At 50.9% G+C, this 61423-nt stretch overlaps 1 protein-coding gene across 2 annotated transcripts; it reads left to right on the top strand.

Annotated features, from left to right (window-relative positions):
* The first annotated feature begins 29663 nt into the window (after window positions 1-29663).
* BMF (Bcl2 modifying factor) lies at window positions 29664-47522 on the top strand. 2 transcript variants are annotated; one of them, XM_040968977.1, is made up of 5 exons: window positions 29664-29744; window positions 30097-30225; window positions 32263-32562; window positions 33926-34086; window positions 45523-47522. In XM_040968977.1, the coding sequence occupies exons 3-5, from the start codon at window positions 32268-32270 to the stop codon at window positions 45622-45624; spliced, it is 558 nt and encodes a 185-aa protein (XP_040824911.1). In that variant the 5' UTR covers window positions 29664-29744; window positions 30097-30225; window positions 32263-32267; the 3' UTR covers window positions 45625-47522. The 2 variants fall into 2 exon arrangements, with proteins under 2 accessions (XP_040824911.1, XP_040824910.1); XM_040968976.1 differs by lacking the exon at window positions 29664-29744 and adding an exon at window positions 29792-29899.
* The last annotated feature ends 13901 nt before the right edge of the window (window positions 47523-61423 follow it).

The raw sequence follows: 61423 nt of genomic DNA, 5'->3' as shown, positions 1-61423 counted from the left end.
AAATGGCCGCAACTGCCAGGAGCCAGGAGCCAGGATCTTCTGGATATCTACTGTGGGTATAAAGGCCCAGGGACTTGGGACATCCTGCACTTCTTTTCCAGGCCATAAACAGGGAGCTGAATTTGAAATGGAATAGCCAGGACTCAAACAGTGGCCATTCCAGATGTTGGTGCCGCAGGTGACAGCTTTACTCACGATGCTGCTGCACCAAACTCCTTTCTTCCTTTTTTTGCAATCACCCTGGGACAGAAGCCCAGCAGGGAAACCCAATTTGGGGCCCTTCTAGAACATTTTGGAAGAAACCTCACATTCCAGAAGCCCCTGGGCTTGGACATACCTAAGATGTGGGCTTCAGAGTCTTGTGTCAGAAAGGAACAAGCTTCTCTTCTCTAAGTGTGGCTTTTGGGCACCCTGCCTCTGAGGCCCAGTGCCCTTCTTCCAACATAGGCTCCTGACCTGAAGTGGGGAGAACAGAGACCAGACAGGTGATGTTGGCGGATCATCATCTCCTGAAAGCCAGGACCAAGTGAAGGGCTGCACATCTCCCTGAATCAACCTGCATCAATCTCTCCTCATCCTTCTTCTACACCTCCGCTTATTTATTTGGATGGTAAAGAAGCAGAGATCTCTAATCCACTGGTTCATTTTAGGCCAGTCCAAAGCCAGGAATCTGGAACTCAATCCTGGTCTCTTACCTGGGTTGCAGTGACCCAAGCTTTTGAGTATCACCTGCTGTCTCTCAGGGTACATGCCAGCAGGAAGCTAAAATCAGAAATGGAGCCAGGACCCAAACTCAGGCACTCCAATATGACACATGGGCATAGCCACTAAGACATATGCCGTGCCTTCACTATTACCCTAAGTGTTCCTCCCTCATCTGAGTCTTCTTTTCAATATCTTCCCAGTATTCTGCCAAAGTGTTGCAGAAAGTAGCAGGCATTCCAGGAGAAAGGCAGGGATGTTTGCAAACTAGACCCCTTGCATTTCCAGCAGCAGAGCTGTGGTGAGATGTGTGCCTGGAGCAGACCTTGACAATGAACCTGGCTTACCCATGGTGGCTGCCCTGGAGACGGGAAGACCCCACTACACAGACAAGCAGGAGAGAGGTTTACCCCTCCCATTCAACAGGAAACACAGGAATTGGACAGGCTGGCCTCCTTCTGGCAGTGTTTCCCTTACCACTGTGTGAGTCATGGGACACAGTGTGTCTGTTCTTGCTCCTTATTTGAATTCCTTGCACCTGGCTGAGGTAGGACTTCGATAGACAAGGGAAATGGACGTAAGACATAGCCAGCAGGGACCTTGTCAGATCCAGCATCTAAGCATGTCCTTCTTTCACTCAACAAACATTTCTTGATTGCTTTGTGCCCAAAGCTGTGCTAACCATCAGGAATATAAATAGGAAAAAAAATCACAAACTCTATGATCAAGGATATCAATCTATAACCCAACAGCCTAGGAGCTGTAATCTGTGTTGCTTGTGCCAGAGAGGGCTTTGTGGTGGTTATTGGCGGTTACTCTAACTAGGCTGCAATTCCTGCTGATGTACATGAGGGATGAGTGTGTGGTGGGCAGGGTTGGGCTGGGCTGCAGCATCCATTGGTTTGTGTAAGAGATGAGGCTAGAGATAGAACTGACCCAGCAACTGCAACCACCAGTGTGTAAGCTGATGTGGATGACGCATAGAGTCAGACCCCACACTGGCAGACACACATGAGTCAGGTCTGGGGTCAATTCACATGAGGTTTTTTGGGGGATCCCCCAAATGAACCACTGGACTCAGAACTCCAATTATTGGGAGAATCACAGGATCTGTGGTCAAACTGCGCAGTGCTTGTGTCAGAACTGGGCCTTCTCAGTGGCTTAGAGGAAGAAGTGCTTGGAATACCCAGATGCATTTGAAGAATATGACAGTCCATTGGATCCTGAAAAGGACATCTGGTACCATAGCAGAAAAAGAAGGGCAGAACAAATTGGTCATATGTCCTAGCCAAGTGTTGACAGCAAACATCTGGATACCTGGAGACTCTGGGATGGACTATGGCAGCCAATGGACTTTGGAAGGATATCCTCATCTTTGGATTGGTGAGATTAATGTCATTTCAGAATGAAGCTGCTTGAGCAGAACCTTCAGAGCATGCTCTAAATCAGGGAACCTGGGATGAGATTGGGTGGCCATTCCCCATTCCCAGGTACTGAGGTGGTTGGGAGTCTGGGTATGGCTTCTCCCCTAATCTCTTGCCTTCCCCTAGATACAGAAGAAGAAAAAAATTGGAAACAATGGTCTCACTCACTTTCCCCTAATCCTCAACCCTTCCCACCCTAATCAACTATGTAAACATTATTAAAAAATAAAAGTTAAAAAAAAAAAATTTCCCAGCTGTGGAATCACTCATTGCACTTACCTCTGAGCAGGACTGCGGGTCCTTGTAGGTGAGAAAGGGGTGGTGCACAGCGTGGGCATTTCGCCTGCCTGGATATGTTCCCTTCCTCATCCCAAACACAGCTCCTGGGTGCCAAATTTGTATTTGTTATATCCTGACCAGGCCACTGAGGCTGCCAAAACCAGAGGGAACCCGCCTGGCTGGTCTGACTGGTTGGGCTGCACTTGGCAGCTCCTGCCTCTCCTGGTATCTCCCCCAAGTTCCTCTCCTTGCTGAGCTCCCCACCCCTAGCTCAGAAATTGGCTGGGGTACACCAAGCTCATGACCCTGGCTCCTTTTTGACCAGTGTTGTCCCTGGAGCTCTGCCCTCCCGACCCCTTGGGGACCTGAAAAAGCGCTGTGATGTTTTGGTTTCCATGTCCCTGCTGTCCTCCTGGAGCCCCGTGCAGAGGGCAGGCTGCCTTCCCCCAGGTCTTAGCAGTGTGAGAAAGCACTTCAAACAACACTTCAAGCTACCCCAAGGCATTGCTCCTCTCCAGGGCCATTGGAGGATACTTATGGTTGTCTTGGGCATTGAGGAGTATTGTGGACATTTACTATTATTGTTGTTGTTAAAATTATTATTATTTATTTCAATTTTACTTGAAAGGCAGAAAGACAGAGATGTCTTTCATTTACTGGTTCACTCTGCAAATGCCCTCAACAGCCAAGGCAGGGCTGGACCAGGCTGAAGCCAAGAGCCAAGAACTCAGTCCAGGTCTCCTATAAGGATGGCAGGAACCAAGTATACTTGAGTGATCCTCTGCTGCCCCTACCAGGGTGCACATTAGCTGGAAGCTGGAACTGGGAGTTGAGTCTGAACTCTTACAGGTTGTCTCAAGCAGGGCCTTAATTTCTGGGCCAAAATGCTCGTCTCCCTGTCCAGTATGGTGGACATTTAATGGGGATGGGACAGAATGTTCTGCAAAGCAAGGAACAACTCCACACAACAAAGGATTGCCCCATCTCAATGGTAGTGACACCCTCTCCCCCCATTAAAAACCAGGGCAATGCATCCATTTTATTCTGGACTGCAATGTGTAGACTGTCTGCAGCTGTGCTCCTCAAACTTGGTTGTGTAGATTTTTAAGATTTATTTTTTAATTTTTATTGGAAAGTTAAACATAAAGAGAGGAGGAGAAAAAGAGGGGAAGATCTTCCATCCGATGATTCTCTCCCCAAGCAGCCACAATGGCCGGAGCTGAACCAATCCAAAACCAGGAGTGAGGAACCTCCTCTGGGTCACCCACATGGATGAAAGGTCCCAAGACCTTGGCCATCTTCAACTGCCTTCCCAGTCCACAAGTAGGGAGCTGGATGGAAAACAGGGCTGCTGGGAACAGAACCGGCGCTTATGTGGGATCCCGGCGCATCCATGGTGAGGACCCTAGCCACCAGGCCACCACGCTGGGCTCCCCTGGTGGTATTTTTAAAATGTAGATCCCATATGGATGCTGGCTCTGGTGGGATCTGGTAGGATCTGGTGGGATCTGGGGGTCACCTGACCTGGGTTCTTGGGCCTGCCTGTACGGTGAGTGGCAGATCTGTGAGTTCTGAGGGAGGGTTATGGAGGGGCACTGATTACCTGGCCTGGATCCTTGGGCCCACCTGTAAGGGATACCAGGTCTGTGAGTCCCAGGAGTAGGGGGTCTGGGGGGGCTCAGGTCACTTGGCCCCAGTCCTTGGGTGACCTCATGAGAACTGATCTTCCTGAGTGAAAAAGATGGAGTGGTAGACATCTGGCCCAGATGAACGTGAAGGATATGGCAGTCCAACGGGGCCTACAGAGGACATCTAGTACCAGAGCAATGGAAAGAGAACAGAACAAACTGGACAACTACCCCAGTCAAAGGATGACGAATGGAGACTCTAAGGTCGAATACATCAGCCAATGGACATTGGAAGGGTTTCCTCATGGATGGATCGGCAAGATCAACAACATCTCAGAACTATGGCAACCGCCTGGGCAGAACCCTTGGAGCATGCTCCACATTGGTACCATGGGTTGGTGTAGGGTGGCTGCTCCCTAACCCTGGGTGCTGGGGCAGGTGGGAGGCTGAGTATGGCTTCTTCCCTTCCCCCAGAAACAGGAAGTAGTAGTAGAAAATTTGGAAACAATGATCATACCCACTTTTCCCTAACCCTTGATCCTTCCTACCCTGATCAACTTTGTAAGCATCATCTAAAATAAATATAAATTATATAAAAACAAACACAAACAAACAAAAAAGCAAGAAATTTGCCATGTGATCCACTAGTGGTAGCCCTGGGACTAGACCTCTTACGCACCACAACTCACATGAGAAATGGGTAAGCCACCAGGTGTCCTTCATTTGACTTGGCTGCCAGGAAGTCAGATGTGAAATGTTGCATGTAATTATAAAAATCACCTCAATACTCATTTCTTGGAATGATCATCACCCCATTTTATTATGACTCTGATTTGCTTACCTTTGTTTCAGTAATTTTATTGTTTGTCCTCTACTACAAATTGCTTCAAATTACATTTGGAAATAAGTGGAGTATGAATAAGAAGTGCTCACAGAATTTTGTCAGTTTTGATGAAACATTGCTATGACAAGATAAAGAGACTATTTCTAAAGTGCAAATCTGCAGGTGGGCAGGCTGTGACCAGCATGATGCTTCTACTCAGAAAAGTCTTCAGGATTATGAGCCTTGGGTATTCTGAGCTGGCCTTCTTATTGTCTACTAAGAGAGTCAGCATTGTAGCACAGCAAGCTGAGCTGCTGTTTCTGATGGTTCCATTCTATATTGGAGTGCCTGTTGGAGTCTTGGCTGTTTTGCTTCTGATCCAGCTTTTGGCTAATGTACCCGAGAAAGCCATGGATAACGAACAGGCCAAGCACTTGGGCTCCTGCTTCCCATGTGGGAGGCTTAGATGGAGTTCTTGGCTCCTGGTTTTGACCTGCCTCACCTGGCTGTGGTGGCCAGAGGTGCGAGGTCTCCTTCTTTCTCTTCCCCTTTCTGTATCACTCTGCCTCTCAAATAAGTAAATTCTTTTTTAAAAATACTGCTGAGACTCTTCCATGGTTTAAGTATAGCTTGGACATAACCCCTGCAAGGTTTTATGTGCTGAAATGTAATCCTCATTGTGAGGGATTAAGAGGTCAGAAACTTAATCCAACTCTGGTGTTGAGCATGGGACCTTTGGCAGGCAATTAGGATTAAATCAGTTCATCAGGGCGGAGTCCCCATGCTTGAATCCTGCTAGTTTTACAGGGAGAGAGACACAGAAGAAATGTGTGCACATGGGCCTGCTCCCTGCCTCTCACCCCATGGTGTTTTTCTCCTGTGTTAGAATATAGTAATGCTAGGCCCGGCACAATAGCGTAGTGGTTAAAGTCCTCGTCTTGCATGTGCCAGGATCCCATAGGAGCGCCAGTTCTAATCCCTGCGACCCCACTTCCCATCCAGCTCCTTGACTGTGGCCTGGGAAAGCAGTCAAGGACAGCCCAAAGCCTTGGGATCCTGCACCCACGTGGGAGACCTGGATGAGTTCCTGGCTCCTGGTTTTGGATTGGCTCAGCTCCAGTCATTGCGTCCATTTGGGGAGTGAACCATTGGATGGAAGATCTTCCTCTCTATCTCTCCTCCTCTCTATATGTCCGCCTTTTCAATAAAAATAAATAAATAAAATTTAAAAAAGATTATAGTAATGCTAAACAACCCATCCAAACCCTTGCCAGAAGCAGGTGAAAACCACATGAGCTGAGCAGAGGTACCAGCTCCAGGCCTCACCCTCACCAACCCCTCAACTGGCATATCACACCTGGGATCCTCTGGGTACTTAGATCTCAGCAACATATCAGCCTGGGAATGAAGTTGGAGTGAAGGGTGCAGGGAAGAGACAGAGAGCTGAAGCTCCAATCCACCTCTGTAGAAGGAAGAAAATGAGGTTCCTTCAGGCCAAACACCAGGCTGGGGTTCCCCTGGGAGAAGGCAAGACTGGGGTACAGTTCCTTGGACTGTGACAGCCTCCGAGGCCTAAAGCTGAACTATGCTACAGCCAGTCCCCAGGTATAGGAAGGCAACCCAGAACAGTATAAGCAGTGAGCAAACTGAGTTATGATAGTTTGAATCATGACAAATGAATACCTTGACTTGGATAGTGACCTGGCCTTCTTGGATTCAGGGTCAACACTGTGCAGTCCCCATGAACTGAGTGTGTGGGCCCTGTCCCAAGCTTGCTTCTCCTCAGTAAGGGGCTTGGAATCTGTTTTAGTACAGGCCTGGCAGGGTCTCGGATGCAGACAAGGACTGAAGGCAGAAGCAAGGAGCTCAATGCAGGTCTTCCATAAGGATGGAAGGGCCCAAACACTTGAGCCATTACTGTTGCTACCCAAGGTCCTCTGGCCAGCTGAAGTTAGGAATTGAAGCTGGGCATTGAACCCAGGTCCTCTGACATGGGATGCCAGTGTCTTAACCACTAGACTAAAATGCCTATTCTCTCAAACACAATATACTTTAAATCATCTCTATGTTACTTGTAATACTTAATACAATGTAAATGCTACGTAAATAGTTAACATTGGTTAAGGAATATTGGTTAAGGAATATTAACTTGAGAAAAAGTCAATTAAGACATTGCTTAAGTCGGGCCCGGCGCGGTGGCGCAAGTGGTTAAAGGTCCTCGCCTTGCACGCCCGGGATCCCATATGGGCGCCGGTTCTAATCCCGGCAGCCCCGCTTCCCTTCCAGCTCCCTGCCTGTGGCCTGGGAAGGCGGTCGAGGACGGCCCAGGGCTTTGGGAACCTGCACCCGTGTGGGAGACCCGGAGGAGGCTCCTGGCTTCGGATCGGCATAGTATCGGCCCGTTGCGCTCACTTGGGGAGTGAATCATCGGACGGAGGATCTTCCTCTCTGTCTCTCCTCTCTGTATGTCCGCCTTTCCAATGAAAAAAATAATAAAAATAAATCTTTAAAAAAAAAAAAAAGACATTGCTTAAGTCACCAGCATCTCTCATATCAGAGTATTTTGCTTGGTTGCCCAGCTCTGACTTGACTTAATTCAGTCCCTGGGAGACAGCAGTGACAGCATACATAATTGTTTTTCTGCCACCCACATGGGAGACCCTACTGAAATTCCTGGCTCCTGGGCCCAGCCCTGGTTGTTGCAACCATTTGGAGAGTGGACTAGCAAATGAAAGATTTCAATCTCTCCTTCTGTCTGTCAAATAAACAAATCAACAATTTTTTTTAAAGAAAAGGTCTACGCGTATTAACTACTAACACACACGGTGATCCTCCCTCCATAAGAATATTTTTGGTTGAATAGGCAGGTGCAGAGCACAGGGACAGTCTGTTATACAGCAGGGCTCTCCCAGGCAGAGCCAGACTCACAGACACATAATTCTGGATGGTGCCCATTTGGACCCATCTCATTATTGGGTAGGGTGTATTATATTCCAGGCCCACTTCTATGACAACCAAGTGCCCTGGCCTTGCTTCCCGTTCTGCTTCTTAGGGACTGGCTCATCTGGCACATAGCCCTGTGGTCCCAGCTCCACCCCTGTGCTTAGTAATAGCCAAGAACTGGCCACCAGTACTGGAGTGACACTGGAGTGATGCTGGGTCTCTGCTCATTTTCTGAAGACTCCCCAGAGAAAATTCTGGGCCTTCCTTACCTCCTGATCTCCAGGAAAGCATCCATCATGGCTGTATCAGCCCAAACCACCTTCTGCCCTCCAGTCATGTCTGGCACAATGCTTTGAGGACCCAAGAGCAGGTTCCCCTGGGACTGGGGAACATTGCTGTGTATCATTACATTTTCATGACCCACCCAGCTCAGCGCTCTCTTTCCTGAGTGCATGGAGACCCTGAATCTGCTGAGTGGCTTGAACTTTGACAACCATATAATATGGGTGCTGGTTGAAGTTGAAATGAGTGCTGGAAGCTCCTCTGCTGACTCACCTCCCTGTTAATACAACTGAGAAAGCAGCAGAGGATAGCTCTGCACCCATGTGGGAGACCCAGAAGAAGCTCTTGGCTTTTGACTAGGCCTTACAGGTGTTAGAGCTGTTTAGGAGTTAACCAGTGATTGGAAAATCTCTCCCCATCCCCGCCCCACCTTGGCCGCCTTTCTCTGTGTGTATCTCTTCCCTTCATTTAAAATTGAAGGGATCACAATGGCAGGGGCAAAACTAGGAGCCAGGAGCTTCTTCCAAATCTCCCTCATAGGTGCAGGAGCCCAAGCACCTGGGCCATGCTTTGCTGCTTTTCCAAGCTCATTAACAGGAAGCTGGATTGAAAGTGGAGCATCTAGCACTCGAGCTGGTGTCCCATGGGATTCCAGGACTGTGGGCAGCAGTTTCACCCACTGCAGCATAGATTCTTTACAGAATGCTCCTCTTGGCCTTTGACAGTGTTCCTTGGTTTGACGCTCTGCTTTGTCTGATACGGATATAGTCACATCAGCATTATCTCGATGGGTGTTTTTGTAGTGTATCTTTTGCATCTTTTCACTTTCATGTCCTTTGCTTTAAAATTTAAAGTGCATCTCCAAAGTAGGGGGGGATTCCAGGGTGGAGCAGGTGGACAAGAGGAGGCTTGTATCCCAACCCTGGAGACTCCCAGATCCTCACCAAGGAGTATCAATATGGGCACCAAGGACTACATTCCAAATGCCAAGCAGACCATGGGGAACAGGAGTGCCTTCGGAGGCCAAGAACTCTGATGTCATCCACCCTGATTTGGATCTACCACATGGGATGGAAGAAGCCCAAACCCTTCCTTGCAGGATCCAAGGTCATTGGATCAGTAAGCTTTCTTCAGGACTAGGGAGAGAGCTTTCTCTAGCCCTCACTTAGTTCCAACTTTGGATTCCCATCCTATCTTGCAATGACCATCAGGGTTGCTTCGAAACCCCCCACCCCAAAACATACCCACATACACACGCATGTATGCACACACACAAATTGGAATAGATAGAAAACAACAAGAAAAGCTTGGAACCAGACAGAAAATGGTAAGCATGGACTCACATATGCCTTACTAGGTAGGACACAAAGATTAGTTACTCCTCGCTGAGATATTGAAAATTTCTCTGCACACCCCTCCTAAAATTGTTCTGTACTTCAACATTATAAACTGCTGAATTCTAAAATGAAAATAGTCACAAGACAGCTGAATAGTATCCTATAGCCATTTTAAGGTGTATAGCAGCCGCCTCTGTATATAAACCAAAATTGAAATGTCAATGAAGTAGTCAGAGGATGCGGTTAAGAATTTGCACTTTTTAAACATATTTGTTACTCAATACCATGTCAATTAATTCCATAATGTTGTAAACTGTTGTTAATGTTATGTTGTGGCTTTTAATTGATCAGGATGATATTCTGCAAGCTCTGCCTTCAGACTAGAGATGGTCTCCCCAAGACACAGTTGAATTTATCTGGACAATAAGATACTGGACTCTATGCTTACAATGAAAGAAACTTAACTGAACTTGAACTGTAATACTGCAACAAGGTGGAGGAATCCACCATGGGGGAAGGGTACGGGGAGGGGTTGGGGGAATCCCAGAGCCTATGAGACAGTGTCACATAATGCAATGTAATTAATAATAAATAATATAACAAAAAAATTAAAGTGCATCTCACTCTAGCAAACACAGATAGATCTTAACCTTTTTTTTAAAATTTATTTTTTATTTATTTTTATTGGAAAGTCAGATTTACAGGATGAAGGAGAGACAGAGAGAAAGATCTTCTGCCCACTGGTTCACTCCCCAAGTAGCCACAATAGCTGGAGCTGAGCCAGTCTTAAGTCAGGAGCCAGGAGCTTCTCCCGGGTCTCCCATGTGGGTGCAGGGTCCCAAGGCCTTGGACCATCCTTGACTGTTTTCCCAGGGTACAAGCAGGGAGCTGAAAGAGAAGTAGAGCATCTGGGATACAAACCAGCACCCATATGGGATCCCAGGCATGCAAGGTGAGGACTTCGGCCACTAGGCTACGGCTCCGTGCCCTTTTAAAACCCGTTTGATGAGTTCTAGGTTTTCTTCCACGTGTTTACATGTTATGCAATTGATGTGGCAATGTTCAAGTCTCCCAGTATGCTGTTAACTTTTATTACTTCTATAGGTTCCTTGTTCCAACTTTTATACTTTATCTGAAATGAATACGTTTTCATATCTAAGTTTTTTGCTTATACTGATTTTTAGGCCGTACTTCTTTATTTTAGCAGGCCTGTCTCTATCTCTCTCTCTGTAACTGCCTTTCAAATAAATAAAATATATCTTTTTAAATTTTTATTGGAAAATCAGATATATAGAGGGAGGAGAGACAGAGAGGAGGATCCTCTGTCCGCTGATTCACTCCCTAAGTGACTGCAACGGTCTGAGTGGTATTCCTTTGACAGTGATCTAAGTGGGCCAGTTTCCGTGCTCTCGGATTTATATGTTGGTTTTCTCTCCCCAGAGGGAGATTGTGTCACTGGAAGGATTCAGGATAAGAGAAAGACCTGTTCTTTCGCATTTTAAGATTTTAGTGGACGAACACAATTAAAGTTTTAAAGGTTATCTCACCAGGGACTCTAACTGTCCCTGAACCCCCTACCTCCTAAACAATGAGAATCAAGTTTAAAAAACAGCGTATTAGAAATTGCACTTACATGAATCAAAAAAAAAAAAATCTATGTTGATTTAGCAGTCTTAGCTCAGGACAAACCAATAAATCAGGTTTAGCAACATTTTGCTATCTTTAGATACTCTTAAAATTATAACCAATTGAGGGCCTGGTGCGATAGCATAGCTGTTAAGGTCCTCGCCTTGAATGCGCTGGGGTTCCATATGGGCCCCACTTCCATTCCCACCCCCCTGCTTTCCATCTAGCTCCCTGCTTGTGGCCTGGAAAAGCAGTTGAGGACAGCTCAAAGCCTTGGGACCCTGTACCTGTATGGGAGACCTGGAAAAAGTTCCTGGCTCCTGGCTTTGGATTGGCACAGCACCGGCTGTTGCGGTCATTTGGGAAGTGAATCATCAGACGGAAGATCTTCCTCTCTGTCTCTCCTCCTCTATATATATCTGCCTTTCCAATAAAAATAAATAAATCTTTTTTTGGTGGGGATCCTGGAGTCTCCAGGTGTGGGATACAAGGTCCTCTCTTCCTGTCCTCCTGCTCCACTCTGGGGTCCACCCCTGCTCTGTGCATATGTCCTCCTGTTAGTAGGTTGTCAGGATCGCTCTTGCTTCTCCCTGTATGTCTTTGTAGTTTAACTGTTGCCTAATGTTGTTTTGAATCTGTTACCAATAGGTCACCTTTCATTTTGAATAGCAAAGGTTTTAAGCACTGCCTGGTGAGGATGTTATTTGCAACTCCCAGTGTTATGGCAGGCCTTTATGTAATCCATAATTTGCTCACTGGATTTCTGGGTTTTTCTTACAATTTCTGAGTTTCCTTACAATCTTTTCACGTAAGTCCCAATTTGCCACAGGTAAAACATTTAAGTCAATTGTGCTTTAACCCAGTGCCTAATGCAGCAGCCAATAAATTGGCATTGTACCTTTAGAGCCAATATTCACACATGCCCTGGCTTCCTCCAGCTGCTTTAATCGGTTGGAGGACTGGCTGACAATCAGGACTGGCATTCTCATAAGCTAAGGTATGCAAAAGCAGATCCCGGACATCTGGCTGCAGTGCCTCTTTTAAACGAGAGATAAAATCTGCAAAAGGTTTCTTAGCACCCTGCACCATCTTCACAGAAGAATGCCTTCTTGTGCTTCCTCTGTGCGGTCCCAGGCTCCCACTCAACATTGTCAGACCTGATTAATAGCTTGATCATCATACATCAACTGTGCCCAGTAACTGCTCCATGGTAATTGCAATGTTGTTTCTTGATTTTTCTTAGCCTGCTGTTTGGCCTCATCCTCCCACCATGTCTTAAATTGCATAGAAGCTCCCAACTCTAGTACTGCTTTTAACAGTGACTTCCAATCATGAGGGATCATTCATTGTGCATGCGACAGTGAATCCAGCAAGCCCTGAGTATAAGTGGGATGCATCCCATAAGTAGGTATGGCTTTCTTAAATTTCCTACAGACATTGATATCCCATTCCTTCCACTCATAATTGTTAACCCCATTAGGGTATTGTGGACCAGCTTGTCCAGCAGACATGTGTGATAGTTACAGGATACGCATGCAGTGCCTGTCCAAGCTTGGGGAGCTGGCAGAGGAGACGGCAGAAGAGCCAGCAGAGGAGCCGGCAGAGGAGCCGGCAGAGGAGCCGGCAGAGGAGTGCGCCCGGGAGCTAGAGGCTCTGGTTCTCTTTTCTCTTGTGTATCAGCTTGATCTAATTCTCTAGCTAACTCTCATATCTCCTCCACTAAATTTTTGTACTGCACTTTAGTAATCACAATATCTGACAGAGCTGTAGGCTCCTGTTTCTTTTTCTCTTGCATATCAGCTTTATTTATTTTTCTAACTTTTGTATTTCCTTCAGTAAACTTTTATACTGTGCTTTAGTAATCACAATAACTGACTCTCCTTCTGAATCATAATTAGAATCAGAGAGCAATGCAGACCTTGCATCAGAAGCTTCCCGCTCTAACTCTACCACAGGGTCACACACTCTCCTTTTTCCATTTTTTTCTCTACTTCTGGCAGTGGGGGGTGGGCAGGGGCCTCTTTCTTCCTCTCTCTGCAGTTTCTTCTGTGAATTGGTGTACTCTCATCTTTTGTGGGGCTTCCAGTCTATATTCCGTAACAGTGACCACCTCCCTAGACGCCTCTGACTGTATGGGCTTAAGGATCGTTGATATTAAAGAACAGAGTTCAGATTTTCACAGGAATCATTTCTCCTCTCTGCTTAAAGCCAACACCCTCCCCACCTCACCCCACCCCTTAAAGCCGGCAAAACTTTAGATCTTACTTTGTAGTTAAGCATGCAATTCAATTCCCTGGCAACTGACGACTAACAGTATCAAATAAGGTTTCATAAGTTTAATATAGGGGCTAATTTTAGCCCCTATTCCTACCACGAATCTTTGAAGCAGAGCAATATATTGCTTCCTAACCCAAAAGGAGTTTCCCGTTATGAAATGCCGAACGTCCACTTACCTTGAGCGTTCCCGTTTTCCTTTTGGTTTCTCCCAGCTTTCTTCAGGTTCCTGTTTGTGGCGCCAGATGTCAGGATTGATCAAACAGACAACAAGAAGATGCTGAACGGAAAAATGATTTTATTAAACTACACTGCGGATATCATACCTGCTTTTAAGATGATGAACCTTGTTTAAGAACAGACAGACTTTTATATCCCAACAAGCCAGGGTGACAAAGCTCTTGTTACAAAGGCCAGCATTTGCAAACTTTTGTTAGTCACTAGCTTGGGTGGGACTAAAAGTCTCTAGGGTTGGTTTTCCTATGTTAATTATTGAAGAAAGCCAAAAAGAAGAGCAATATCCTGAAACCGGGCAGAGGGGGAGACAGCCTTGGAGCTGGGGGTCTTTTTCCTTATTTACAACCCATTTACACCCAACCAGTGGGAGACAGGAATGAGAGAGAAATTGGGACTTGGTTGCTCCAAGATACCAGGTGTTCTTGGCTTGTGATAATCTTCTAGTCCACAGACACTTTAGAAACTCAGCCCTGGATCCTCGGGAGAGAATAGAGAGAGGTGAAAAAAGCCCCAATGGTAATAAGCTGTAATTATTTTAAATAGTCAGAAAAAAAAAATGATAGGAGGGCATTGCTTTGGATCACACTTCAGCATCAGTCTCTGACAAACTGGCCCAAAGCAAAAGGGAATCGCTCAGGCTCTCTCGGCTGCTTCAGCAAGCTGAAAGTTTAAGGAAGCATAGAGGTTCCAAAACAGACCCATTTTTCCAGAAAACATGAGGTTCCAGTCTGAGTCAGCATGGGAAGTCCCTTCTGCTTTAACCCTTTCAAGAAAAGTTAACTGAAGTTAACCTGTTTTTTTTCTCCTTTTCTTCTTATTATTACTATTAGAAGACCAGATACACAGAGAGAAGAGACAGAGAAGAAGACATTTCAGCTGATGATTCACTCCCCAAGTGGCTGCAATGGCCAGAGCTGTGCCAATCCAAAGCCAGGAACCAGGAACTTCTTTCTGATCTGCCACACCAGTGCAGGGTCCCAAGGCTTTGGGCCGTCCTCGACTGCTTTCCCAGGCCACAAATAGGGAGCTGGATGGGAAGTGGGGCCTCCAGGATTAGAACCAGCTCCTACATGGTATTCTGGCGTGTACAAGGTGAGGAGCTTAACTGCTAGACTACTGCAAGGGGCCCAACCTGTTTTTTTCTTATATTATGGTTTGCCTGCTCACACTGGATAAAATCATTGGTTCTAGAAGCATCCATTTTATTTTGCAGAATGGAGTTGACCCCAGGCATGTGTCACAAATAAAAGACAAGAAATCAACCGTGTCACCATGATGATGATGTCCATAACTGTCTTTAGACAAAATGAAAATAAATGTCATGACTTGCTATTTGCATTTCTTTTTTTTTTTTTAAGATTTACTTTATTTTTTATTGTAAATCAGATATACAGAGAGGAGGAGGGACTCACTTCCATCCCTTGACTCACTCCCCTAGCAGCTGCAACAACTGGAGCTGCATCAATTCAAAGCCAGGAGCCAGGTGCAGGATTCCAAGGCTTTGGGTCATCCTCGACTACTTTCCCAGGCCACAAGCTGAATGAGAAGGTGGGCTGCAGGGATTAGATCCTGGCAAGTGTAAGGCAAGGACTTTAACCACTAGGCTACTACACTGGGACTGCTATTCATATTTCTAAGGCTAAAAGCTAGAAATGTCGAATTGTAACTGAAAGTGGATACGACCAATAACGTGTTCAGTCCTGGCTGGGGAATTATCAGAGAAGTATTCAGCAGGGAAACATCCTGTTTTTCATTGACAACAACTCCAAAAGACACAGACCTGGCGTCGCGGGCAGAGCAGTGGCCCAGGGATGCGGGAGCAGGTGACAAGGATGGTCACAAAAGAGGCCTGGGCAGCTGCTGACCCTTCGCACCCCTGCAACTCCTTCCCTTTTCTGGGAAAGTAAAGAGAAACTAAAACTTCCTGAGCATCTCCATGGTGGTTGGTAGCGTCCCCGTGACGCATGCACTGCCATCTTGCTTAATCTCCATTAAAACAAACAAGCAAATGAACACAGAAAGAACCATGACTGAAGGAAATTGAGCAATTGCTAAGATTCACAAATGGATTTTTATCTGTCTGGGACTTCCAAATCTACCCTTTCCCACCAGCAGCCACTGTGCTGCAGCAGCCCACAGCCCAGGAGCCCTGAGGTTCGCAGCCCACAGCCCAGGAACCTGGGGTTCACAGGCAAGGGCAGCTCTCATGCAGTAGCTGTTCCTTCTGACCACAGGCAAGGCTGCGACCAGAGGGCCCATGTGGTACAATCATTTCCATAGCTGGCACACTGTAGGATAACCTGGCTTCCTTCCATTACACTTTTAACTCTGCTGACCTCAACAGCAAGTTCTGTCTGAGAAATCATCCCAGACTTTCAAGGCCATGGCTGGCTGGGTAGAATGTGGCCAGTCTGGGGGGCAGGGGGATAGGCAACATGTTTGGACAATCTGGACCAGGCTCCTGGGGGCACAACTGGGGCTGTTGAAGAGCCTTCCCTGTGGGCTGGCACTATGGCAGAGTCAGTTAATCCTTCAGCAATCCATATGGGCAGTGGTTTGAGTCCTGGCTACTCCACTTTCAATCTAGCTCCCTGCTACTGCCCTTGGGAAAGCATTAGAAGATGGTGTGAGAACTTGGGCTCCTGTTCCTGGCTCTGGCGTGGCCTGGCTCAGCTCTGGCCATTGTGGCCATTTGGGGACTGAATCAGTGGAGGGGAAATTCTCTCTCTTTATCTCTCTCTTTCTCTCTCTCTGTAGCTCTGTCTCTCAATAAATTAAATAATTTTTGACGAGTCTTCCTTCTCTCAAGAATAAGTGAAGGATCCGGGTACCATGAGACCCTCTATCCTGAGGGGCATTTTAACACAGTGAATAACTGCACCCACACTCTAGCTGTTGGTGTTTGCCTTACGGGAAGGTGATCAATGCCCGGCACCATGGCCTAGTGGCTAAAGTCCTCGCCTTGAACGTGCTGGAATCCCATATGGGCACAGATTCTAACCCAGCAGCCCTGGTTACCATCTGGCACCCTACTTGTGGCCTGGGAAAGCAGTCGAGGACGGCCCAAAGCCTCGGGATCCTGTATCAGTGTGGGAGACCTGGAGGAGATTCCAGGCTCCTGGCTTCGGATCGGGAAGGTGGCCAGTCCAAGCATGGAGGGAGCAGGCTGAATGGACCCACAACCTTAACGCAAGCTCAAGTTAGGGGAAAATCTCAGTCCTCTGCCTGGCTCTCTCCTCCTCTTTTTACTATTTATTTTCTTTTTTTGCATGCTACTGATGCTACTTCTTCTTTTTTAAAGATTTATTTATTTTTGTTGGAAAGTCAGGATTACAGCGAGAAGGACATACAGAAAGAAAGATTTTTGCATTTGCTGGTCCACTCCCCAAGTGGCCCGATAGCAAGAACTGAGCCAGAACTGAGTTGATCTGAAGCTAGGAGCCAGGAGATTCTTCATTTTTCTTATTTTTAAAGATTTACTTATTTTTATTACGAAGTCAGATATACAGAGAAAAGGAGAGACAGAGAGGAAGATATTCCATCCGATGAGTCACTCTCTAAGTGAGCGCAACGGCCGGTGGTACAGCGATTCGAAGCCAGGATCCAGGAACCTCTTCTGAGTCTCCCATGTGGGTGCAGAGTCCCATTGGGTCGTCCTTCACTGCTTTCCCAGGCCACAAGCAGGGAGCTGGATGGGAAGTGGAGCTGCCAGGATTAGAACCGGTGCCCATTTGGGATCCCAGCACGTTCAAGGCGAGGACTTTAGCTGCTAGGCCACAGCACTGGGCCCAGGAGCCAGAAGCTTCTTTCAAGTCTTCCGTGTAGGTACAGGGTGCTAAGGCTTTGGCCCACCCTGAGCTGCTTTCCCAGGCCACAAGCAGGGAGCTGGAAAGGAAGAGGAGCAGCTGGGATATGAACTGGTGCCCAGAAGGTATCCCATGCAAGGTGAGGACATTAGCCACCAGGCTACTGCACCAGGTCCCTTCCTCTTCTTTGAAGCTTCATTTTTTTGGGCCCAGTGCGATGACTCAATGGTTAAATCCTCATCTTTCTTCTCTCTGTGTGCTGCATTTCCCTTTCAAATGAAAAAATAAGTAAGAATTTTTTTGAAAAGGTAATTTACAAGATATTTTTAGTATTTATTTTTGTTTGTTGCAAAGTCAGATATACAGAGAGGAAGATCTGTCCGATGACTCACCCTCCATGTGACTGCAAAGGCCGGTCCTACGCCGATGCAAAGCCAGGAGCCAGGAACTTCCTCCAGGTCTCCCACGCGGGTGCAGAGTTCCAAGGCTTTGGGCCGTCCTCAACTGCTTTCCTAGGCCACAAGCAGGGAGCTGGATGGGAAGTGGAGCTGCCGGGATTAGAACTATTGCCCACATGGGATCCTGGTGCATTCAAGGCAAGGACTTTAGCTGCTAGGCCACCACGCTGGGCCCCCAATTGTTATCTATGATATATAAAAACACTAGTATCTATGATATACAAAAGCACCAGATACTCTGCATAAATTATCACAATTTATACTGCCAAACATCCACAGGAAGAAAAGGCTCTCTTTATTGCCACCTATCAGGTGATAAAACTAAGTTCAGAGCGGTTATTTACTATTCCCAAATCACCAGCAAGTGACAATGCTAGAATTTGCATCTCCATTTGTCTAGTTCCAAAGCCTTGTTCTTACCATTTTATACTGACTTGTAACTATTAATAATTTTAAATTTATTTTCATTTAGTCTGAAAGAGAGAGAGATAGAGGGTAATCAGACAGAGATCTGCCATTCTCTGATCCACTTCCCAAATGCCCTCAACAGTCACGGCCGGGCCAGGATGAATCCAGGAGTCCAAAACTCCACGTGGGTCTCCCATGTATGTACCAGAGACCTGCACACTGGAGTCCTCATCTGCCAGGGGCACTAGCAGGAAGCTGGACTGGAAGAAGGTTCCAGGGCTCAAAATTGGCAGACACCTATGGGATATGAGTATATCAGTTTACAGCTTAACTCACTGCACCACACACCTATACTGGCTTCTTAGCAGTCACAGTCATTTATGCATTATCTGTGGCCACCAGTGTACCCAAGGCGTCCTGGCTCCTTTTCCAATGAGCGCTTGGCCTGAGGGGAGAAGGCAGGGCAGGCGAGTGGGAAAGCAAATAGCAGCTGAGACTTTCTGGCCCCTCTTCTGATGTGGTCTGAAGCAACAGTATGTGCAAGGTAAATATTTAATGTAAAGGAAATGATTTTTGTCTTTTTTTTTTTCAGAGAGGAAGTAGTAATTATTTCAGTTAAGCCTATTTAGAGTGTAGAAATAAGAAGTGGCTCTATTACCAAGGAACAAGAAAAGATCAAATTTAAATGTCTGGCAAAACAGAAGATTACATTCTTTTTTTCTTTTTTTAAAAGAAGTTACCTATTTTTTTGTTTTTTTTTTAAATGTAGCTAGAAAAAATGGAGACAGAGAAACAGAAATCTCTGCTGATTCACTTCCCAAATTCCCACAACAGCCAGGACTGGGCCAGGCTGAAGCCAGGAGCTCAGATCTCAGTCGTGGTCTCCAACATGGATGGCAGGGAGCCAACTGCATAAACCATCATTTGCTGCCTCCCAGGGTGCTCTTTAGCAAGTTGCTGGTTCGGAAACAGAGCCAGGAGTCCAGCGCAATAGCCTAGGAGTTAAACTCCTTACCTTGCATGCCCCAGGATTTTGTAAGGGTGTCAGCTTGTATTCTGGCTGTTCTACTTGTCTTCCAGTTCCCTGCTTGTTGCCTGGGAAAGCAGTAGAGGATGGCCTAAAGCCTTGTGACCCTGCACCCGTGTGGGAGACCTGGAAGCAGCTCTTGGTTCCTGGCTTCAGAATGGCTCAGTTCTAACTGTTAGAGACTCTTGGGAAGTGAACCAGTGGACGAATGATCATTCTCTCTGCCTCTCCTCTCTCTGTAGATTTGCCTTTCCAAGAAAGAAAGGAAGAAAGAAAGAAAGAAAGAAAAAAGGGAGAAAGAAGGAAGGAAGAAAAGAAAGAAAAGAAAAAAAGAAACAAAGAAAACAAAGGAAAAGAAAAGAAAAGAAAAAACAGGGCCTGGGCTTAAACCCAAGCCTTCCAATATGGATGGAGGACTCCAAAGCGCCATTTTAACTTCTGTGTCAAACACCTGCTCCTACTTTATTTCTCTTTGAAATCATGTTTCAAAGATAGTTACATAAACTTTGTTTAATCATAGACATGGGATTCAGAAGCTTTCTATCTATAGGGAACATGTAGCAATAGAAGATATGTAAGCAAAAACTTCCTTCCTGCATATAAGGAAATCAGTAAACTCCAGAAATGCTTTCCAAGGAATTACATTCCAAAACGCAAAGCTCTCTCTGTGTGCTCACCTCAAAGAATTTGCCATGTCCAAAGCCACAGTCAAGTTTGTGACCTGGCCATGCCAGACTCCAGACTGGGCCACAGCGTCCTATCAGCTAACATGAGACCTAAGGAGGGAGGGATGACCTGGTAGGGGGCTGCTAGGTGGGGCTCCCCTGCTGGACTGCTACTCCTAATAGTGAGTGTGAGAGCTGGGATGAGGACAGACTAGGTTGGGCAGTTCTACAACACCTGTTGGTCTCCATGTGAGCTGGATTGGAGGAAAGCCAGGCTGAGTTGGCTGCTTCTACTGGTGCATGCATAAGCCGCATAAGCCAAAGTGGATGTGGGTTGGTTGGGCTTTGCTGAGGCATCAGCTGGCAGATGCTGGTGGGGTGGGGAGGGGGTGGCTCATATCTGTCAAGCTAAACTGCAAAACCAGTTGGAGAGTGCAGGATCCAGGAGTAGGAGAGGGTCCAGTCTAGAATCTGGTAGGGAAACAGTGGACACCTCCCTCTTGGGTTGACGCTCCCATTGGTAAGCATGAGAACCAGAACTGGAGCAGGCATGGCTAGACAAATAGGGGCACCTGCCGGCATGTGTGTGGGCTGAATAGTGGAGCTGGTTGGGTTAAACTAGGCTTCAATGCCTATTGTCATGTATGAGAGCTGAATGGGATGTGGGACAGACTGGATCAATCTGCTGTACATACTGGCAAGCACCGGAACCAGGAAAGGGGGCAGGCCTGGTGGGGGTTGTTGAGGATTGCCCCAACTAGGCTGCAGCTCCCACTGGTTTCCATGAGGGCCAAGTGTGTAATGGGCAGGATAGGACTGGGCTTCAACACCCACTGGTTTGTGTAAAAGACAGGGCTGGAGACAGAACTGATCCAGCAATTGCAACCACTAGCATGTGCATAAGCTGACTAGGGTAACAGACTGTGCCAGACCTGTATTGGCAAGCACACAAGAGAATCAGGTCTGGGATCACCTCAGATGAAGTTTTCTTTGGGGATCCCCCCAACTGAATTGCTGGGCTCAGAACTTAAACCAAGGAGAGAACTGCAGGTTCCATGGTCTGACTGTGGAGTGCATGTGTCAGAGCTGGGCCTCCTCGGTGGCTTAGATGGAGCAGTGGCTTAGATGGAGCATATCCAGTTGCACATAGAGGATATGGCAGCACATTGGAGTCTACAGAAGACACCTGGTATTACAACAAAGGTCGGAGGACAGAATAAATTGTTTAACTACCCTGCCAAGTTAATATTTGGCAGTGAATATCTGGACAAACAGAGACTCAAAGGTGGGCTGTATCAACCAGTGGAGTCTGGAGAGATTTTCATCATGCTTGGATCCGAGGAGTCAGAAACCTCTTCCAGATCTCCACATGGGTGCAGGGTCCCAAGGTTTTGTGGCGTCCTCTACTGTTTTCCCCGGCCACAAGCAGGGAGCTGGGTGGGAAGCAGGGCTGCCAGGACTAGAACCTGCACCCATATGGGATCCTGGTGCGTGCAATGCGAGGACTTCAGCTGCTAGGCCACCATCCTGGGCCCAGGAGGTCATTTCTTGCCAAGGCCAGTAAGAATTCATGACAAGAATTTATACAGGGGTTCTTTTTATATGGTTTTTTAAAAAGATTTATCTATTATTTTTTTCATTGGAAAGTCAGATATACAGAGAAAATGATCTTTCGTCCGATGAGTCACTCCCCAAGCGAGTGCACGCAATGGCCGGTGCTGTGCCGATCCAAAGCCAGGAGCCAGGAACTTCTTCCGGGTCTCCCATGCAGATGCAGGGTCTCAAAGCTTTGGACCATCCTCCACTGCTTCCCCAGGCCAGAAGCAGGGAGCTGGATGAGAAATGGAGCTGCCGGGATTAGAACTGGCACCCATATGGGATCCTGGCACTTTCAAGAAGAGGACTTTAGCCGCTAGGCCACGCCACTGGGCTGCTTTATATGTTTTTAGCAATACCAGCTCCACCTCAGTTTCTGTGTGAGTTCACATCCTCAGGCAGGGATGTGATATCAGGGACCTGTGATACCTGCTCTAGGCCCCCCACCTGTTCTGACCTGAGGGAACAATGGAGAGTCTCCAGGATTCCCCCTTCATCTCTTAAGGGTTTCTTATAGCCACAAAGCCTTGAACCAATGGGAGCTAGGTCTGACCCTTTTGTTATCACTGCCTATTTTATATTGCAGCCTGGCATTTCTTTAAACAAAGTAGCTTGAGTCTGAGTTAGTACTAAAAAAAAAAAAAACTTGATATTTGTTCAAGTCACTGGCTCAGATGCTCCCAGTCCTAACAAGGAGTGGGTGGAGTTAAGCACACAGAGAGCAACCTCTGAATGTTCATCCCTGTCTAGCAGAGGAGTGAGGGACAATTGCACTCCAAGAGCCATGTACAGTGTCATTCAAATTCCCAGTTTTTCAAATGGGAATGAAAGCAATAAAGGAAGCTACAACTCCAGTGAGACCAACTGTAGGCCTGGAAGCCCTACAGCCTCCACTGGAATCTGGGATTAAGTCCTGGCTCCACTTCTGAACCGGCTTCCTGATAATGCACACCTTAGCAGGCACCAAATGCCTGGGCTCCTGTCACTCACATGGGTGGGCTAGATGGAATTCCTGGCTCCTGATTTGGTCATGGCTATTGCATGCATTTGGGGAGTAAGCCAGCAAATGGAAGCGTTCTCTCTCTTGATCCACCTCTCAAATCAAAAACAATCAGTAGCTAAAAAGAGAAAAGAGAAGCAGCATCTCCAACTTGGGATGACTTCTACTAAAGGGCTGACTCCGATGTCTGCTGCCTAAGGTGAGGCTAGAGAGAGGGAAGGAATGCAGGCGGGAGGCAGGGTAGCAAGGCAGAGGGAGAGACAAACTGCATTACTCGCGGGGCAGGATGAGGACATTAGCAAGGGAGGGAACAAAATCCAGGATGGGCAAAAGAGAAATCACAGGGCTAACATCAACCCCCAGCTTCAGTAAATGGCAATATAGCAGGGGAAGTAGAGCCTGCTCCAGTGTGTCTGCCAGGGAAATGGGGTCACACCCCGTGCCAGAGGCAACCTGGCTGAGATGGCAGAACCTGAAGGCCTCCCTCTTGGCTGGTCTACTGGACAGCCAGATAGACAAGGCTCTCACCCTCAACAAAGATAGATTCAAGGTGGTTGCCTTGCTTGTCTCCTGCACGCAACCCACAGAATCCCTAAATGACCCTCAGCTCCCTGAGAAAATCCCATCTGAGTGACAGACCAGACCACAGACCCTTGTCCAGTCATGCACGTTAGCCTTAAACTTCAGGGTGAGGGTAGGGAGTGAAGATAGGGCAGCACGCTGAGTGTAGGCGAGGGTAGAAGTAGGAACTGAAAATGCGCCCCAGAGCTGATGCTGGGCCACTGGACCGCTTCCTGCGGGTGATGCAATCGCTGCTGCTGCAGGTGGCGGGGGTGGGAGTGTTTGCAACCAAGAGAGGCTGGAATTCACCTTGCTAGGTGGCCTCAGGCTTGGCCTTCCTGTTCTGGGGCAGTGGGGACAGGGTGTTATTGATGGGGGAAGGGGAGGGAATCCACCTGTGGGGAGCAGACTGCGTGGCCTCTTAGAGTAGAAGAGAGAGGATATGTGAGCACTGGTTTGCAGGAAAAACAGATATGGCTTCCATGCATGATTCTGCTGCTACTTGCCTGTCCTGGCTGAAGTGACCTTAGCTTCCTCAAGAGTAAGGTGAGACCATGGGGACTGCTCCGTCTTGAGGTTGTTAGAGATTGAATGAGGTACTTCCAATACTGCAGAACAGTAGATGCTCAACAGTTGGAAGTTGTTTCAATGCTAGCCCAAGGACCTGGGTAGTATCGGGATAAGAGGCTGGTTTCATCCCTAAACTGTAACCCCTCCTGAGCCAAACTGATGCTATCTCCAAGTTCACAGCAGCAAAGGCAAAATGTGGTGGCAGAGTTGGAGAGCTGAGCCCAGTTTCCCTGATGTCTAGCCTAGAGCTCTTCTACCTTACCTGATGACAAGTGGGTTTGGAGAGCAGCAAAGTGAAGCCTCAGATGTTTCCAGGTGCATCCATGTGAGGAAAGGCAAAAGTGTCTGAGATAAGACTCAGCTTCCCTGGAAAGGTGGATTGTACTGGGTCTGGATGCTTAGCTTCTCTGGTTCCAGCTCCTTCTGTCAGCTTGTCCTCCTGGGACATGTTTCTGTTTGAGTTGATGTATTGGTAGATGTGTACAAGTTCATGTTTAGGAAGAAAGGCTACAGGCTCAGCAATACCTCCCAGGGATTGCTCCAGTCCCTGGCCTGGAGCCTAACACACAGCAGGTCCTCAGTAAAGGTCCAGAAATCCCACGCCTGGATGACTGAGGCCACCACTGTCCTGTGCCCTAACTGTTGCCAGAGACAGACCCTCTCCAGCTCCAGCTCCAGAAGGGTGGCAGCTTCTGGGTTGGCTGCAAAACAGCTGTTCTTACTCAACTTCTCAGCCTACATCCATCGGAGCACCAGGTTCAAAACCTGAGATCCCAAGGCAGGAAGGCACAGGTCCTCAGCTCTCCCAGGTGGCAGGTTTCTTGGAGAGCAATTAGTTAGCTGTTCTCTGGCTTTGGCTGAAAATCACTGTGGTCTCCCTGCCAATCCCAAAAAGAAGCATGTGCTGACATACTCAGGAACCTTTTGCCCAAGAAGGAGGTTGTCACTGCAGAGAAAGAGTATGGAAGTTGGATTTCTTCATTCCTCAGCAGGCTAAGGCCCACTTCTTATCCATGGGCCAGGCAGACAGTGGGATGGAATGCTGGGGACACTGTCCAGAGGCCCTAATGTGCAGATTTTCTGAACATCTGGTCTCTGCAAACGTAATGAATACCAGCAGGTACCTTGCCCAGAGGAAGCTAGCCTGAGAGCAGCAAGCATCACCCTGGCCTTGGGAGAGTTCTCTGTGTAGGGAAAAGAATCGAAGGGGCTGTCAGGGATCCCATGTGGCCAACATGATGGACACAGGAAATTTGTTGGAAAGCCCCTCCAGTGGCTCACTTGATCATCTCATAATGTGGAACTGTAGTTTCAAATGGGGAAATATGCTTTCATTCACTCAGCAAATATTTACTGAGGGGTCCCCCAGATCAAAGCTGAAGGCACTCAGTACAACATCCTTCACGGGGTCCTGGATCGCGTCCTTCATCTTGCAGATTCTCTGGGGCCACTCTACCTCCCTGTCTTTACATTCCCAGATGCTTTTCCTTTCATACCTGATTCAGTGACTTCTGCCCAATTAGCAGAAGCCAATGTATATTCCTCCTTTCTGTCTCGAGTCACACACACAGACACTACGCAGCTCAGAAGGGAACAATTATTCTTTGCAGACAGATGGGTTGGTACACAGAATGATAAATTCACAAGCTAGGGTGAGCCTAGCCAGCAGAGGATCTCAGGCCTTCTTGGAGGGAGCCAAGAGGTAAGGGGGCCAAGCATCATGGAGGCTCCCATTAAGATTCCCACCTCCCCTATAATCAGTTTCCAATCGTGCTCCTCCCTGGGGGTTGAGTTACAAGCCTGGGTAACCCTAGGGCAGCCTGCTGGGTAATTCCTATTATTCTGCTGTCAGCTGGTTTTTAAAAAAGCCTCCCTTTCCAGTGATCCAGTTACTGGAGGTTTAGAGCCCATTCCTTGTCTCAGAGAGAAATCCTATAGCCAGGTGAAACAATGAGGTGGTTCCAGCCCTGTTCCTCTGCCGGGAGGAGTGGGGGCGGGGTGGCAGTGGGATGGGAGGGTGTTTTGCTTTTGCCTCTTAACTCTTTGCATACTTCCCCGAATGCAGGGGAAGGTGGAGCTGGGTCTCTCTCCCTGAGGGATCAGAGCAGTGTTGTCTTTCTCTGGGGAGCCTTGATTTGCAGAGTCTGCCTCAGAGAAAACCATGGGGACACAGTTCTCCCAAACATGGATTGCTGTGGCTGTCATGCGCCACTGCTTTGAGTCCTAGGATGCTGCTGCTGCTCTGGCGGTTGGGGCCCAGATGCGTCCTGACACTGCTGTGTGGGGAGAAAGGGCAGAGAGGGCAGGTCTACTGTGACCGTGATGAAAGGTGGGCTGAGGTTCCTGACCCTTTTGACCCCTTGATCCCTTCCAGCTCTGGGGACTGGCCCCTGCTGCTTGATTGAAGAGGCTGATAGCTGGGAAGGTGTGGGACAGGTGTCTCAAAAGTCGATCCTGGGCAGTGGTACAACCACATGGCTTGTCAGCAGAGTGCCTGTTTTAAGCCCTAGCTCCGCTTGGGATTCCAGCTTTCCTATTCACCCGCACCCTAGAGGGCCACTGGGAATGCGTACTTGGGTAACTACTTGGGTCACTGCCACTCTCAGGAGCAACCCAGTGTGTTCCTGGCTCCTGGCCCAGCTCTGGGGGTCACTGGCATTGGAGGAGTAACCAGAGCATGAGTGATCCCTCTGCTTCTACATTTGCTTTCGTTTTTCAAAAAGGCACCCAACCCATGCTCAGCTTTATGGCGGTCTCCTATCTTCCTAATATCTCTGACTCACTAAGACACCCCTTCCCCCCTCAGCTCCCATACTTGTACAATGGTAATAATCATTATTTATTTAGCTCAAAAAATTCGGGGGGTGGGGGAAGCCTGGTGCCGTGGCCTAGCGGCTAAAGTCCTTACCTTGGACTTGTCAGGATCCCATATGGACGACGGTTCTAATCCCAGCAGCCTTGCTTCCCATCCAGCTCTCTGCTTGTGGTCTGGGAAAGTAGTTGAGGCAGCCCAGAGCACTGGGACCCTGCACATACGTGGGAGACCCAGAAAGAAGTTCCTGACCCTTGGCTTCGGATCAGCGCAGCACCAGCTGTTGCAGCCACTTGGGGAGTGAATCGGAGGACAGAAGATCTGCCTCTCTATCTCTCCTCTCTGTAAATCTGACTTTGCAATAAAAATAAATAAATCTTTAAAAAAAAGATTTAGGGGCCAGCATTGTGGCATAACTGATAAGCTGTGAAAACAGCTTCTCATATGGGTCCCAGTTCATATCCTGGCTGCTCAATTTTCAATCCAGATCCCTACTAATGGTCTAGAAAAAGCAGTGGAAGATGGCTCAGGACTTTGGACCATAATACCCACATGGAAACCCAGATGAAGCTCCTGGCTTCCCATTGTGGCTGCTGGAAGGTCAGTCAGGATGAGATTTCTCTCTGTTTTCTCTCTTTGTCACTCTGATTTTCAAATAAATAAATAAATCATTTAAAAATAAGATGACTAAGTTAAAAAAGAGTAAAAATGATTATTTATATGCAAGGCAACATGATGTTTAGAGAGAGACAGAGGGAGAGGTCTGGCTAGGCCACGAGCTAAGAATCCCATTCGGTATCCCATGCAGGTGCAGGAACCTACATACCTGGGCCACCCTCCACTACTTTCCCATATGCACCAGCAGGGAGTGGGGTCAGAAGTGAGCAGTCAGGACTCACAAGAGGCTGGAATGACAAATGGTGGCCTAGCCCACTGCACCAGAATTTGGGGTTTCTGCTTTATTTAAGGTCTATGAGCCCCAGACCTGGCTAACCTGTGTTTGTGGCATGATGACTCCGTTTACAACAATTTCCAAGACAAGTCTGTGACCCTGTGAAGGATTAAAACTCGCCACTGTTGGAACCAGCTGGAAGCAATGACCAAGTGAAAGCCAATGGGAAGGATGCGAGGAAACAGGTGTGTACGTGGGAGATGGTGCTGGGCTCCTAGCCAGTGCCCTTCTCAGCAGCTGGACTTGCCTTCCTCATCTTCCACCCCCTTCCCCTAGTGTGGTGCAAGTGCAAGGTCACCCTGGCCAGCCAACGCTCCCTCTTGATGAAGCCTGTCAGGAAATAATACATACTGTCTTCTATTTGGCGCTAACACCTCCTGCTGGTCTGCTGGAAGCCTGGACTTCCGTTCCTCTTTCCCTCTGTGCCTGTAGTAAACACCATTTTCCTGCCTTAGTTACCACCATCCTCAACATGCCAGTTTCACTCTTCTTCAAGGTGCACGCAGAGGGACCAGAGAAGAATGGGTAGGAAAAAGGCACAACGAGACTTCCAGTGCCTTGGGGCTGAAGATCCCAGTGCAACTTCTATGGAAGTTCACGACCCAGAGAAAGAGGGTTGGAGGCCAATGCGTGACCTGGCTCTGCTGTCCTGAGGGCGACAGGCTTTGTCTCCACTCACCTAGGTTGTGCAGGGAAGGGCTCCTTCTCAATGAGTTCTTTTATTAATTAGTTATGCATGCATTTGCTTGGAAGACAGAGGTACAAAGAGAGTGGGAGAGTGAGAGAGAGCTTTCATTTGCTAGTTCACTCCCGAAATGGCTAGGCCCAAGCCAGGAACCCAGAACTCTACCCAGGTCACCCAAGTGGATGGCAGGGGCCCAGGTGCATCAGCAGGGAACTGGATCTGTAGGCTGCCTGCAGGGCAAACGGCACCACCACAATGCTGGCTCCCTCACTGAGTTCTGGAATTCTTCACTTAGCTTCCTTATAAGTCAGGCTTGTCAAATCCTACAACACAATTCCTCAGCCTAGCACTCCAGGGACACCTGTGGCATTTGACCAGAACCCACCTGCCTAGGTCCACCTCTCCTAGCTCTCAGGCCATGCTCTATGATCTGGTCATCCGTTCTGCCCTGACGCCCTGGATACGCTCTCTCAATTTAGCAGTTCTTTGAGCTGCCTGGATACCCCAGCCTGCTTCTTCAAGTAGCCATTACTGAAAAAAATTTCCCTACACTTGGAGACCCCACAAGGCCTGGCTCAAACACCATGTCCTGGAAGCCTTCCTGGGTGGTGGCATTCTGATTTTTTGTGGCTTCATTTCCCTGCTTTCCATGACTTGAAGCTACCTCTCCCAGTGCACCCTAAGGTCCTCAGAGGGCAGGGGTCAGGTCTGGGGCACTTGGGTGCCCAAGACACAGTAGGCATTCAGTGTTTGCAAAGGAGCCGAGGCTGTGCCATTTATCTGCTGGGCAGCTCCAGCAGGGTCACAAGGGGCTTCCAGATTGTGTGTGTGTGTGTGTGTGTGTGTGTGTGTGTGTGTGTGTGTGTGTGTGTGTGTGTGTGTGCGCACGAGCTGCTCCGCAGCGGCCGCGGCATTTTCCATTTCTCCTCTTGCAATCAGGTGTTTCCTTTTGCCGCTGTGCAGCTCCGGGAAAGAGGATACGAGAGCCCCCGTGGATGTGTTCTGGATGTGTTCGAGCGGGATGTCACTCAGTCACAGTGCCAGAAACACGTGTCCTCCTGCTTTGGGGCTGGCGTCGTTTTCCGCCCGTCCCCGCAGACGAGGGGAGCGCTGTCTGCCATCAGGGCTGTGATTCACTGGGACCCGCACCTTGCACCGGCTGGACAAAGTCAGTCACTTGTAAAATCTCCCGTCCAGCGCCTCCCCTCCTCCTCCTCCTTCTCGACCCGTCCCGACAGAAGTAGACAAAAGTCACTTTGGCGCCCCCTCCCTCTTGGCGAACCGAGAGGCCTCGGGGACTGTCGGGCGCTTCCGGAACCTGCCTTAGGAGTTGAATCCCAGTTGAGCGCCGGGCGCCCCGACTGCGCCTCTGGCGGAGGTCTGAGTTTTGCTCGGCCCCTTGCAATGTTTCCAAGGGAGGGTGCGTACATTCGTGACTGTCCCTGGCAGCCTCCCAGCCCGGGTCTCGGGGCTCCACTCCCCATTGGCCAGCCGTCGGCGTGACGCGCCCGGAGGCGGGGCCTCATCAGCTGTTTGCGGGATGCCCTGAGCGGGCGTATTTTGGAAACAATACCGCACGGTGCGGAGTGGCCTCCTCCCGCGCCCGCCGCCGCCGCCGCCCCTGCCAGCGCCGCCCGCCCCTCAGCCCGGTGAGCGCCCGGGCAGCCGGGGGCCGGGCGGAGTTGGATCGCGCCTCCTCGGGAAGTGGGGGAGCCGAATCGCGCTGCGCGTGGGGGTCCGGGAGGGGTTTCGGCTGCGGGTGTCCGGGCGACCAAGAAGAGTTGGCGTGCAGGAACCCACGTCGGTGTGTACTGCTCTGTGAGGCAACTTGGGAGTAGCAGCATGTGGGACTCGAAGGCCTGAGTCCAGGTGGGCAGCGGGGCCAGGGGCTGCGCTGCAGGGACCCGAGAACAGCCCGGCCTCGGGGTCCGATGGGGGGGTAGGGCTGGGGAGTCGGGAGGGACGTGTCACCTCCAGTCTGAAGGCTCCTCTCCTTAACAGCTGAGCTGTTTCCTCACTTCTCCACCGAGTCTGGGCGCCAAGCCCCCTGAGCGCTCGTCACGCTGGACCCTGGCGCGGAGCCCTGGCATCACGACTCGGAGACGGAGACCCTCTCCTGGAGTCACTCAGGTCTGGGGCGTGATCGAGTGTGTGTGTGTGTGTGGTGTGTATGCGCGCGCGCGCGTTCTGAGGTTTTAACCACTCTGAGTATCTGGCTGCTGCCTTCTCCGAAGGGGGAGGAGCTTAAGTTCAGCATCTCTGCTCCAGCCCTTAGGGGCAGGGATGGCCACGGCCGTCCTGAGCTCCTGTTGCTGGAAATTAAGCGTCTCTCTGGCAGAGTTGTTGGGGAAGCGCCTTCCTCCCAGGGGCTGGAGAGAGAGTGAACCGCCCTGTGGCGGTTCACATTTGACCTCGTCCACCAGCTCTCCCACTCACAGACCCGAGAGCCACCTGCAGTTCCCGGGAAGAATGGGAGGGGACCCCTGGGGTGAGAGTGGGGGCTGCGGAGCGACACCCTGTGGCTGCAGACACCACCCCCACTGTCCTGGCCAGGCCAAAGTTGAACTTTGGGGCTTTGCTGGGAGGGGGAAGGGAGGGGAAGGCTCTAGGCTTCAAAAGAAAAACCGAGACAATAACTCCTGCTTGTGATTGCCAGCCTTCCCAGAGGAGGCTGCTGGGCAGGAGGAGGAGCGCCTGCCAGGTGACAGTTCTGGGTCCTCTCACACCCCCACGTCCCTCCCACATCATGGCTGATAAGCTGGATGTACCCCAACCCCCACCCTGCCCAAAGAATACCACAAATCTTTGCCACCCCAGCAATCATCTCCCCACTCACGCTCCAGGGAAGAGGCCAGAGTAGCTCAGGCGCTGCATGGGGTGGTGGGAGGGCTGTAGCGATCACCCAGAGAGACCTGGGAGAGGCGGGGTTTCTGATTGAAGTCCTGCCCCAATCCACAGACCCATTTGGTTTGTTCTTCACAGAGCTGGTGGGAGGAGGGGATGGGGGGTACGGATAGAAGGGTGTGGGGTCTCGAATAGAGTCCCAGAAAAGGAACCTAATCTTTCTGTTTCCTTAGCCATCCTGCTGGCTGCTTCTGGCTGTCCCAGAGACTCTAGGGGTTTGCAGTGTGTGTTTAAAGTGGGACTGGGTCGGAGGCTTGAGATGCTGAGTGGCCTCCAGGCTAAGACAGGCTAGTGCCATCAGGTGGAGCAAGAGGAACTTCTTTATCACTCTGAGACGTCAACAGCCTGAGCTGTACAGGCTGCAAGTGAGGTCACAGCCAGGGGGCTGAATTTCACTTCCTTCTGTGAGGCACGTCCGTTCTCAGGTTCAGCGCTGGCAGGAATGGCAGGCTGTGGGGCTGAGAGTTTAAAGTCCTGGAGACTAGTGAGTGGACTGAGCCGGGAGAGGCTGATGCTGGGCCGGTGCTGGCCCTGCCTGGCCGGGTAACCTGTGCCGAGCAGATAGCTCCTTTCTACAGGAGGAGAGCTGGGGTGGGAGTGGAGGGGGCGCTGCAATGACTAACCTGGGTCCTTATCCCTTCTCCCGGGACACTCTCTTACCACACTGCACAGAGCCTGTTTGTTGTGTTGTGCAAGTAGGGGGTGGGGACTAGCGGAGATGGGCAGTGGGGCGGGGCTTAGCTGGTTTGGAGGGAACCTGGCTGCCGGGGGAAGGCTGGCTTTTGTTTTTGCTGCTGAGCCTGGAGCTTTGCTCAGAACAAGAGAAGAATCTGGAGATTGCCTCTTGAGGGACAGAGTGTCTGTTGGGACATCATGTGTATGGCCAGGCCCACCCACAGTTCTGTTCGGAGGCTCATTTTGTAGAGATTTTTCCCAGGTGCCTGCCTGCTTCCAGAGCTGGTGCCACCCCCTTGCAACTGCTCACACCTTCCCCCCCCCCCCCCAGTCCCGCTAAAACCTCAGGAGTCAGAAGTGGCAGGGGAAAGATGTGAGGGGTTGGGAGATGCAAGGGCACATTTTGGTGGTGGGTGTTCCTCCAGCCTGTGTGTTTCCCAGCAGGAATAGTATGACGCCAGCACCAAGCTCCACGCACTCAAAGCAAAGAAAGAAAGAGGCGGGGGGCGGGGGTGGTTGGTGAGAGGGATCCTTACAGATGTGGCTGGGCTGGGGACAGCCACCCAGATGCCTGTGTCACCCTCACAGGGGAGATGGATCCCTCTCAGTGTGTGGAGGAGCTGGAAGATGATGTGTTCCAGCTGGAGGATGGGGAGCCGGGGACTCAGCCCCAAGGCTTGCTCTCTGCCGCCGACCTGCTTGCCCAGAGCCAGCTGGACTGCCCCCTGGGGCGGCTGCACCTCTTCCCTCTCACCCACTGCTGTGGCCCTGGGCTACGACCCACCAGCCAAGAAGACAAGGCCACCCAGACCCTGAGCCCCGCCTCCCCGAGCCAAGGTGTCATGCTGCCTTGTGGGGTGACAGAGGAACCCCAGCGCCTCTTTTATGGTAAGTGAGCTTAGCCTCAGGACTCCTCCCAGGCAGGTTGGGGGAAAAGAGGGGACTTTCCCTCCCCAAACCTGCCCTTCACTATTTCCTTCCCTAACCCAGCAGCAGCTGCAGCAGCAGCAGCAGGGGGCTGCTGAGTACTGGATGCTAAAACCGCTGCCAGCCTCTAGTTTCTCCTCACCTAGACCCATGGCCTTACCCTTTTATGGCCTTTTCTGGAAGGCTTCTGGGGTCCAGGTGTCTGTCCCCTTTGGCATCCTATGCTGCCCCTCCCCCTTCACATCAGCCTGCCTTGTCCTGGTAAGGATTTGCTATCTGCAAGGTGGCCCCTGTTTGTTCCCAAGAATGTTTGCGGGATCTGTGACTCGCTGTTGACACCGAGGGGGAAAACCCAGGCGGGTCCAGGAGGGAAGATTCCTGAAGGCAGAAAGCGTCCCCCTCTCCCTAGTTGTCACTTGGGACTTTCTGTGCCTGGAAGGGGAACTGGAGAGAGAGGTTGGGCTTGTCTGGGCTTGATGCCAGCAGAGGGGCTGTGTCCCAGACCCAGCCGGACAAGACCCCTTCCTTCATCTGTGAGCTTTGACATTTGTTTCAGGGAGAAACATGCCCTCCTCTGGCAAAAGCGCAGCCGGTGCTTAGCGCGAGGAGGGCGGAGGTTAGGAGGTTATCTCGCAGTGTCTGGCGGGGGCAGGCTGAAGAGACGCCGCAGCTCTTCCCAGAGGGAACTGACCCTTCAGGCAATTCTTGCCAAGCGGTTTTGGCGGGACTCAGAAGCGGCGTGTCGCCGGCGGGTTGGCGCCCCTGGCGGCGGGTGGCTTCGATGCCTGCCTGCGGTAAGCCTGCAGCTCCGGGTTAGCGCTCTCCCCGCCCGCTGGCGCTGTCTCCAGAGAGGAACTTGTTTCTTCAGCGGGTCTCAGGATTTCCTCTCTCTCATTTTGGTGCCGCTTGCCTCCCCCGGCCCCCTCCGAGTACCAGGAGCCAAATCAACCCTGCTCCACTGCATCCAAAAAGGGACACTTTGCAGTGTTCCCTGGCTCTGTTCTGGGCTTTGAGAACCCTGGAGGGCTTCCACCTGCTACTACGTGGTCAAGTGTAGCTTGATAAGGACAGAAGGTTGGCACCGACACTTACACCCTGCCCTTTGCGTGGCACTGGCGGTGAATGGGAGCCCAAGGGAGGGCTGGGACCAGTCCCTGCTGTCCCCCACTGTAAGCTTTTACACGCTTGGGCAGGCTTTCCGAGCTTGGCAAGAGCAGCCTGAGGAAGCAGGCCGGCTCCTCTCCCTTCCCCCCTCTACCCCCCAGGCAGGCTTGGAGGGCGGGGCAGCGCCAAGCGCTCAGAGCTGGGTCCTTTTTCTTTGCAGGCAGTGCTGGCTACCGGCTCCCTCTTCCTGTCGGTGTCGCTGCAGGCTTCCCGCTCGGAGAGCAGCCCCCTGAAGGCCAGTGGCAACACCGAGCAGAGATCCAGATCGCCCGGAAGCTCCAGTGCATTGCTGACCAGTTCCACCGGCTTCATTTGCAGCAAGTAGGCACAGGGCTTGGGGGACGCAGCCGTCGAGGCTGCTGGGGAAGCCGGGGACTGGCCTCTGACCTCTGGTCAACAGCCCTGGCTCAGCTGGGCCTCAAGGGCATGGTGGCAGAGTTCCAGTCTTGGCTGTCAGTCATCTGCTGGGACAGGATGGGCACGGAGGCGCTCACCTCTGGCCTCTGGAGTTGCTGGTCAGCCCATTCACAGGCTCTGAGATCGAGCTGCACCCCACCCTTGGCTAGGAAGGGGATGGCTTTCACGGGGCGGGGGAGGGGGGAGGGTTGCCGGTTGGGGGTCCCTGGGGACCGAGTTAGACTGCCGCTGGCTGGCTGGGGCCTGAGTGGGGGAAGGTGGCAGAACCGGTTGAAATCCGATACTTCCCAGCTGGGGAGGCCGCTCCTCGCTGTCTGTCTGGGATCCCGGGGCCTCTGGAGAGCGCGCGCCTCGGAGGCTCTCCCCGACCAGGCGGCCGGCCCAGCGCTGCCGCCGCCGCCGGGTGCTTGGCCGGCAGCCTGGCACCAGCCCCGCCAGGGCGGAGCATCGCGTGTCAGCCGAGCATGTGGCAAAGTCCGTCAACAAAGGCGGCGACTGGCAGACTCGTGCTGGAGGAGCCCTCGGTGCCACGGCCTGGTGGCTGCCCTGCGCTGCTGCCGCCGCCGCCGGTGCAGCCACTGTCTGGGTCCAGCCCCCAGGCGCTTAACACTTCCTTTCTCGATTGGCTGTTTGAACTGCTGCCGCCCAAGCTGGCAACAAAGCCTAGGGCTGAATCCGTGTTGGTACCACCGCTGCTGAGACATTGCTGGCGGTGTGTGTGTGTCTGGAAATCTAGAGAATACACAACTCACCCGGCTGGACAGAGCATAAAGTTAGATGGGGAACTTCAGGTCAGTGCGGGAGAGTTCTTGGCAGTAGAAAGTTTGATTTAGGAGCCAAAGCACCAGCCAGGGCATTGGCCTTGGATCCACTGAGCCCGAAAGGGGGCCCTAACTGTACCGGGCAGGCTGCCTTGGTGCTTTGGGGATTTGAGGAAGGGAGGGTGGCCCCACACTTTTATTAAGGCAGCCCTGCCGCCTCCTCTGGCTCATGCTCCAGTCCTCTTCCCTGCTTTGATTGTTTTATGGAAACTTGGCTTAGGGTTTCCCCTTCGGTCCTTGTGTGTGGACTCGCTCTGATTCTTGGTTTTAGACTCTTGGCCTCTTTCCTGCCCATTCACTCCCCCCTGCCCTGGTTGTTCAGGCCTGAGCCCAGCTCACAGCTCGCAGTGCTGGCACTGGGCAGAATGGGAGGTACACAGCAGCTGTGGGTCTCCTGGGCCTGGCTGCAGGACTGTCTACACGGCAGCTTTGCCCAGTGCCTCTCCTCTGCTTTCCCTCCCGCCACAGCTGTTTCCTGGTGTAGCCCCCTACCAGGGTCGGTGAGCCCCTAGGGGCTTGGGAGCAGGTGGGAGGCCTTGCTTGCACTGTTGCAGCCTGGCGTCCTGGTGTGGACTGGCACAAGGTCCGGGGGGAGGCTGTCAGTCCCACGAGGGACAGGGAGTCCCATGTGCCACAGTCTGGTTGGTGTGATTTCTCCCGGATTAGGGTTGCCTCCTTGAGGGCGTCAGTTCCTCTCAGCCAGAGCAGCCCCAGCTCTATCTGGCACATCACCTATGTTCTTGGAACCCCCACCCTACTGGCAATAGCAGAAGGCTGGCCAGCAAGGCCTCCCTAGCCTACAGAGCTGGGTCTCCCAAAGTTGCTGTGACCAAGAACTGGGCTTTGGCCCTAATCCCTGGAGACTTCTTCCTGGAAGAAGCGCTTGTCTCTAATCCATTCCTGCCCACCACTCCTGCTCACAGACCTTTACCAGGAGCTCGTCTTGCAGAGTAAACCAGAGTACCAGCCACAGGCAGAGGGAGCTATCAGCATTCCTGGGGCCTGTAGTGGCTGGTTGCTAAGCCATGAGTTGTTTTCTTAACTTGATCCTACCATCGACCGTGGTCTGATTGTTCACGTCTAGAAATAGCTGTTGTCATCCCTGCATTCCTATCTATTTCCCTGTCCTGTTCCTTCCAGCACCGCTGGGGTAAGCCTTGAGGTTGAAGCTCGGAGTCAGAGGGCCGTGCTCCAGGAGCATTTGTGCCACCTGTTGACTGTCCCTCAGGAACGGGAAGTTGCTTGAACTCCTTCTTCCTGTTCTGTGTGTCCAGGCTATCACCTGCAGAATCTTCCCAGGGGAGGCAATGGGAGGCGGTGAGACATGCAACAGACACCCCTCCTGTGTGTTATTATCCTAGTTATCCCCCCCACACCTGCTCTTGGGGATTCATGTCCACTTCCCTGTCCACCTGTCAGGCAGAGCACCCCACCCTGTCCTGAGAACTTGGCATTCAGGCTGTTCAGTTGTGCACTGTGACCTTACCCACTTCTCCTGAAAGAGCCACAGTCACTGGGGACTACACTTAGAGAATTGAGAAAGGCCACCCAAGAGACAGGAGGTGGTGAAGGTGTCCTGTGGCCAGGCAGTGGTCCTCGGCCCACAGTCCACTAGAGAGGGGGAGTTCCCCACTGGATCCCCCCAAAATATAACACAAACATAGGGAACAGAACATGAGGACAGGGAAGATGGTAGGAGGGCATCAACATGACCCCAGGGGCAATGGGTTCCCACTCCCCTTGCTGTTAGTGTATGTGCAAAGCCATCCTCTTTGCATATCTCCCTAGGAACCTTGCAAGGTACAGAGCTAGCCTGGTTACTCAGGTGATCTACTCAGGACAGATTCTTGAGACCCACAGGCATGACATGGATGGCAGGTGAGCTGAGTCCGAATAATGCTAATGGCTAGTCTTTGAGTCATCAAAGCAACCAAAGAGTTGGGGACAGGTAGAGGGGGTAGTAGCCTTTCCAGGCCTTGCCACTTGGCCTACCTTCCTCTGATGGGATCCGAAGTAGAAGCTTCCCAGGAGCTGACATGGCCGCCGCAGGGAGTCCCAGCAGCGCGCTGACCCCATGGTTTCCTTAGACTTGGGTTCAGTGAGGGTGGGGTCTTTGTGTCCACCTGGCTTCTGCCCAGTATATAGGGGTGTAGATTCGCTTCTTAGCTGTGGTAGTGGCTGCCCTGGGTCACACTGTCTGAGACTCTTTCTGTTTGTTGTGCCTAAGGAGGGACCAGGACTGTGTCCCCTCCCCCTTGGGAAAGCCTCCTGTCCCAGTATTTGGGAAGTTCTTTCTAGGAAGCCTAGAGGAGCCAAGAATCATCAAAAGAGCAGCTACTAGAGACCATGGAGTGAGTACAGTTACGCATGTGTTGGAATTCTTCATGTTGGAAATAGCTTTTTTATTTGGTCCAGCAGTGACTCCATTCAGAAAAAAAGATTTGGAAATTCCCTGAATAGTGATTAGGCTTTTTGGAAAATGAAATCTGAGAAAACTCAGCCACCACGTTGCAGCCATCCTTCGTTGTAATGTCATAGGAAGGATCCTGGGTCTGGAGGTGGATCTGGGTTAAAAACCCCTGGTTTGCCACTAGTAAGTTCTGTGTCATGAACAAATGAACTTCACCTCTCCAAGTCACAGTTTCTAACCAAAGTGACTCAAAGAAGTTTGTGGGGGAAAGAAAAGGGAGAGTAACAGACAAGTTTTGAGTGTTGTGGCACAGTGGTTAGGATGTTGTTTCATGTGCCTACATCCCATATCAAAGTACCTGGATTCAAATCCCTGCTCGGTTTCCTGTTCAGCTTCCTGTTGATGTGCACCTTGGGAGGCAGCCGATGATGGCTTAGGTATTTGGGTCCCTTGTCCCCAATGTGGGATACCTGGATTGAACTTGGTGTTCCTGGCTTCAGTTGCAGGCATCTGGCAGGTGGCTGTACAGGTGGAAGATCTGTTACTGTCTTTGAAAATACAACTTTTAAAGAAAAGTTTGCTTTCAAGCAAAAAAATTTGAAACCCACGTATGTTTTTTCCAGAGTCCACATTTCCAGGAATTTTCAGAATGAACTTCATTTTTGAAGATTTATTTTATACAGAGAGGAGGAAAGACGGGAGGAAGATCTTCCATCCATTTGAAAACTGTTGGTGTTACACAGTTCATGGGAAAGGTGCTGGTGGTTTGTGCTGTAGCTGAGATGTGGGCAGTTGGTCTCTGTAGGCTGTGTGTGGAAAGCTGATTGAGGTTTTCTCTTGGACCCAGCTTTGTAGCACCTAGAGAATGCTTCTAGAAGTCCTCCCCAAACTGGTGTTTGCCTGGTATATCAATTAGCAGCTCCTCTGCTGGCAGCCTGGACCTTTGGCCTGGGACCCCCGTGCCTGCTTCCTGACCTTTGGGGAGGCTCTCCTTGTGGGCAAGTGGTTTTCTGGAGCCCAGACCCATGGGAAGCCCTGGGCAGGGCCCCTGGGCAAGATTTGTCCTAGCAATAGGGGTCCCCGGGAGAGGAAGGTCCACCCAGGACTTGCTGACGAGGAGCAGGGGAGCCGGGGGAGGGGCTGCGGGGAGCTGGTGTGCGTGAGAGCCAGGGCCTGGGCTCCAGCGCCCTGTGTTTGCTCTGTGGCTGGCTCTGTTTATGTCGCTCGCTATATTTAGCCTCTGAGTCATCCCCGCGGCAGACTAGAAGCTGAGTTCCCCACACACTTGCACCTGACCGCCCTCTCCTCCAGGACAAGGGCCCTGCGGGTCTGGACAGCCATAGGAGTCAACTTTTGTTCTTCGGGGGTGGGGCAGAAAGAAAGATGTCTGGTTTGCCTCTTGACCCAGGCTTGGCAGCCAGCAGGGGCTGCCCCTGCCCAGTTTACCTCATCCTGTGCAGTATACTTCCGGTTGGAACAAAAATGGCCAGCAGCCAAGACCCCTGTGGGAGGCATCAGAGACTCCAGCATGGCAGCACAGACCCGCAGCAGACCTGTCCTTCCCTCCTGCCAGGGTCCATTCAATTCTTTATTTGCTCCCAAGCTGCTATGAAGTTACTCAGGATACAAGAAACTCAGGATGCAAGAAACAGCTTGGTCCCTAGCTGGGGGTGTGGGACTGTGGAGGAATAGGACAGGAGGGACTAATGGAGGGAGGTCAGATAAGGAAATTGGTGATTTCTCTCTGCAAGCTCTAGAGGGCCAATGCAGGACTTGGGGCATGGGTGGCACAGGCCACTGAGAAGCAGCTGGCGTTGGGCTGCCCTTCCTTCCCTGGAGAAGCAATGGCTATTGCCACAGCAGCTCCAACATACTGTGGGCACTGTGAGCCAGGCCGAGGAAGGCCTTGGAATGAGCAACATTTCCCCTTTTCCATTTTGCTGTGTTGCTACTAGTCCAGGGCAGGAGGTACCCTGGCCCTGAGGGGCTGTCCCCCAAATTTCAGAATCTTTGGCTCAGCACTAAAGGGTTTCTAGGGCAAGCCTTGAAGGTCAGAAACTGCCCGGCAAGAAGCTGTGGTGGGAGGTGAGGAGGTATCCCAGGGTATGGCGGTATTCCTCCACCTCCCATGCCCAACCCTCCCAACCTCTACACCCCCTTCACCCCTTGTCCGGCCCCAGGTTTTAGGTAAATGCTTTTCTCATGTCATCACCAGCAACAAACTCGAAGTCTAGACCCTGCTGTCCTCACTTGACAGGACTCTGAGGCGCCAAGAAGTGAGGTAGCAGGCCTAGCTGCGCTGCAGGTGGTCCCACCGGGAACTCGACAGATTTTATCGGCTGTGGAACTGCGGTCTTCCCTCCACCCCATACCTGCTTCTCAGGCGAGCACATTCCAGAAAGCCGGAGCACAATAGTGCTCTCATTTATTGCCCCAGCCGTTCTGCTTCATTTAAAACTTAGGTCTGTGTTCTTGCTCTCCTCTCTGCATAGGTTATAAAATAATTGAGCACGAGATTTATATCCCAATCACCTTTGTATCCCTTCTAACGCTTAGCTCGGTTGGATGCTTCAGAAGAGTTGGGACAAAAACACTCCCCCCTCACTTCTTGTAGTGGAATTTTCCTAACGTCCCCCTTATCTCAGTGTTTCTGGGCTCAGTGGCAAAGCTCTTCCCTTCAGCCTTGACTTGGGAGGTTTAGAGGACGGCCTGCGAAAGGGCATAGTGGGAAATCTTTGCTTGATGTGTGTGTGTTACCCTGTAGAAGAACAAGCACAGTTCTGCTGTGTCAAGAAATTGAGTGAGATTTGAGGACGGACATGGTCTGAAGTACAGTTTCAGACTAGTTTTAGCTTTATTTCTGTTTGATCCTCAGTTAGCGCCACCTTCAAAAGGTTTATTTCTTTCTGGTCCACAGCATCCTTACTAAATAGTTAATGATCTGGAAACAATGTGTTTAAATATAGCAGTGGGGAAGGCAGTGGTGATTGACTTTGAAAAGATAATGCTCCTTTCATAATGTGGGTGAACACACTATACTATTTTCAAAGTTATCTATTTTATTTGAAAAGCAGAGACATAAGGAGAGCTCCCATCTGCTGGTTCACCCCCCAGAGGCCTGCGGCAGCCTGGATCTTGGACATTAATCTGGATCTTCCACGTGGGTGGTGGGGACACAACTACTTGAACTGTCCTCACCTAGGGCTTCCCCAGATGCATATCAGCAGGAAGCTGAGATTGGGAGTGGAGTTGGGACTCGAACGCAGTACTCCAGAATGGGATTCAGTCGCCCTGCGTGACATCTTCATGTTTATGCCAAACACCCACCCTATACTACAGTGAAAGAGCATCACTTTGAAGTCAAAAGTCATGGCTTCCTGTCACCTCCCTCCCAACAAACTTGCTTGGGATGACTTGTCAGAACTTTGCTTTCCCTTGTGTAAGATGGACTTGAAAGGCCCTACCCGCTCTGTCCCACAGCTGTGAGAGGCTCCCGTGACACAGCAGGAACGCCCACTCAGTCTGAGAGCTGAGCGTGCGCCCTCTGCTAAGTGTGTTAGTTCTTCTAGAGCCGTGCGCTGCTGGCTTTGCTTCTTCCTGGGCCTCTTTGGGGTCCCGTTAGCTCTGGCTGGAGCAGCTGGAGTGCTGGTGACCCACGAGGCCTCCAGAGGGTGTAACTTAGATCTGAACAGGCAGACAAGCAGACTTTCAGCCAGGAGGGCAGTAGCATGCTTTGTGCTCAGTGCAGAGGCCAGCAGGGACAAAGCCCTGCTTGATCTGTGTTCCGCAGCCTTGCCACACACCATGGCTAGCTCTCTCTCTCTGTTTTTAATCTGATTTTTAAAGCCTTTTACTAGCAGGGCCTGTCCCAGACAGAAAATCCCACCCCCAGCCAGACAGCAGTCATTCTGGCCTCAGACTCTAATGAGGTATCTCGCAGGACTGGCTGTCTGTCTTCAGTTCATAGTACATCTATTGAGTACCTACTGTGTACTGTCTGTGTGGTAATGCATTCAGCCAGGGTGCCTTGAACTTGGGGAGGTGGGGGAGGATTTGAGCACTTGTCAACTGGTCATCTCTACCCACCATACACGCAAACAAGAGAGGCAAAGCAAGGCTGCCCCTGAGGTCTCCCTCCCTCATCTGTTCAGTGCCATTGTCCACTGGATTGGGGTTTCTCACCTCTGCTCTTTACCTCAGGCCTGCCTTCTAGGGCTGCTCTAGGGAACACTGTCCCTTCCCAGGGGCCCAATATCTGCCACCCCTGGGGCACCATGGCCCTGCACTCTGGAAACCCCCATGGTGAGTGGCACTTGGAGGGTTGGACCTCCCTTTACGGGTTTGCCCTGGCTGAAGTCAGAGGATGCCCTGGGTGCCAGGCCAAGTGCCCAGGAGGCAGGGCCATGAGCATTCTTTCCTGACTGCCTACCTTCTGTCCTCCATATACTGGCTGATGTTTTAGCATCTGTGTGCTTCACCTGGACCACAAAGGTCCATTTCCTTCCTCCTTGATGTCTCTCTGACCTCTCTTCACATTGTGTTGCTTTTCCTTTCTATTCAGACCCTTGTGGTTTAACTTTTAGCAAGTATTTTCTTTACTGCTGTTCCTTGTATAATCAGAGCAGCCTTTGGTGCTCTGGGGATGAGGCAATTGGTAAGGAGGCTGCCCAGTGGCACCTGCTGGTGCTCAGAGTTGGCTCCTGGGCTGCAGGTGGGGGGCCAGCCCTGTTCCTGCTGGCTCCAGGCCTTTTGTGATTCAGGTTCTCTGAGTTACAGTCCTGAAGGAGTCACAGAAAGCACCTCAGTGGTTTCTAAAAACCCAGCCTGTGGCTCAGCTACTGCAGAATGGCCTGTCTTGCTGCTGGCCACAGGCATCACTGTGGTAGGAAGAGTCTGAAGCAGAGAACGGGTCATGGGGTGTTTTTTTCCAGGCTGTAGGGTCATGCAGGATTTCTCTTCTCTGTAACTTCTTGCATCTTCCCATTTTTCTACCATTAACATGTACTGCCCTTCCAGTTAAAATTCCCAACACATATCACTTCCGAGTTGAAAAGTGTCATCCAGGGAGCTTGTTCAAAATGCAGATTCTTGGGCCCCCTTCCTGGAGATCCTGACTCAGCTGGTGTGGGTGGAGCCTGGGTGAAGGGAAGGACTGTGTTTACCACGGCTCCCACCCCTACCCCAGCTGGTTTTGTGACAGGCTAACTGGAAACCACAGACCTAATACCACACCTGCATTTTCCTTAGGAGTCAAGTGAGGACTCACACACATATCCCAGCCCACTGTCAGGGCCTCTGGCTCCTGCTGCAGGGAATCCATCCACCACCCACTGGGCTTTCCATGCCAAGACTGAGCCCTGAGGGCTGCCTTAAGTAGAGGCATGGAGCCGGACACTCCCCAGGCACTGCTTGTGAGGCCCAGCAGGTCCCCGTCTGCCTGGCTAACATCACACTTCGGCTTGCAGCTACTTTAGGTTCTCCTAACACCCCTCCTAAGTATTACAGGTAAAAGTCCCACCTAGCTTCACTCCAGACACCTCAGGAGGCTGCACAGTTGGCTTCCATTAGTGGAATTTTGGGGGAATAGGGAGAATGAGAGAGATGGGATTGAGCCAGACTCCAGATCAGAATCAAATTCTGTTATCCTTGGCCATTGAGATGGTTTGGTGAGGGGCATGCAGAATAAGGAAAGGTAGATAGGGCAGGAACTGGAGTGTAAGGCCAGCTAAGCTTGTGCTTGGGCCACTTGCAACCCACATCAGGATGATGGGATCCAGACTTGCCTCTGCTTCTGATACAGCTTCCTGCTAATGTGCCTAAGAGGTGGATGGTGATGTCTGAACTCCTTGGGCTCCTGTTCCCATGTAGGAAGCATAGATGGAGCTCCAGGGTCTTCCTTGCTTTTGATTGACCCAGCCCTAGCCATGGAGGCAGACTGAATCATTGGCTGAAAGATCTGTCTCTTTGCCTTTTAAATAAATATATACAGAAATCTTTAAAGAAAATAAAGATAAGTGGAATCTATTGGTAATGGTTAGGGACTTTGGTCTAGGACAAAAGCATCAGGAATCAGTCTAGTTCGTGCCACTTGCTAGTTAGCTCCGAGTTAAATGACCCAACCCTCCTCCATCCCTGTGCCTGTGACTGGCATGGCACTACCTCATGGGGCTGTTGAGGGTACCAAAGACGTGTAGCGTGCATGTGCTCTTGCCTGTCCTGTGACGGCCTCATGGTCGCCAGGGACACTCAGGCAAACACACATTGCTTTTCAGCTGCATTTCCCAGAAGCTTACTGTGGTACCCATGCTTGCCGGGCTGCAGGCCACAGCGTGAGAAGCTGAGCTGTCGAGTGCAACCCTCACATGGCTGCTGCGTGAGGGCTGTAGTTGCTCATAGGCACCTGAGGAGGCCGGGAATTCCAGTAGACTGTCCTCTCCATGGATTGAGTTTTTTCCTGGATTCTCTGACTCTTCCACCCGTAACCTTTGCACCTGCCTCAGGCAACAGCTGGGGGTTTGGGGGTTGGGCAGAAGGAAGAGGATGGGCTGTGCCAGCTGCTGGTGGAGGCCTGGGACTCACAGCTGAGTCCATTTCCCCATGACTTTACTCTATCAGCTTTTGTTAAGCTGCTCGTGTGTTTCCTCTTTTTACTCATCTTTGTTTACAAAACACGAGGAAGCCATCAGTGCCCTCAGCCAGCTGCCCTGGGCTGCTGTGCCACACCCGACTTCCCTTCCCTTCCTCCCCCAAGTAGCTGGGTTGTTTTCCAGTCTCTTGTGCAGGAGGAAGGAGAGCACCATTGCCTTTTGGGGGCTGGCAGCGGTGGCCGGGCTGTGGGGCAGGGGAAGGATTCGGGGTTCACCTGTGTGGTCCAGGCCCTAGGCATGGCCTAGTGGATGCCTCTCTTCCCTTTGGCCCAGCATAGGGTGAAGAACAAACCAACAACTTACATGGTTCTCCTGGGTTGAGGTCAGGGAGGCCACAGCTGACTGTGATCTTGAGGCCTTGCCCATTGAGGCTGGTGTTGTGGTAAAAGCCAGCAGAGAAGAGGACTGTATCTGGCGTGCACCCCCACCCCGAGGGAATCCCTAACCCACCCAGCCACTTGCTTTTTGCTGCTCTGCCTGGGTTTACTCCCCCTGTTCCTTGAGAACCCAGTGGTGAGGGAGGCCAGAACCCAGAGGACAAAGAACAAAGATTGCCTCTTCCAGCAGCCTCCAGTCCCCTTGGGGCCTCAACTGGCCCCTGGGGAGGGTACCTGGATGGGCAGAGGTCCCTGGTCATGGTTCTGTGTGTCACTGACCCCTGCCCTTTAGTTCCAGCCTTTAGTCTGACAGCAGGACCCAGGGCAACCTCCAGATCATGGTGTGCATTCTTTGTTTTTGTTTTGTTTTCAAGTATGTTCTTGCTTAATGTTTAATTGGCTTCAGTCAGTAGGAAAGCCCTCCAAGAGGGATTATTTATGGCTTACTGTCAAGAGCAGCTATGAAAAGGGCAGCACGGAGCTGGAGATGTTGGGAGGGGAGAGAGGGCGGGCGCACAGGAGTGTGTGTGTATGTGTGTGTGTGCACGCACACGCCGTGTTTGCACTGGATGAAATCAGATTTTTGCTGCCTCAGCAGTGTGGTTTAAATTGAAGATTAACCCTTTGACCTTCACAGTGTCAAATCACTTGCAGATGGAGCTCCCCCCCTTCTCCCCCTTGTTCTCTGTGTTACTTTGGAGTGGTTGGGGGTGGGGAGAGAAAGAGGGCCACTTTCTCTTTGCAGCTGAGGTTGGAGAGGCCCGGGAGTCCATCTGATTAAAAGCAGCACTTGGCTAAACTCTGGAAAATCCTGCAAGCAGGGGGAGAAGTTTAATCCTCTTGCATACTGGGCGGAGAGAGCCTGCTTCTTTCTTTGTGATGTTAACACTGTAATTGTTTTTGGAGAACTCTTCCAGCTCCTCCTGCCCAAGTCTCTTTCTCCCTCCCCTCCATCACCGCAGAGTGCTGTGAGGATGGGATTAAGGTGCCCTGGGAGGGGCTGCTCTGAGCTTTGCCTGCCTGGGATGAGCAGCGACCCAAGGTGGCTGGCAGCCAAGCTGAGGGCATCTTCTTCTTTTTCGCAGCACCAGCAGAACCGAAACCGCGCGTGGTGGCAGATCCTCCTCTTCCTGCACAACCTGGCACTGAACGGTGATGAGAACAGGAACGGGGCAGGTCCGAGGTGAGACCTGCCCACCCATTGCACATGGGACATTGAGAACACCTTGAGAACGCCGTCTGGACCGTCGTCGCAAACACTCACTCTGTGACTTGTGAAGTTGCTTTTGATGGCTTGTCTTGTTTTTGTTTTAGCATTTCTCTGTGTGTACATACAACATTCTGCCGGTGGGACCTTCTTGCCTTGCTCAGGAGCGGGGCTTTTATCAAACACTGCTGAAGGACAGGTTGCACTGTTTGGGATGCTGTGCGACGTCTGGGAAATTTCTCCACTGGTGCTTGGTTGAAATGGGAGTCTGGGCTCAGGCTCCCAGTGCCACCTAACTAACCTGCCAGTCCTCCACTGGGGATGGGGCCGTCATTGTGACAGTCACAGGGCTGGGCCAGGGGCGGGGGGCAACCTGACAGCCAATGCAGGGCAGCTTTACTAGGCTGGCCAGCCGACTATAGATTTCCCCCACTGTTCAGTCAGTGCCAGCCCCAAGGGCTCAGGGATCCTTGCCTGGCCCCCTGTTCCCTCCAGCAGACCTCAGGGAGGGTTGGGTTCCTGCAGGGACCCCTTAACTGTGCCACATCAGGAACCCAACTTCGGGAGGACTCTCCCCTCTCTCTCCCCATCCCCACTAAATCCATGTAGAGGCTCCAGGATTGGTACCAGGGTGCAGGACCGCAGCCACCTGTGGCTGCTTGGAACAGATGAGTGTTCACCTTGAATGAGCTGAGTCACCAATCACCATGCTGTAGCTAACAGCTTGTGCCTTTGTCAGCTCTTTTTCAATAGACCCAGCCCAAGACTGTAGTCTACCCTGCCATGAGCACTGCGGGCACCCAGGGGCCACCCCGCAGTGGGGCTGGCCAGTTTGGCGGTCATCTTGCCAAAAAGCCAGCTCACTCGAGAGGACCTAGGGCCCCTTGGTTTCCTTGGAAACAACATACCTCCTCCCCCTTCTCCCCATTCCCTTTTCACACCTAGTGGGATATAGAAAGAAGCCAGGCCAGTGGCTTTGTCAGATGAAAAGCCACTTTCAGAGTGATGGACAATGATTAGAGTGCAGTGTGGAACCGTCAAAGCGGAGAGACAGTTCCGGAAGGGCACACTGTGGAACTCAGCAGGTGCCTGACTGCCTCTGAACTTCTCCCCTTCTTTCCCTGCCGTGGCGCTAATGGAGAGATCTGACAGCGGCCCCAGGGAATCTGCTAACCAGTCACCTAGAAATGAAACCGTAGCTTCTGCCTATGTAAGAAAAGACAACATTGGTGCTAAAGCAGAAGCCAGGCCCAAAGAAAGGATGTCTTCCCTGGCAGAGAACCCAAGGCTACTCGAAGAAAACAGAAGGAGAATCTCACATGAGCCAGCTCAGGCCGCAGGAGGTCTGCAGCACTGTGGAAGAACCATCCGTCTTCTGGAAGTACAGTTGGACGGGTAGTTCACTGTGCAAGAGCCACTGCAGAGCAACCAAAGGAGGCTGAAGTCCTGCTGGGGGGCCACGTGCCTTTCCTGACTAGCACAGAGGTGGGGAGGGCCGTGGGGGGTGGGGCATGTGATCACGGTGCTCCCCACTCCCCAGCTTCAGCCAGGATCTCCAACGGTGCCGTGCAAGCCTTTGCTTTGTCCTCCCAGATGTTTGGGAGATATTACCTCTTCTTGGTCAGAATTTTATTCTCAGGGTGTGTAACATGGCTTGTCTGGTGAGAAAGACAGCTTCTTGCTTGCAAAGCAATGGAAGCCAGTGAGTGGGCATGTGGACTGCTGTTAGAAAGTCAGTTTTCCCGGTGTGTCACCATGCCGTGTCATAGAGCATGTGGGACCCACATCGTTGCCCCTGTCCTGGATGGAGGTTGTGTGTACATGAGTGGCACACACACAAACCAAAGTTGTTCCTCCTGGCCACCTGTAATGCCTCCTGGTCAATTTTATACTGAGCTGAACAGGAGGGAGACCGGTCAGGCCCTTGCTGTTGAGCCTAAGCAGCAGTTTTGGAAAACTGGCCGGGAGCACCTGACCAGCCCACCTATATCCATGCTGTTGCTGTCTTCTGCAAGCCAGGAGCAAAGCCAGGCAAAACAGACCACCTTCCATTCCAGGTCCCCACTCTGCCACTAAAAAAACAAACAAAAAAAAACCTTTGGAAGTAACTAGTAGCCCGCTGGAGTGGGAGCGGGTCCCCCTGGCTGGTCCTGCAATCTTGGCTGGATCCTTTCCCTCTCTGCCAGCTGAATGGACCCAAACATTCCTTAAGTCCATCCTCAGGAGATGCCCATCCCCCACCGGAGGAGCCTGGCTGTCTCCAGAGAGGAGCTGGGGGAACAGCTTTGGGGGGGTGGAGCAGTGACCTAGATCCTGACCTGCAGCCAGCTGAAGGTCCCTGAGGCTTCTGTGGCCTGCTGGGGTGGGGGTTGGGAGAGGGGCTGGACCTCTGCCTTTATCCTGCAAGAAATGCCCTGGAGGCAGGGTTAAAACAGCCCTTCTCTTTCAGAACCCCAGACTGGAGCTTTGTGGAAGCCTGCAGACAGTTGGGGGTGTGGGGAAAGCCTGACTTCTGCTGTCCCACCCCCTGCCAAGGTTGAAAGATTGGGCCCTGGGTGGGTCTGCAAGTCTGGGTACCTGGAGAGTTGCCTGGTGCTCTTGCTCAATCCCAGGTGAAAAAGGATCACCTCTGGCTGTGTGATAGGCCTGTTTCTGGGGGCTCAGGGACAGCAGTCCAGGCCTGTTCTCCCACAGGCTCCCCCTGGGCTGGTTTGGGGAGAGGGACTGTGGAGCACCTGCCAGTCCTGATAAGCAGAGTACACTTCCTCAGTGAGAGTTTGTGTTATCTTCCCTGGGGATGTGATGGGGGGGAGTGTGGACTTGGCAGGTGGGGAAGATCTTAACCCCCAGGTTGAGGACCCTGAGGGGCAGGCCTCTAGTCCCAGTTTACCCCAGTTAACCCTGGCTGGAAGAGGTTAGCTTGTGGACTTACCAGAAGGCAGAACTCTACTGGAGAAAGCCAGCCTCTGGGCTGAAGGTGCTCCTGGGTCGGCCCGTGTCCTCTGCTTGGAGCTTGCCCAGCAGCCCATCCCATCCCTGGAGTCCCAGGGACTATGGGGGAGACCCAGTGAGAATGTAGCATTTCCTTCATTCCCCCCCTGCCCCTGGGTTGCTTGCTCTGGGGTCTGGGCACTCTGCCTGTGGAAGACAGCCAGATAGAAAGAGGGAGAGGCTTGGGGAACCATGTTTTGTTTTTAACCTGTATAGACTATGTGGCTAAGTGTTGCTCACATACATGTATGTGTATATATGTATGTATATATATATAAATACACATTTCCCTCTCATCAATTGGTACAATTTTTAATAAAAATCATTTGAAGAAAACCTGGCCTTTTTCTTCTTTCAAAAGATTTTTCATTGATTTGAAAAGCAGAGTTAGAGAGAGGGACCTAAAGATCTATTCACTGAGTTCCACCCAAGGAATCTAATTCTGTTTCTGAGTTACCCTGGAGGCTGTGTTTGAGATGTGCTTCTCCCTTAAGGCGGATTCTACCTCCACCTGAGTAGCAGGCAGAGGCCCAGGAGGTGGAGAGCCACGGGCTTTGGAGTTCATCCCATCTGGATGGGGTTCCGATTTTACCTCTGCCAGCCAAAGGATCTCCATGAAAGTAAAATGCAGCTCTTCTTGCCTCCTGCGATTGCAGGGAAAGTGTCCAGGGACCTGCCCACTCAGCAGCAGGGTGACCCCTGTAGGGTGCAAGAAGGGCCTCTAGTGAGCACGCCCACCTCCCTCCACCCAGCCCCTCTTCATCGGTTTTCCTTTATCCAAGTGGCATCTCTGCTGGCCCAGCTAGTGGGGGGGGGGGCACTTCCTGGCTTGCATTTCTTTGTGGATTAACAATGCAAAACTCTGAGTTTGAAAATATGTGGGGAAGGCCACAACCCTGGGGTTCTATCAGCAGTCCAGCGGTGAGCATTGGGGCCAGTCTGCATCGTCCAGTGTAATTTGGGAAACAGTCAGCCAGCCTAGACGTGGACCAGGACTCCAGTCCCAGTCCTCACTATATCACTGCATTGAGAGCCCAAGGCAGTAGCGTTGGCTTGAACCTCTTGCCTTGAGAGAGCAGTAAACTGAGGCCCAGAAAGGGGCTGTTCTTCCCCCTCTGGGCGCTTTCAAGTCGCTGAGTCAGGCTTCCCCAGGGCTTGCTCGGTCATCTGTGCTTCCATCTGGAAATCTTGCTGCTCTTGCCCAGCTCCTGGAAGAAGCAAAAACATGTATTTTTTTTTTTTAATTTTAATGCCAAATAACTGCCTCCCCTCCTGTAAAACATGGCACTTCCACCCACTCTGTGTTTGGAAAGGGAGATTTGTTTTTACTGGAGTGTGGTAGGAGCTGGGCCCAGGGCCGCGTCCGGATGTTATTCTACAATGCACGTGCTGGGTGTCATTGGGTCCGGCCAGTGGTTCCTGTGAGGTGTGCAGGGAACCAGGTGATTAGTGACAGAGTACTTTTTCTGTCGTGCTACCTTGGTGCTGGCTGGTGGGCACCCCTGAGTTTTCTCTCTGACCCGTTCAGGGCAGGGAGTGCAGAGCCACTGACTGGATAACAGCCTGAAACTCGGGCAGGCCCTTGGCAGAGAAAAAAGTTCCCCACCTGTGCCCTAGGGGAAGTCTCACGGAACAGTTAACGGCACAGTCGCCACAGTACCACCCGGGTCGCATGGCATCAGGCAGGCCTGTCTCCCCATCTGTACAATGAGGTCATAGCACCTGCTCACGAGGCTGGTCACAAGGAGTATGTGTGAATATGTGCAAGAATATGTGCAGAGGAAAGTACTTGGTCCCGTTAGCTTTTCCATAAATGGTAGCTGTTGATACTGTGAATGTTACTGCTCCCATTAGCTTTCCAGCGATTGATCACAGAGCTCAGAAGCGTCTGTGGCATTTGTGTCTCTGCCACATTGTCCTGATGAATTAACGTAACTGGTCTGCCTGCCTGGATGAGCACACAGCCTCCTCCCTGGTCTCTGGCCAGGCTTACCTCTCGCAAAGCAAGCTTTTCTGCTACCAGGGCACCTTTCAGCAGCCCTACTCCCATCACCTGCCCTGGAAAACTGGCTCTACCAGGTCCTTCCTGAGCTCACTTCTGCAGCCACCACTATATATTTGCATTCTGAATAACAAATTATCCCCAAATACCGCAACTGGAAACAGTAAATAATTTACTATCATATGGTTTGTTTTTCTAATCATACAACTTGTTTTAAACATTTTTTAAGACTTATTTTTCATTTTTTTATTGGAAAGTTAGATATACAGAAAGGAGGAGAGATAGAAGAAGATCTTCCATTTGTTGATTCACTCCGTAGGCAGCCGCAACAGCTGGTGCTGCACTGATGTGAAGCCAAGAGCCAGAAGCCGCTTCTGGATTTCCCACATGGATACAGGGTCCCAAGGCTTTGAGCCATCCTCAACTGCTTTCCCAGGCCACAGGCAGGGAGCTGGATGGGAAGCGGGGCTGCCGGAATATGAACTGGTACCCATATGGATTCCCAGGTGCGTGCAAGGTGAGGGTTTTAGCCACTAGGCTACTGCACTGGACCTGTTTTTAAAATTTTTTTTTTGAAGGGCATGAAGAGAACTTCTATCCTTTAGTTCATTCCTCTACTGTTTGCAACAGCTGGAGCTGGGCTGGGGCAAAGCTAGCAGCCATAAACTCCATTGTGGTCTACCATGTATTTGGACCATCCTCCGCTGGTTTCCCAGGTTCCTTAAGAGGAAACTTGATGAGAAGTAGACTAGGTAGGACTGGAAGCAACATTCTGACGCGGGTTGCTAGTGTCCCAGGCGCAGGCTTAACCTGTTGTATTATAGTGCTGACCTCAGGAGCAAGGAACTCAATGCAGATGTCCCAGGTGGGTGCCAGGGGGACTCCACCACTCGAGCCGTCCTGGCAGCCTCTCAGCGCTCATATTAGCAGAACACTGCTCAACAGACAGAGCTGTGAGTTGGGCTCAGATACTCTGATTCGCTTAAGTTTAAGCGAGGTTCAATACCTGCCCCTTTGCATTTGCAGTTATTCATTCAAAAGGGAGAAAGAGAGAAGTATTTCCCATCTGCTGGCTCACTCCCCAGACTTGTACAATGCCAGAGCCAGAAACTGAGAACTCAATGCATATCTTGCTTGCAGGTGACACAAACCCAATTCCTTGAGCAGTCATTCCTGACTTCCAGGATTGGCATGGATGGGAACCTGGAGTCAGGAGCCAGAGTTACAAACTGAATCCAGGTACTGACTACAATGTGAGATACAGGTGTCTTAACCACTGGACCATAAGCAGGTTCCCTGTTTTATACAGGGTCCAATGGGTATGATCAGTTGTTGAGGAGCTATGGGCCAAGGCGGCAGCATTAAGCCTGGTATTAAGGAGATACCTGAAGCATTTATTTCACTTGCAGATGCTGGGCTGCACAAACTCTGCTGAGAGTCAGCAGCTTGGGGAGTGTCGTGTTGATGCACAGTGAGTGCCTCAGCCCAGCAGTTAGGCTCCTGGCCTCCCACCTGAAGCAGGTGGTGGTGGTATAGGATGGAGCAGCTGTGGGGTGAGGCGTGCTAGCTGTCCCTAGCCTGCACTGCACACAGAATTGAGTCTTTCTGATGCAGTGGGGTGCTCTGTGCCAGCTCATGTTTTTCTGTACTATTCAGTGGAGGCGACAGATCTGTCTTCCAGCCTCAAAGACCACCCGCTGACCTGGAGTGCCTGAGAAGCAGTAGTGTCTGCTTGCCGTATTCCATGGATGTTTTAAAGGATTTTCAAGGGCACTTTTCACTTCCTGTGGGTTTCACCTTTCCAGTCTCAGTAAAACTAGACTCCTTGGACCACCAGAACCAACTCGCTCTGCCCTTGAATCTCCTGCTAGGAAGGTTTCAGGTGGAGCTGGAATTGCCCTCAACTTAAGATGAAGGGAAGAGATGTTGGCGTGTCCTGTCTGGTCACTGCCTTTGCTGCCATTCACAGACCCCTAGCACCATGTCACCCTCCTGTTGGCTCTGTCCAAAGTATTGGAAGGGAAACCCACCGTGCCCTGAGAAGATGAAGGCCCTGGAATGACTGAGTGGCACTGGATGAGTCCCTCCTGAGAGTCAAGGCCCTAACCTTGTGCATATGAAAGACCACATCATATCCCACAAGAAATGCAAGTGGCAGGGAACAGTGGGAAACCCATACAGTCCTGGGTGTGGAAACTGGGTTTAGTAGCTGCTTTGCCAAACACCGTCCCAGAAAGGGCCTTGGGATCCCTGTGTCTCAGGAATGTATGCTGAGTACATGGGATGTAATCAGATGCTACGTATGTGGGAGAATATAGCATATGGCCTTGGGGGACCCCGAGCTGACACGGGCCCTGGAGCCCTGTGCAACCCGCATAAAGGTTGCTCACTGCTGTTTTGCTTGAATGAGTCCAGGCTTCTGCCCAGTGAGCCCGTCTTTGAAGTAGAGAGGGTTCAGTGCCCAGTGGGAACCTCATTTCCGACATACCAAGTGCCCTTGAGCCCACGCAGCAATCTCAGGGGTCCTGAAAAAACATGTACATACTCAAGTGGGCTGGGTTCTGTTCTCACATGAATCACAGAAAACCATTTGCCTCTGAGTGGGCAGACCAAACCTGGGCAGGCAGTCTGTGAGCCTCTTCCCCCAGCACCAGGGTTTGACATGGCCTGGGGTCCTGTAATTCATGGCTAGTCCACACCTATAATACTATTGACTCCTTAAAAGACCTGATGACATTTTAAAATATTTATTTCTCTTTGAAAAACCAAGTTACAGAGACAGAAGGGGAGAGAGAGAGATATCTTCCATACACAGGTTCACTCCTTCAAATGAGCACAATGGCCAGAGCCGGGCTGATCCAAAGCCAGGAGCCAGGAACTTCATCCAGGTCTCCCACATTGATGCAGGGTCCCAAGATTTTGGGCCATCCTCCACCGCTTTCTCAGGCACATTAGCAGGGAGCTGGATCAGAAGTAGAGCAACCAGAACTTGAATTGGTTGCCCATATGAGATGCTGATGATACAGGCAGACGCTTAAACTACTAGGCTACCAGCCCCTATGTCCTACACTTCTCATCACCACTGTCACCATTTTCCTGCCACCTGTGAGTGTTACTGGGTAAGCCACACCGGGTCTGTCTGTGCAGACTAAAGGCCTCTGATGGGCTGTGAGTGCTCTGTCTCATTCACCATTGCTGTATCACTAATCCAGCAGAGACCCCCAGCTCAGCAAGGAGTGCAGAAGGGTGCAGTGAAGAATCACCTTGAGTAGCACTGGCCGGCCAAATGTGCCGCTGGCGGCCCCAGGCACTTCGGAATACAGGAGCAGTCCCACTAGTCCAGGATTTCAATAGCAAAAGGAGTTCCCTTACCCGAGCCATCCCCCGGCCCCCCCAAGCACACATCCAAGTCTGGAGGTTGGATCTGGCAGCCTTACAGCAAAGCTGGCCTGCTCCCTTCAGGCAGACTGAGAATAGTGATTTCTGGGTTTGCACATGGGGTTCTGAGCAGTGCTGGATGGTGGAACAGCCCCAGGGCCATCTACTAGGACCAGTGCTGACTAGGAGCAGAGCCTAAGCCCACTAGGGTGCCCATGAGCACCTTGATGAAGGAGCCCCGGGAGGGTGCAGCCAGGGTGAGCCGAGTCAGCAGCCTGCCAGCTTCCGGCCGCTGCTGCCCGGCCCCGTGAGTGGAAACAAGGGGAGGTGTGTCTCAAGCTGCCCTGTTCTCTTCTGGTTTTCTCCCCACCTTCTGGGTGGAGAGGGGGCTGAGTCAGGGCAGGTGGCGCGCCTCAGCAGCTGGCAGGGTGTGAAGGCGGAGCAAGGGCTTGGGTCTGCCTTGAGTCTTGCTCTCGCTCTCACCTGGCACTGCTGACAGGCACGATCCTGTGTGCCCGCCCCTTCCTTTGCAAGCTCTGTGCCTTTGGTTATTTTTAAGTTCTTGGCTCTATGGGGCCAGCTGCAAACAGAAGCTTCCTTGTGGGACCCTGATAGCTTGAAAGGCAGAGTGAACCTCCCTCCAGCAGGCTCCCCCTTATTACCCTTAACACCCCCATCTTACACCCCTCTTCTCCCTCTTCCCCCCACCACTGTTCCCGTTACCGTCCCGACCTGTGCAGGGGCCTCCCCCGCCCCCTCGGCCAGCCTCAGGACTGCCACTAGCGGGCTCGGTTGGGCCCACAAAGGCTTCTCTGTTTCTGGCTGGGCTGCAGTCACATGCTTTCACTCTTAACCCCAGTGCTTTCAAACCAAACATCCACCCTCTTTGGCCCCAGATGACCCTGTTTACGTCTGCGAAGCCAACTCCAAACAGCCACGGGAGTGAAAAACTTCTTTCGGCAGAGACTTCTTGACTACGAGTGCAGAGAGAACAAATCTTCACTTTGTACAACTCTAAGAAGTTTGGGAAATGGCTTACAGGAAAAGAAAAAAAGAAAAAAAAAAAAAAACCCACTCACACGAAAGCAAGCAGCCTGGCCCAATTTCTCTCTTTTACAAAGTGTCTCTTATCAGCAACCCCAGGGGCTTAGAAACAAAATGGTGGGCAGAATTTTAAAGGCTGAGGGGCAGAACTAACTGGATTTGCCCATGGAGACCCTTCTTGGTGCAACCCTAAGGAAAGCAATGTGTTTTCCTTCTTTGCATATTCAAGAGATGTTCTCTTTGTTTCCAATCACTTCCCTTCCTGGGTTTAGAGAAGAGACCTGGGAAACCGTGGGGGTTGCTGGGGGGAGGTCTGGGCTGCCCGGGGTTCACAGTCTTACTGTTCTGTCCCCGTGACTCCTTCTTGGTTCATGGGTAGTAGCCGTGTTAGCCATGGAGGAAGTCAAGTTTCCTTTGATTGTTTTTACCCTGATCAAAGTGAGAGAAGTTGAAAAGTCCCCAAGTACAAGTCATTTGGAGTCACAGATGAGATGTTGTGAACAGGACAGACCACAGAAATGATCAAATGCCTGCTGGTCTCTTATACGTCATGGAGAAAGTGGTAGGACAGTTGAGATGGAGCCCAGCAAGCTAGTTCAATGTCCTAGGGATCTGTGACATTCCTGTTTTGTGTTGTGTTTTAGTTACTTCGAAAGTGAGGAAAAAGCACTAGCTCTCATCCACTGCTCATTTGTTCACTCTCCAGTTGTTTATAATAATTGGAGCCAAGCCAGGTCAAAGGTGGCAGGTCTAGGCCAGGCTGATGCCAGGAGCCTGGAAATCCATCTGGGTCTCTAAGGGGTGCAGAGGCACAAGAACTTGGTCCATCATTTACAGCTTTCCCAGGAGGATTAGAGGGAACTGGAACAGAAGTAGTACAGCCCAGACTCCAACTGCTCTCCAATATAGGATGCTGGTATTGCAGCTGGTGGCTTAACCGCTGGCACCATAACACTGACTGTGAACATGGGCTTCTTAGCTGGTGTGTTAGTGGTTAGGTCAGATGCCTGTCCAGTGAAAGTAAAATAAATTCTGGTACAAAAGATACATCAGTCCAGAAGATGCTGGGTGAAGCAAATGTTACAATACTCAAAATAATGACAATATGTTTAAGTAATTAAAAAATACAAGCAACAGATACACTTTAAAATTTTTTTGTTATTTCTTATTATTTGAAAGGCAGAGAGATATCTGAAAAAAAATATTTATTTAAAAGGCAGAGTTACAGAGAGGGAAGGAAAGACAAAGAGATCCTTCCACATGATCACAATGGCCGGAGCTGAGTGGATTTGCAACTAGGGCCCTGGAGCCTCTTTGGGTCTCCTGTGTGGGTGCAGGGATTCAAGGTTTTGAGTTGTCCTCCTCTGCTTTCCTAGGCCACAAGCAGGGAGCTGGATGGGAAGTGGAGCAGCAGAACACTAGCCAGCACCGACATGGGATCCCAGTGCTTAAGATCTTCCATCTGTCGGTCCATTTCTCAAATACCTGCAACTGTCAGTTCTAGGCCAGGCCAAATCAGGAACCAGAATTCCCTGTAGGTCTCCCATATGAACAGAATGGGCCTAAGACCTTGAGCCATCATCTTATACTTCTCTGGGTCCACACACTTTTTCTGATTTTTAAGCTCTTTTTTTTTGGTGAAGATTTATTTTATTTTTTTGTTGCAAAGTCAGATATACAGAGAAGAGGAGAGACAGAGAGGAATATCCTCCATCCGATGATTTACTACTCAAGTGACCACAACGGCTAGAGCTGCGCCAATCTGAAGCCAGGACCCTGGAGCCTCATCTGGGTCTCCTACACAGGTGCAGGTTCCCAAGGCTTTGGGCCATCCTCAACCGCTTTCCCATGCCACAAGCAGGGAGCTGGGTGGGAAGGGGGCTGCTGGGATTAGAACCAGCGTCCATATGGGATCCCAGTGCGCTCAAAGTGAGGACTTCAGCCGCTATGCCACTGTGCTGGGCCCAAGATTTTTTTGAAAAACTTATTTCTTTGGAAGAGTTACAGAGAAAGGAAGACACAGAGAGGGAACTCTGATTTGTAGGTCCACTCCCCAGATGGCCCTAACACTCAGGGCTAGGCCAGGCCAAAGCCAGGTGCCAGAAGCTTCATCTGTGTCTCCCAGGTGGATGCAGGTGCCTAAGCATCTGGGCCATCTTCTGCTTTCTGACATGCATTATCAGGAAGCTGGATCAGAAGCAGAGCAGCTGAGACTTGAATCAGCACCTCTGTGCGATGCCAGCACTGTAGATGGTGGGTTTATACACTGTGCCACAACACTGGCCTGAAGTCTATTTACCTAGCATGGTCACAGGCACCATGATGATTTGGGTCACACAGTTGACCAATAAGATGATGAAAATTTCCCCACTTGCTGATTCCCTTCCTTCTCTTATCATTGGAATCCATGTGAACCACGTTGAGTATGATGGTGTTTTGTCCTGCTGGTGCACATCTTTGCTCTTCGACCTACCCAGCATCCTGCTAGTCTTTCTTTATGGAAATGCACAGCCCCCCTCCTCTTCCGTTTTAGTGGCTGAGAAGTAAATTTTATTGACTTACTCATCTTTGTCCTTCTCCTGTGCTAGAACCCATAGCTTCCTTACTCCAGAATGCGAACTCCAAGGCTTACTCTTTGTGGCTTCCCTGGAAACCCATTTTTCTACTCCTCTGGGATGTAGATTTCAGGATGAGTCCCTGGTGGCATTGTGCACCTGGTCTCCTGATCTGTAGAGAATTCTTACTGGTTCATCTAATCTCCCAGGCTCAGGGATGTTCAGACTGGCTGTTGTTGACCCTTAAAGATAGACATGGAGTCCTGGGCTTCTCCTGTACCTGGCAGGCTACCCCACAGCTGGTAGTTACGTCTCTGGCTGGGGATATCATGTAAGGCCCTTCTACCACTGTAGGTTCGTATTTGAAAACGTTTATTCATTTTTCTTTATTTGAAAGGCACAATGAGAGATTGGGGTTTGGGGAGGAATTTTCTAACTACTACTTACTCCTCCAATGCCTGCAACAGCCAGGGCTGAGCCAGGTCAAAGCCAGGAGCCAGGAATTCCACCTGGATCCCCCACATGGATGGCAGGGACTCAATACTTGAGCCATTGTCTCTGTTGCCTCCCAGGCACATTAACAGGAAGCTGATGCAGAAACAGAGGCAGAGGTGGGTCTCCATTCCAGGCACTGCAGTACAGGAGTACAGGAGTCTCAAGTCAAACTGACCCAAAGAGACACAACTCCTTCCTGTGGGCTTGTTTGAACAGAGGCAGACAGAGGGAGAGCTGGGCTGGAGAGCCTGTGTCAATGCAAAGTGCTAGCTGAATGTTAGAGTTTGGGATACCGAATCAGCCAGGTAAAATGCTGAACAGTCCTTGAAGCCTTGAATGAATGGGAACCCTCCCGATTTGAAGACAGGTGGTCTTGGCTGGGTGTGATAGCCACACATTCTGAAGCTCTCAAGCTCTTTTGCACAGCTCTGGGATCAAGGTTGGCTGCAGTAAATAATAACCTTGGCTATTGTATATTACATATTATAATTATGTAATATTGTATTATTATAATAGCCTCTGCTGCTAGGCATTCTAAAACAAAGGTAGCGAGGAGGATAAACTGCCGTTTGTTACTGGCCTCTAGCAAGCCTCTCTAGGAGGGGAAGTTTAGGAGTCATGATCACTTTCTTTCAGAACTGGTGACCGTGGGGCCCAGTGTTATAGCATAGAGGATTAAGCCACAACTGGTTCTTGAGTCCTGTCTGCTCCACTTCTGACCCACCTCCCTACTAATGCACCTGGGAAAATAGCAGAAAATGGTTCCAGGGTATAGGTCCCTGTACCTACATGGGAGACCAGGATAAAGCTTCTGGCTCCTGGCTTCCACATATATGGTCAAGCCCTAGTCATTGAGGTCAGCAGATGGGAGATCTGTCTTTGTCTCTGTAACTCTGATTTTCAAATAAATATTTTAGAATAAATAAATAAAAGAATTGGTGGCTGGAGTGATCTTTCTTGGTCCCTCTTCCCAATGCCTTTGAGCAGTCCAACTGCACTGGGTGATGTTGGCCAAGAAACCAGACCCTGTGCTGCATGTATCCCTCACCCCATCTTGCTTCTAGGAACAGACTTTTTAGGTGGAGGGTAGGAGAGGAAGCAGCCCAGTTTCCTCCAGAGAGGGGCAGTGGGGGTGAGCGGGGGCAGGGCAGCAGACAGAAAGCCCTGACGTCTGGAAAGGAAGCCAGGAGGAAGACAGAGGCTCTCTGAATGACTCCCACAGAGCTGACAGGAAAATTGCAAAACACCACCCGCCTGCAGCAGGATGTCCAGGGGGCAGCTGGGATGGCCTGGCTCCTTTGAAGATTTCCCATTAGGCTGAGTCCCAGAGGTCCTACCTCTGGAGGGAGGTGGCAGCCTTGCTGACCAACCCACAGCCACTGTGGCTGTTCCAGGCACTCACCAGGCTGTGGGGAGCTGATGCCCCCGCTGGGGATCCGAGGCTTGCAGGGGCCAGAGAAGCCAGAGGAGAGCCCAGAAATAGCCATAACCCAGAAGGCCAGGGAAGGTCAGCACTGACCACCTGGCTGGAGGGACCCCATGCAATGTGAAATAAGGCTTTTTTTTTTAATATTTACTTTTATTTGAAAGACAGATTTATAAATAGAGGAAGAAAGACAGAGAATCTCCCATCTGCTGGTATACTCCCCAAGTGGCTGCAATGGCCAGAGCCAAAATGACCCGAAACCAGGAACCAGAAGCTTCTTTCGGGTCCCCCACATGGGTGCAGGGGCCCAAGGACTTGCACCAGCCTCTATTATTTTCCCAGGCCACAAGCAGCGAGCTGGATCAAAAGTGAAATAGCTAGGACTTGAGCCAGTGCCCATATGGAATGCTGGCACTGCAGACAGAGGCTTAATTTACCCCATGGTCCTAGCCGTGGTTCTTGATTATAAAAGTAAGAGTGCAACACTAAAGTATCAGACCCAGGCAAAGGTCTTTGAGCACTGGGTCCTGTGCACTGGCTGCGCTGGGCTGCCTGTCAGCTACCCAGTGGGAAGGCTGCAAGTTCCTTAGCAAAGAGCTGAAGGCACAGATCCAGGCAGCAGAGAGAAAGGGCGGAACAGAATAGAAATCAAAAGAAAAAGGAAAAATCCAGACTCCCCAAGGCATCTTTTAATTTTAAAAATTATTGGGGAAGAACATAGAACCTCCATTAATGACATGCTTTTAACTAAGCTGGGCTTCACATCTCTGAACCGTACTACAAAGGTGACAGTTTTATGAGCCAAGTTATGCATGGCACATTTTATGTTCCTAAACGCCCTAAGTGATTTCTGTAGGTCCTTGAAGGATGCTGAAAACGTATAGTCAGGGGGAAGAAAATCAGCATGCATTTCTGTTTTCCTACCAAATGCCAATATTAAAAAAATCAGCTCTTCTCTCTGTCCAAAGTGTCTGGGCATCTCTCATGCCCTGTGCATGCCAGTTCTGTTTCCTGCCTGCCTCTGTGTTGTCCCTCATCGGTTGGAGACAGTAATCCCCAGGACTGTTAGAGGTGGTGTCATTTGGTGGTCCCCTCCACCCCCCACCTGCTGACCCTCATTTCCAACCCACCATTGGCTAATGAGTCAAACCAAGTACCAAACTCTCCTTGAGAATGGTGCTCACTGGCCTGGTCTTGGAGCTTGAGCAAGGCCATGGAAACTGGGAGGGGGGGGTTGGCCGTTGTCCCTCCGCCTGCCAGGTTAGCCTTCTATGCTGTCACATTCATTGTTCCAGGCTTCTTGCTGAACACCTCTCTGTCCACAGCAACCAGGAGGCTCAGGGTCATCAGGCCCAGCTGATGGGCTCTAGTGGCCACCACCCTGGGGACCTGAGCACTGGCTCCTTGCACCCTTTCTACCTTGTGGGTACATGGCCTCCTGGGGTTGACTGACCATTCTTTAAAAACTTGGAGCCTGAAGCCAGTGGAATGAAATGAATTCTTGCTGGGTGGAGCTCAAAAGCAGATCGTTGGTCCACAGCCAAGGTGGACCTCAGAACATGATGAGGAGAGTCCAAGCAAAGGCAGGGAGTCAGCCTCCCTGAGCTGCCTTGCACCCCTCCCCGCTTGCTCTGCAGGGTGGGCTGCTGATGTGGTGGGGGATGTGTGGAAGGATAAACCCAGAATGGCCCCTCCAGAATCAAGAGCCTGTGGGGAGAGCCGCTTCACCTGCTGCTGAGCTGCCATCATGGGTGGAGCCCACCATCCTCCCTGTGGCCCCTGGCCTCCTTCCCTGCCCCCAAGTTTGCAGGGTCACAGTGCAGCCTCCAGACTGCCAGGGCAGGAAGAGGCCTGCTCAGCAACAGACCCCTGGGGACAACCAAAAGCC

Source organism: Ochotona curzoniae, unplaced genomic scaffold (genome assembly GCF_017591425.1).
Source record: "Ochotona curzoniae isolate NIBS_2020 unplaced genomic scaffold, NIBS_Ocur_1.0 scaffold_4701, whole genome shotgun sequence".
NCBI lineage: Eukaryota > Metazoa > Chordata > Mammalia > Lagomorpha > Ochotonidae > Ochotona > Ochotona curzoniae.
Note: the sequence above shows the minus strand (reverse complement) of the source record. Positions and strands in the feature narration are given on the sequence as shown.

Excerpts from the sequence above, each read along its gene's own strand:
- BMF (XM_040968977.1), top strand. The coding sequence starts at position 32,268 with ATGGATCCCTCTCAGTGTGTGGAGGAGCTGGAAGATGATGTGTTCCAG. Across the intron at positions 32,563-33,925 it reads ACCCCAGCGCCTCTTTTATG|GCAGTGCTGGCTACCGGCTC; the intron begins GTAAGTGAGCTT and ends TTTTCTTTGCAG. Across the intron at positions 34,087-45,522 it reads ACCGGCTTCATTTGCAGCAA|CACCAGCAGAACCGAAACCG; the intron begins GTAGGCACAGGG and ends TCTTTTTCGCAG.